Genomic DNA, 72,089 nt, shown 5'->3' with positions numbered 1-72,089 from the left:
ATGTATAAGACATTATGTTGAAAAACTAACTTTACAACTTGGGGGGGGAGGGGGGTTTCGGGGAGAGAAGTCATGGGGGGATGGGGGTTCAAGACACTGGGGGTGATGGGGTGGGAGGGGGGGGGCGCGGAGATGGGAAGGGATGGGGAGGGGAAACAAAGGAGAAGGTAACAATGCTTGATAAGAAATGTACTCATTACCTTGCTCATATAATTGTAATCCCTCTGTATGGTATTTTCACAATAAAAAAAAACAAAACAGAAAACGTCGTGTTTCTAGTCCCACTCTATTCCTGTTGTTGTTTTAATTACAATGACTTTTATAGCAAATGGCTACCGTGTTTTCATCAGTTTTACTATTTGCATATAGTTTAGTTCCAGTTCTCTTGCATCAGAACCTATAGAATATCAAGACTAAAAGATGAACAATTGATTAACTGTAGGAGAGATTTTTTTTCCTAATTTACTTTATTGTTGTTTTAGAGGTGATATACAGCAGGGTTACCTTTACATACATCACGTTATAAGTACATTTCCTTTCACATAGTATCTTCTGTTCCCTCATTCTCTCCTATTCCCTCACACAATTGTAGAGGCTGAAAAGTTCTACAATAGGTTATCTGCAAGATGGAATATTCAGAAGTCAATAAAGAGCTTCAGTGTAAGTTTCAAAGCCTCAGAGCTGGTGAAGCCAAAGGTGTAATCCAATCCCAATTTGAATGTCTGCAAAACTGCTTGTCCCAGTCCATGAAGAACCTGAAGTTCTTATGGCCAAAGGCAGTAGAGGAATGCACCTTAGCTCTAGAACAGGAGAGAAAAATTCACTTTTCTTCTCACTTTTTGTTTCAGCTGGGCCCTCAACAAATTGGATAGTGTACATCTACATTCAGGGTGAATCAACCTTACACAGTCCAATGATTTAATGTCAATCTATTTCAGAGAAAGGACACAGACAAAATTAGAAACAAATAATCCTTCTCCAGTTAGAGGCAGAGAAACGGAAAGACTCAGGATGGCATTCCGTTGTAGAGTCTCTGGGGAAATGAAGAGGAGGAGAAAGTGGGTGATAGGAGTAGCCACTGAGGTTTCATCAGCACTCAGAATTTTATTCTAAAAAGAAGGTGACTAGCTTGGAAAGTGGGAAAGAGAGAGAAAAAGACCACGCCAGCATGCTAAGCACAATACATAAATACATATCTGCACAGAGTGGAGATTGAGGTACATAAAAATATAAAAGTGGGCACAAGTTGAATCACAATGAATAGAAAAAAATTTATTTTAAAAGGGGGGAAAAGACTACATTAGAGTTTAGAGAAGAGAATGGAGAAACTGATAGCTCGAGGAAAAGTAAAAGTAGCAGGAAACAATATTAACATAGATATCAGCAGTTTTCTTAATCACTAACTTTCTTAAGAAGAAATCAGGAAAGTAATCTCATCTCAAATAACCTGAACCAAACATCTAAAATTCCAAGGCATAAACTTAATCAACAATGAGTAGTCTTCAACAATGAATACTACAAAGTACTGAAGAAACAAATTGCAGGAGGCAATCAAAGGTAGAGGGACCCCCCCACACCATGTTCATAGAACAACAGAATAGATATTGTTAAAATGGCCATGTTATCAAAAGCAATCTTCAGATGAAATGCAACCTAGATCCATATCCAAAGGTATTTTCCATAGAACATGATAAAGTAACTATACATGTCATTTGAAAACACCAAATACCCAAAGTAGACAAAGCAATCCTGAAAAAAAATAGAACAAGGTTGGGAGTATTACAATTCCTGACTTCAAATTATACTGCAGTCATAACACAAACAAACAAACAATAGCCAAAAACAAATGAATAAACAAGCATAATGCTGGCACAAGGAAATAAAATATATATTCCAGAGATGAATCAAAGTCACTGGTGATATGTGATTCCTGTCAAATTTGCCTACATAAATTAGAGGGAAAAGAAAAGCCAGTTAGGATATTTGTCATTATGAAAGGCATATAGTAATACTTGTGGTTTTATTTTTCAATATTGTGATTAATGTTATATTTTATGCTTATTAGTAATTCGGATTTCCTTTTGAAAATTTGTATGCATGTGATTAACCTATTTTCTTATGGGGTACACTATTTTTTCATATTATTTTGTTTTTCTTTGTTGTAATATGCTGTCTATCTGTTCATTTTGGCTACATATATTACAGATTTACTCTCCAATTTATAGATTACTTTTTCACCTTACTTAGAATATATTTTTGCAAGCAAACTTCCAGTCATTTTATAAACTATAGACAGTTTAATTTTGTATTATTTTTCTTTTAGAAACATATTTATATATGCTAGTGAAGAAATTAGTATATATCCCTGGAATTTTCTTTTGTTTCATTTTTATTACATTTTTATTTATTTTTATCTCTAAGTAGCTGTCAAAAAGAGCTGTCATTCAACAAAGTAGTATATGAACACAATAAATCTTTAGCAATTATTACAAGTAGCTGTGGAAAGGAATAAGAATTCATTATGTCAGTTTATGAGAACAATGCCTCTTGACCTGGATCACCCCTTTCATAATTCTCCACCAAAATACAGTTTATTCTCATTATTTTAAAAAGAGGTTTCAATGCAACATGTTGGTTTGTGTTTACAATGCACTTTGATACATTTCTCCCCCTCCCATCTCTTCCAAACCACTTACTTCCTTAATTTACCTATTTCTATGTTCACATGTGTTCACTGAGTATTATGACTGTCCTCACACACACGTACTCACCCTTACTGACCCCTTCTGCTATCCTGTTTCAGCTTCAAGATGGAAATTAGAATGGCAAATCCAGGTCCTTTCTTGGCCTTCTCTGGACAATGTGGCAAGTGTGATGGGAACTGAGCAACAAGCCTCCGGGAACTTGTTTCAGAGTTTTGGTTCTCACTTTGTTAATCTGAATTGTTTGGTGCAGTTTCAATATGTTTATGCCGTATTTTAGTCAGTTTGATTGTGAATACATGTATATTTTTTCAATATATGTTTACATTTTTGGTTGAACGTCCACATATGAGAAAAAAAATGTACCCTTTGCCTCTCTGAGCCTGACTTACTTCACTCTGTATGATTTGTTTCCTGTCCATCAAGAATAATTGGTTTTGAATTTTCTTTTCTCAGAAGATTTGAGAAAATGTACCTTTATCTATTCCAAACACTAAGCATAGCTTAAAAATTGTGCATAATGTATATGCACAATTTATATAAAAAGAGACAAAATTCAAGGTAAGGAGAAGAGACAAGCTTGGGACTTAAGGATGCTGGGATGGATTTGAGGTGTTGAGCTCTCTGCAGTTGCAGGTTTGAAACTGAAGAAACCATTCATTTACCCAGCAACACTGAATGTGGAGACACATAGCCTAGGAAAAGCTTCACCTCCACACTAACAGAGAAAGAAGCAGCAATCCATCAGCACAGAACATTTAAGGCAGTAACTGCTGCCTTGAAAGATAAGCATAATTGTGGATGCAAAACACACACACACACACACAACACACCAACAGAAATGGAATAAAGAAATGGAGAGGTTAAAACTTTTACCTCACCAGGCTTGTAGCTCAGATCCCCTAATCCTTTGGTGAGGTTGGTCAGAGAGGGCCAGGAAGTCATCTAGGTCCTACACTCTCTCTGATCTTTGTGGCTGCCTTCCCCAAGTCTCTGTGGAGAGCCCAGTTAGTGCTGAGTTTCATACATACACACATTTACACTCACATACAGAGATGTACACACTCACAGGCATTCTCTCTCACACACACACATACTGTCACACATAGTTACCCATTCACAAAGACACTCATATACAGTAGCACACACATCCAAGAGACATATTCACATTCTTAGCTACACACACTCATCTCTCTTTAAAAAAATAAAATAAAATAAACCCACCCTGTGGTATGGCTTTCATTGCTTTTTATTGTTTTAAAGTTTTTCTTGGGCAGCATATAAACTATTGCTCTGGGTATGCCACTAATACTTTTCTTTTTTACTATTAACAAGTTTTTTATTGTAAAAAAAAAAACCATACAGAGGGGTTACAATTACAAAGTTGTAAAGTTCATTTTTTGACATAAGGTCTTGTACATCTCATTGTTGCAATGGGTCCACCTGTATCTCTATTTAAACAATTTGTTTTTTCCCTTCCCCTCCACAAATTATACCAACATCAAATACAGTGAAAACAGAGGTTATACTGTGCGAGAGGGACATACAAAGCAACAAAGAAATACCTTATAAATATGTTAGAAACAATCGCAAGAAACAAAAACCATTTGAATACTTATCTTGGGGTTCATTTCGCCTAACCTCAACTTATCTGACTGTTTCTGCTTGTCTCAGACATATACCAAGCAAATAAGGGAAACCATGGGACCTATATTGCTTTGGGCCTGGCTTTCTTCCCTTAATATAATTTTTTCCAAATCTTTCCATTTCCTAACAAATGGGGCAATGTCATTCTTTCTGATGGAGGCATATATTTTCCATTCTGTAGGATGTGTTATCAATTATCACATCAACTATGAAGATTGTCTACAATTCTCTGACTACCCCCCTGTGCCCTGTTCCCTTACCTTAGCTGTGGTTTTATACGCTGCTATTCTGATCCTGGATTGTCACAAAACATTGACAAGTTGGAGCCCTGCTAAAATATTTCTATTTCTTTACCACACTGGGCCACTTTTGTTTCCATGTCAATGAAACAATTTTCCACACCTTGATGACTTTGTTTTAAATGCCTGCCCAGCTGCCTGCTTATTCTTTTTCTTTTAATATTCATTTCTCATTATTATGTTAAAATCTGTATAATTATTCCTTCAAGCAGTATGTTTGAAGCTTTGCAGATATGAATAAATATACATAGACTTTCACACAGAGGTAATACTATAAAAGAGTTTTGTACTCTTATTTTCTTTCTTAACTATTATACAGATATTTTTAATTTATTTTTATTCTTATGTAGTAATTGTACAGAGGGTTTAATTCAACATGTCACTTTGTGAGTACAATGCATATTGAGCAATGTCACCCTTTTAAAGTAAATTTTAACAAGCATTCAAACACAATTCTAATGTTATCTTCTCTAGATTGTTTGTTTCCTCAAAATTTAATAGGCTCTTTTAGAATGACATAGGATTTTGATCTGTTTATTATTTCACTGAGTATTTACAATCATTACTGCTTAGTTGTCTGTCATTTTAGAAAACACAGACATATAACTAGACCATGTTTTATACATGCAATTGTTATTTTTAGTATATACAGTGTTACTTGCTTATGCGAAACAAAATATACTCATTGCAAGACAAAGTTCTCTTTTTCATTTTATTAACTCAGATATTAATTTCCTCAACACTTTTTGGCTTTCCTTTACACATAGACAGACACCTTCTAGGAGACTTCGGAGATATTCTGAAAAAAACTAATAAAGCAACATGTTCATCTCTCTCCCAATATGAATGCATAAGTCACATGGTATGGCAGTGGGACAAAGAGGAAGTTGTGAGGCTTGGGGAAATAGTTGTGCCCTCAGAGGCAGTACTTGACTACAGGTCAATTAAGCAAAGGGAACCAGTCTCATGGATTTCTTCTGAGGATGTTATTAAAAATCAAAGTTCTTGAGCTCCAACAGAAAGTAAAGAATGTATTTAAGTGAAAACAAATGCGATTTAGGAAGAAACAAATTTCCTAGGCTGTCAGCAACATAGCATGTATTCACTCACTATATCGAATCTAGATCATCTATGAGAAACGGGTTAGGGGGAAAGAGGGCAAAGTTTTTATGTAGAAGGCTAGTTTATAAGGAGTCCCTGGTCTGTATTGGTAAGGGTTGAAAGCAGATGATAAAGACACTCTGATATCCTCTTGGGGTGAGTGAAGGGTTTCTCAGCAACCTGGAGCAATGGGATATTTTGGTTATTTGTTGGTCAAATTGCTCCTCGTAATTTCCACACTATTCTCCAGTCTGTAGCCAACTTTAGAAAATCTCACAATGTTTTTCTTATCAGTGGCTCATTCAAATGGCCACCCAGAGTCCCCAATGTGAGAGGCCAATCTGGAGTGGTCTGCATGCCTTGAGATGGTGGAGCCCAGGGCGGATTAGCAGGACAGTTGATGGAGACCCTGCCTGTCTCTATAGGTCCTGGTGCATCACTTCAGCTTTTCCATCCAGGATGTGTGGGACATCGAGCTGGACTAGACAGAATCACCAACAGCCTCTGTGAAATTAATAAGACAGCACCAGAGAGTCAGTTTGTCTAGGCAAGTCAACATTTCTGGAAATCAAACACTTAAAATCATACTTGAGAAAGAGCTAAAACAAATACAGAATGTCTTTCTGTGGAGATGATGCAACTCAGAAGAATGTATCTTTTAAATATCTTTTAAATATCAGGTCTGCCTGACATTCTCTGGCTTCATTTCTTTCCAGGCCACAAGCACAGATCAAAAGAGAAACACTAAGAGTAACAGAGGCAGAAAAATAATAAGAAAATTGCATTGTGTGCATGACTACACTTACCTTGTGGAAACCCAGTAGGTAATTCACTCAAGGCAGTCTTTGAATGAGGGAGAGATTACATGTGTCGGTATTTGAAGATAAAAATGTTTACAATCATGTTTCCTCGTGGCTGGACTTTTGATCAGTCTTCTCTGCCTTGTTCTTCAGACCGGCATGTATCAGAGCTCTTTCAAGAGCTGAGCTGCTAATATTATGTCTGTGGCCCACCAGGAGATGGTAAAGAAGTGGGAAGCTTTTGACCATCCTGTCCCAGAATCTCACAGCACGCAGGGACTCGCTTTGGTAATAGCCATGGCAGCTCCCCACAAGCCCTGCTACTGTGTCTCTCTGTGTCTTTGAAGTGAGTCAGTGGGCATTTCTTTTTACACTTAGCCACTGATCTCATCTCATATTTAAATGAGGCTGATTGGTTCACCTTGGAAATACTTACTGTGCTCTGAGTAGATGGCCCACACAATATCAAGTATTGATTTCACTTCATACTGCTATCAGGAGGAAGGAGATCAATGTTTATTTCGGTGTTTACATTGGCCTGCTAGGAAGAGTAAAATTTTTCTTCTTCCTGTGAATCTCAGAGTGTAGGTCTTCCTTCCTCTGTGTGCCCAGAGAATGTGTGAATGCAAAGCCTTAGAACTCGTAGGAGGGCTTCACAGATCACATCCTAGCAGCTTTCCCTGCTTCCTTTCCTTTCATGCTAGCTTCCAGTCCATACTTCAGTGGTTTCTAAATCATTATTACCTTTTATTCATTTTTATTTTAATTGCACAGATCATGGGGGGTTGTGTGGTAATCCATTACACATCTGTAATAGGTACTGATTAATCAGAGTAATTAACATTTTTAATTTCCATATCATTATATTGTGCTCAGAGCCTTTCAACTCCTCTCTTAGTTATTCATGAAGTATATAAACAAGTGTTGTGAACTGCAAGCTACCCCACTGATGAGCTTTGGGTCACTCTTCATTGGATTTTCAGCTTGTTCTGGTAGTTGGACATCAATTCTTTATCTATGCTCCAGAATCAAGCATGTAATTTGTACAGTGGCTCTCTTTTCCTTCAAAAGTAATAACAGTAGGTACTTACTGAGCACATCTCAGAAGACCCCCACACTACGATGGATTTTCTATTGATGTCTTCCTATGCCTTGTTGCCTCTGTAACTGTTGTGAGAGGAACTGAGTCAGCTATTTCTAGCAGTCATTGGGCATCTGAACATGGAATCAGACAAGCCTGACTTCTAGAACCTGTATTTCTCCTTGCTAGAGTTCAGGCAACTTTCAAGCATCTATTAGCCCATCTAACAAGCAAGGCGTTTGTTTGGTCATCTCTTGTACCTGCTCGTCCATCAGGAAGTTTGGAGCAGTATCCCGTTGTCATTATCCACTGCCTGTATCTGAGAAGCAGGTCTTCAGTGTAGGGCCTTCTATACAATCCACAAGAGAGGCACCACTTCTCTGCAAAGTACTAAACACTTTTCAGGTTCTTATCTTTAAAATGAGAAGCAAACAAACAAACAAATGTGTTTCCATATACAACTAAGTAAAATAAAACCTTGCTTTCAAACTAGAAAGGCTAGATGAAGGAGGAAAAAGGAGGTCAACAAACAGAGGATTGGCCCCTGCAGTATGGGGGGGGATATTTGCACAATCCTAGGGACTGCTGGGTACTTAGATACCGAGTAAGTCATCTGTGTTTTTTAAGGCCAGGATGGTTGTAGTTCATGGTGAGAGTTGTATTTCAGAAGATAGTGTGTGTGTTTGTGTGTGTGTGTGTGTGTGTGTGTGTGTGTGTGTGTGTGTGTGTGTGAGTGTTTGCCAAAACTGGGAATTGAAATCAGGGCATGAGCACTAACCCTTAGCTATTTTGCCCAAGGCTGGTGTTCTACCATATGAACTGTGATTCTGCTTTGAACTGTGATTCTCAGTTCTCAGTCTCCTGAGGAACTAGGATGTTAAGTGTGAGCCAGTGGTACCAGGCCAGAAGATCATTTAGGCTGTAGAATAAACAATATTGTGGGAGAGATGTCAAACTGGCTAGGAGATAGTAAATCTGTTGGGGTGAAATAAAGAAAGTGAGGGTCAGTTTCCAAAGGTATGTAAAACTTCTTGTCCCTTACCCTCTCTTCCCTCCCATCTCCACAACTACACTACCCTGCTTCCACCCTGCCTAAATTCTAAACTTCATTTTTCTTTTTTTATTGTGAAAATACCATATAGAAGGGTTAAAATTACATGGGCAAGATAATGAATACATTTCTTTTTTTTAATTTTAATTTTTTTATTGTGAAAATACTGTACAGAGGGGTTACAATTACATGGGCAAGATAGTGAGTTCATTTCTTATCAAGCATTGTAGCCTCCTCCTTTGTTTCCCCTTCCCATCCCTTCCCATCCTCTCTCAGCGCCCCCACCAAATCCTCCCTGCCACAAGTCGAACTTTACAATGAGTACATTTCTTAACAGCATTGTTGCCTCCTCCTTTGTTTCCCCTTCTCAACATAACGTCTTGTACATCTCATTGTTGCAATGGGTCCATCTGTATCCCTATTTAAACATTTGTTTTTTTCCTTTCCCCTCCCCAAATTATACCAACATCAAAAACAGGAGGAGGCAACAATGCTTGATAAGAAATGTACTCATTATCTTGCTCATGTAACTGTAACCCCTCTGTATAGTATTTTCACATTAAAAAACTTATTTTAAAAAAACTTTTTTTTAGCCGGGCGCTGGTGGCTCACGCCTGTAATCCTAGCTACTCAGGAGGCTGAGATCTGAGGATCGCGGTTCAAAGCCAGCCTGGGCAGGAAAGACCGTGAGACTCCTATTTCCAATAAACCACCAGAAAACCGGAAGTGGCGCTGTAGCTCAAGTGGTAGAGCGCTGGCCTTGAGCTGAAGAGCTGAGGGACAGCGCCCAGGCCCAGAGTTCAAGCCCCAGGACCGACCAAAAAAAAAAACAACTTTTTTTTTTCAAGCCTTTCCACTTCCTAACAAATGGGGCAATGTCATTCTTTTCTATGGAGGCATAGAATTCCATTGTGTATATATACCACATTTTCTTGATCCATTCATCTACTGAGGGACATCTGGGTTGGTTCCATATCTTAGCTATATTAAATAGTGCTGCAATAAACATAGTCGTGCTGGTAGCTTTAGTGTGGTCTTGTTTGTAAACATTTGGGTAAATGCCCAAAAGTGGGATTGCTGGGTCATAGGGGAGCTCTATGTGGAGTCTTTGAAGAACCTCCATATTGCTTTCCAAAGTGGTTGAACAAGTTTACACTCCCACAAACAATGCAGTAAGGTCCCCTTCTGTCCACATCCCCTCCAGCATCTGTTGTTATTAGAGTTCTTGATTTTAGCCATTCTAACTGGAGTGAGGTGGTATCTCAATGTTGTTTTGATTTGCATTTCTTTTATGGCTAGGGAGGTTGAGCATTTCTTCATGTGTCTATTCGCCATCCTTCTTTCCTCTTCAGAGAAGTTTCTCTTAAGTGAAGTAAGCCAGGCCCAAAGAAACATAGGTCCCATGGTTTCCCTTATTTGCAATATCTAGTATATGTCTGAGTCAAGCAGAAAAGGTCAGATAAGGTGATGTTAGGGAAATGAACCCTAAGATATGTATTCAAATGTTTTTTTTCTTTCATGCGATTGTTTCTAACACATTTATACAATTATTTCTTTGTTGCTTTGTATGTCCTTCCCCCACATTATAACTCCTGCTTTCATAGTATTTGATGTCGGTATAATTTGTGGAGGGGAAGGGGAAAAACAAATCGTTTAAATAGGGATACAGGTGGACCCATTGCAACAATAAGATATACAAGTCATTATGTTGAAAACGACCTTTACAACTTTGGTGTGTGTGTGGGGGAATGGGGAAGATTGGGTGGGTGGGGGGGGGGGATGAGATAGGAAGAGGAAACAAAGGAGGAGGCAACAATGCTTGATAAGAAATGTACTCATTATCTTGCCCATGTAATTGTAACCCCTCTGTACAGGATTTTCACAATAAAAAACATAAAAAAAAAAAAAAACTTCTTGTCATGAGTGACCACATGCCTTAACCTGGAGGTCATTGTGTTATGTTAAACAAGCCTCAAGCCTGACCCAGACTGACAAATAGCACAAGAATTCACTTATAAATGGAATGTAAAACTGTTAAGTGTATATATAAGTAAAATAGAATTGAGATGACTGAAGAATGTAGAGTTGGAGAGATCATTAGTGAACATGTCCAAAATCACATTTGGGTAGGAAGAGTAAATTTAATGGATGTGTTATATAGCATGGTGACTTTAACAAATAGCAGTGCATCATAGTTTGGAAATCACCAAGGAGATAAATTTGAAATGTTTTTATCACCAAGGTTTATAACTGTGGGAGGTAATTGATGTGTTAATTGGCTCCATTGAGCTATTCTATGATCATATGTATACATATATATATATATAATATACATATACACATATATAATATATACACACACATATATATGTATACGTATATACATATACGTATATACATATACATATGTAATATATACACATATATTTATATTTATTTGAATGTACATTTTATTATATATGTAATAAAATATTATGTCATCAACAGGGAGAGTTTATCTATGATGCTAGAACTGTCTACACTGATTTTCCTAACCTTTGTCTTTTTAGGTATAGACCTCTTGCTTCTTTTAAACAGTATTGTTTTTCAATAGTTGTATAAAGGAGTTACCACTGAACAAAGCATAGTGTGTCTTGATCGATATCACCCCTTTCAACATTCTCTCCTATCTCTACCCTCCGTTTCCTTACTTTTTATCATTTGTGAGTCATTTCACATTGAGTACATGCCTCAGCTCTCTTTTGGTCTACATATCTCACAGTGAATTCTTAGATATGAGTAATGTTTTCTGTCCTCATCTCTTTGAAAAATTGTTATTGTGTGTTTCAGGTCTATTTCTTGGGTTTATCTTTTGGAATATATGGATTTTCATGAGCATTATTTTATTTAGATTTGGAAAGTTTGTGCTTAGTGTTTCTATGTGTGAGCTTTCTGAGGATTTCTCTCTTCTCCTTTATTAACACCATATTTGCACATATATTGGTTGGTTCGTTGGTGTCTCATAAGTACCTTGAGTTTTCTTCACCTTTATCATTATTAATTTCTGACAACATGGTATTGATTTTTCCATCTCTTTATTCTAGTTAATCTAGTTTTCTGTTGTAACTGCTCAAGTGAAATTTCAGTTCCTATTCTTCATTTGCCCCATTTCTGCTCGGTCCTTTTTCATACTATGCTTGCTTTGTTATAATCATTTCTTTGTGACTTGTTCTCCTGATCACATTTTGTTATTGTTCTCTTGACCTCACTGAGCATTTTTATGGCAGCTCCTCAATATCCTGACAAACAAAATATACGGTTGTTTGATTGAGGTTATTTTGAAAGACTTGTCTAGATTCTCCAGTTGAGACTTCTCTGTCTTTCTGTTTCATGGAACTTTTGTGTTGGTATACACATATTGAAAAGATTACCTCTCAATCTTCAAAGAAAGGTGTATATAAAAAGACCCCTTACAAGTTGCCCCAAACAAATATATGTATTCAGGGAAACTTGCAAGCCTTCATTCTAGTCTAAATGGCCTGCTCTGTTCACAAACTTCCTTGTTTGCTGTGTTTGTATGGTTTTACTCTGCCTCAGAAGAGATAAGTTGGTATTTGGATAGCCCAGAACCCCACTGCACATGCACATAGCCAGAACCACCCATGCCTCTCCCCAATCCTCGTTCTGCATTGGGTCACAGGAAGGAGTTGTGCCAAGCCAAATATCCTAACAATACTACTTATTGGAGTGGGCTCTAGTCTTATTGATTACATCATTGCTTTAAGATAGGAGAAAAAAAATCTAGTCTTTCATGGTCCTTCCCCTAAGTAAATCAATCGATCAATCAATCAATCAATCAACTTTTGGATATAAAGTACATTGCTTTCCTTCCCTTCTGAGAGGGAAAAATAGAAAGTCGGAACTTTGTTTCCTACACTGAAAGAGTAGTTTGTTTACGAGTCTTTGTGCTTCATGGTCCATGAGCAGATATTACCAGGTCCCATTAGTCGTCGATGATAGACTAGATAGAGGCTGATCTCGTATGAAACCCTACACTAAAATAAGAACTGCGGACACACTGTCTCTTTCTCTTCTTCCCTTTTACAGTGAGACTCTTGGCACCTAGCATGTTCTCCAATATCTGACAATATCTGACACTGGGCCTGATATCACAGATCAACTAAGTTTTTGAATTTTTCACAAAGGATACTGATCTGCATGTTATTGTTGATGTGTTCATTGCATTAAGAATGTCAATATTTACTGTTCAACACTTTTGCTTATACTCAAAGCCTAATCAATAACTTTAAAGCCTCATATTGGTAAAGGGTACATCTGTTTTTCTCACTGTTATCCCCACAACCAAGTCCTTGCGATAATAGGAGTTCTACAAATAAATAAATAAATAAATAAATGGAGTTGTATATGGTATCTATCTACAGCTACACTAGCCCTAAATGAATATTGTTAATGCACATTTTTCCTGTAGATGTTGGAGGCCGCTCATTGAGCTGAGAGAAGCTTAGAGTCACCTTACCTCTGCAGGTGAAGGCTGTGACTCTATCAGTATGGCTATGATCTCTCTATGAATTGCCAAGGGTCACTATGAAAACATTAATTGTAACTGTTGTTTTACTGCATTAGTACATTGTATACACTATATATTCAGCGTTTATTACTGCATCATTTCTGAGAATGGAGAAATGAACTTTTTAATATATCAAATTGAAAGAAAAGATGGTATTTAGAAGATCACTCTGAACTATAAAAAATTTTGGTCTGACACTAAAGCTACCAGCACAACTATGTTTAGTGCAGCATTATTTACCATAGCTAAGATATGGAACCAACCCAGATGCCCCTCAGTAGATGAATGGATCAAGAAAATGTGGTATATATACACAATGGAATTCTATGCCTCCATCAAAAAGAATGACATTGTCCCATTTGTTAGGAAATGGAAAGGCTTGGAAAAAATTATATTAAGTGAAGTAAGCCAAGCCCAAAGAAACATAGGTCCCATGGTTTCCCTTATTTGCAATATCTAGTATATGTATGAGTCAAGCAGAAAAGGTCAGATAATGTGATGTTAGGAAAATGAACCCTTAGATATGTATTTAAAGGTTTCTTTCTTTCATGCACTTGTTTTTAAAGCAATTATAAGATTATTTCTTTGTTGATTTGTATGTCCCTCCCCCACAGTATAACCCCTGCTTTCACTATATTTGATGTCGGTATAATTTGTGGAGGAGATGGGGAAAAACAAGTCGTTTAAGGATACAGGTGGACCCGTTGCAACAATGAGAAGTGCAAGTTGTCATGTCGAAAACGAACTTTACAACTTTGGGGGAGGATTGGGATGGGGAGGAGGGGGGAGGCTGGGAAGGGATGTGAAGGGTAAACAAAGGAGAAGGCTGCAATGCTTGATAAGAAATGTACTCATTATCTTGCCCATGTAATTGTAACCCCTCTGTACAGTATGTTCACAATAAAAAAATAAAAATTAATTTAAAAAATTAAAAAAAAAATTTGTTCTGGCTACTTCAAAGAAGACAAACACTGTCCTACACCATCAGCAGCCTACTGGAGTGTGCATTGAGTATCTAGGGTGGAAGCTAGCCCATCAAGAAACAATTGCGATAAACCAGAGGCTGAAAGATGACTACAGAAGTAGTTAGAAGTATCTGGTAAAAATATTATTTCCCATTGATTTGTACTTCTTAATATTCTTACGTTTATGTCAACTGTCTTTCCAAGGTAAACCATTGAATTATGGTATTGTCATAAGAAAGGGAGATATTTCTTAATTTGGTTCAAATTCTATACAACTATAATTATAATATAATATTTACTAAGGTATGCATATAATTTTGGAGATATTCTACCACATAAACTTTTAATTACTATGACTTATCTTACATATTTAGCATTCTTTTCTATATAATTATGTATGTATTAAATGTTAAAGAGTGATGAATATTTTTTCATATTGAACAGTTCCTTATTTGGGGGAATATTTATGCTCTTTCATGATTTTTCCATCATAAAGTAATATTGCCATGCTTACATTTTCTTAAATTTTCTTTTTCAAATCTTCTATTAGCATTAACGATGTAAGGGGGGGTAATTTTGACATATCGATAGTTGCTTGTAATCTATCCCGTTCAGATTCCACTTATCCCCATTAAATCATGTTATATGGACGCATATTATTCATGTTATATGGAAAGGGAACAATTTGCAGGAGCACGGAAATATCTTCAAATCCTTGAGTGAAAAGAAAACGGCTGACAAAATGTCTTTATTCTTTTAAATTAAATTTTTATAAATTTTCCATTGAGCTGAATTTCATATATTTGATCACTAGATACAGTAGGTACTTTTCCTTTCAAAATCATTTTTAATTTGAAACATTGTTTGAGTTTTTAATTTTGAAAGGCATTAGCAAGATGAGTGAATACTTTTAAGTTGTCATTTGCTCTTCATTTTCTTCTTGCTTATTTATTTCTTGGTCCTATAACCTGTTTGCTTGAGATTTGACTTTGATATTTTTACCCATGGTTTCTTTATCTAATTAATTTTGTGCCATATAACCCAGCAACAGAGAAGAAAGACAAATTAACTAAGATTGTGTATACCTGAGGCTAGAAATGAGGGGCATGAGGAAAATATATCCTGCCTCATTGCTGGTGAGAATGTGGACAAAATGATAGTTCAAAAGCCCCCAAATAGAACACACCTGGGCATCTCAAGGGTCATTTTTTACCTTTTAGTTGTATGAGATCCTGGGAAGAGCAAAGCTATGTAAAATGCCCTGGGTTTTCTAGTGGCTGAATGCTGACCATTTGTTAGTTCTGAACACTAGAATAAATGAAAATATTTCACAAATACAGTGGGAGTCAGTTGAAGCAACTAATAGATGGTTACATTTGATTTAATTCAAACTAGACTGCCACTTTTATTGATTATGTACAAACCTATAAGTCAATAATTAATTATTAATTTACTGATAATGTATTCTTAACTTCAACATTTTGTTAAGCAATTCACCAATCTATGATAAATACTTGGATACTTGGATTGCTCATACCTTTTTGCTCAAGCAATTAATACTGTTCTGAATATGAGGTTAAAGTGTAAGGCATAATTATTTTTAAAGAAAAATTGCAATTAGAATAAAAGGAAAAATATATTGTACATGTTTGGAAATTTATACCCGCATTTCATGAATTTTATACCCTTAATGGATTTATTTTAAATTGTATTTTTTATATTTATCTCTGTTCCTCACTCGCCCTTTGATAAGGAGAAAAAGTAGTACTCTGGTTTAAATTCAAATACTTATTCTTGCTAAACTGGTGCTTGACCACTGGAGCCATTCCTAAGTTTTGCTGATCATTTTGCAGCTGGATTCTAGTAAAAATTTTCTGCCTAAGCTGGCCTAGAATTGAGATTCTTCAGATCTCAGCCTCATGAATAGACAGTGTTACAAGCATGAGCCACCAGTGTCTGGCCATTTTGGTCTCTAACTGCATATATTTTAGCTCACAGATATAATGCTTCTACAGAATCAATGGAACAAGTAGGAGACTAAGAGAGATGCTGATAAGAAAATTGTGTTGGAAAATGTGTTAAAATGAATAGAAAATTTCACAGTGGAAATACTACCCTCCTGAATAAATGAAGTTAACCTCAAGTGCAATACTTGTCTTCGTGTCACACAATGATAGAATATGTTGAGATGAGAGCTCAGCCCTGTACATCTCTACCCTCCAATGCAGGATCTATATGTAATGATGAAAAACTATCAATAAGGCCCAATTTGAGTCATGACCATGAAAATATCTGATAAATAGACTTCCAGCATATTGAGTTCCTTCCACACAATAAGGAGGGATTCTCACAAACTGAAGTTTCACTGAGGGGAAGAGTAAGAAACCACTTTGCACTCATTAACTAGATCCTGAAAAGTATTGATGAATTAGGAATAAGAACTACTCTTAGTATTGTATTAAGTTAAATTTTTAGTTGTGAGAAATATATCATGTTTAAATCAGATGCTGACATCTCCTTTGCTTTTACTTGTAAAAATCATGTTGACCAGAATTGACAGATACCCATAATGTTTACAGATTTTCTCTATTTTTGTTTCTTACTCTAGTATTACATTGAATTTTCAAGCATACAGATAAATAACATTGAATTATTGAATTTCCAAGAATACAGATAAATAACATTAAATTATTGTAATTAGGTAATAATCTTTATGTAGAAATCCTTATTCTGTTTAAACATGCATTTGTTTTCAAGAAACAGAGAGTTGGAAGTGTAAGGTATCAGTAAAGAAACACAACATAAAAAGAAAACAAGAAAATAAAAAAAAAAGAAACCATCAAATGAATGGTCAATTTACAAAATCCCAAATTCAATTGGTCATTAATTAATATAGAACTAAAGCTCATTGTAAACTTTTGCTTGGTTTTTATATGTTTTAGTTTGGTGTTTGGAGGCAGGAACTTGCTATGTGAACTCATATTTTTCTTGCCTCAGCCTTCTGCATAGTCAGAATACTCGGCAGTGTCATCATACATAGCTTCGTTGTATGTATTTTCTATCTGTGTGTTCTGGTGTTCAGTCCTGCACTCAGGGACTGAGTGCTGACCCTGAATTTCATTTTGTTCTGAGCTGGCACCCCATCATGTGATCCACAGCTCAGCTCCTGGCCTTTGGATGATTAAGTAGAAGTAAGAATCCTGGGGCTGGGAAGGTGGCTCAGTGGTCGAGCGCCTGCCTTGCATGCATGAGGCCATGGGTTCGATTCCTCAACACCACATAAGCAAAAAGAAAAAAAGCCAGAAGTGATGCTGTGGCTCAAGTGGTAGAGTGCTAGCCTTGAGCTGAAGAGCTAAAGGACAGCGCCCAGGCCCAGAGTTCAAGCCCCACGACCGGATCAAAAAAAAAAAAAAAAGAATCCCGTTGATTTTTCTACCTGTGCTGGCTTTGAAACAAGATCCTCATATCTCAGGTTTCTGAGTTGCCCAACTGGCATCAGATCACTGTATTCATTTTTAACATGAAACTACTACAAAGCCTTTGAGACAGAGTGCAAAATGGTAGGTCTACCAAAAATATAAAGCTTGATTTTGCCAACGAAATCTCAGATCATGAAAAGAGGAAACACAATTGATATTTTCTTGTCAGGATTTATTAACAACAGTGATTTTGCAATATTATCTCCTTCATGTATTTGATGTATTATTATTATTATATTACTACTTTTACAGATGAGCATATGAAGGAATTAGATGAAGTTAGACAGATTCTAAGGGTTTCAGGTTTTAGTATGAGAGCACAGACAAAAACGCACATAATCAGCTATTAATAGATGTTAGCTTTGGGGTCGCAGCCATTGTGTGTGGTGTGAAAAAAATGTATCACCAATCAGAATGGCAAGCAAGGATGTCAACTTACTTTCCAAGAGAAGAAAGGGGCAGACACCAATGTCAGTGTTGATCAGGAGTGAGTTCAGACTGGGGCTTATACACAGTTAACATACAAAAAGAATCCTGGCAACAGTCGCTCACATCTGTAATCCTAACTATCCAGGAGGCTGAGATCTGAGGATCACAGTTCAACACTAGCCTGGGAAGGATAGCACTTGAGACTCTTATCTTACCTATAACTTCCAAAAAAGAATAAGTGGAACTATGTAGAGTGCTACATAGTCTTGAGCTAAACAGTCTAAGGGTTAGTGCATAGACCCTGAGTTCAAGCTGCAGTACTGGAACAATAAAATAAGGTATGAAAGGAATGTGCTACTGCTATTTACCAATTTTAGTTCAGCTAGCTATTGAAGCAAATCTTGATAGCTTTGCCCAGGTGATTGTTTGTCAGCTTGTAAAATCCTTTCCAGACATACCCTGTCAAAACAGGACTCGGGGAAAGTTCTGCTTGATTTCAGAAGAGTTTTTGCAAAACAAAATAAACCTGCCTGTCTTCCATTCAGAATGGAGTTCTTTACCAAAAAACTTATCAAAGAGTAAGTTAGACTCATTTGAGTTGGGAACCTAATATTGTAATTCCACATTTTCAGTAGCACAGTTGCTTCCATTTTGAAATTTATTTATGTAATAATGATTTACTATTTCCAAACAACTTAAAAAAAAACCACAAACATAATGATGAAGCATATTCAGTTAATGAAATGAAGAATAAGTCCAAGACTCCTGAAGAAGAGCTTTGTTGGCAAAGATTATCTAGGCTGCTTAGTCCTTGCATTTTGAGATCAGAATTCTCTGCCGTGTCTAGTGTAGAAATCACTCGTTCTATATCTAGTTGGAAATTCTTCGCTGATTTGTTCTCTGCCCAGTTAGAATCTCAGGAATGATTCAGGGCAAATAAAGCTAAGCCAGCATTCTGTCCTAAGTGCCAATTCTAGAAATAAGTTATAAGCAAAACATATTATGATTTTTATTTAAAGTCCCAGATAAACAGAATTCTCCCACCTTACATTTCTGTCAGGAAAGCATGTCAGCAGTGTACAACTTAGGAGTCATATCCATGTCTACCTTAACAGTCAGATTGAATTAACTGCACAGGTTCCCTGATTGATTGGGCAAGGATTGTTTAAGACAGGCAACTCCTTCCCCTCAATTTAGCCAAATAAAATCCATTCAATGGCCACAAAGCAAGACAGATGAGAAGGGTGGAATTGCTAGGAGCTGTGAGAAGGCTGGCAATGCAAGTTGCACTCATTTTTTCTTGGAAAAATGGATGCTGTGCTGATTTCTCTACTAGCTAAACAACTACACAGATCTGGGTTCAAAACAATAACTCAATAACCAAACAATGTATTTGAATTATGAGTTTAAATAACTCTTGACGTAGTATTTTGTTAGTATTTTAACTGTGCTCTTTGCCTCTTTATATGTTTTTCTTTGTGCAAGTATCTTTGTTTCTATTTGTTAGGAAGACTGAATGGCTCTGAGATTCAGGCTCAGTGATTGCATAAATCTTGCACAGGTTACACAGGGCACCACACAAGGCAGCTGGCACAATTCCCCCATCCTGCCTTGGTCCTGATTGTTGTCATTTTATAAATGAGATGGGAATTGTCGCTTCCTGCTTTATCCTGAGCTTCTTCTCAGTAGCCATACTTTGCCAATATGACAATTCATTTAAGTACAGGGAGATTTTAGAGCTAATGTTCATTTTATGTTTCCTTGCATTGTTTGGTTACTTTTCATTTGGGAAGAGTCTGGACTTTGAGTTCCTCCTTGGACAGATTCCAAAGACCATTGGTTTCCTCATACACATAAGAGATATTCTTCAGCACATTATGGTCCATTCATATTTCACTGGTTCAAATGCAAGTTTTCTCCTTTGATTTTGCAGGCATTACGTTCCTCAAGACATTTTGTTACTGGGTGTAAGGTGATATTCTGTAATACTAAGAACACAGGATCTTCAAATTAACAGACAATACGAAAAAACCTCTGAGTAGATAGAATAGACAAATGGGATGCTAATGTAGAAGGAAAGAAGCTAAGCAGCAAAGAAGTTTAAAATAATTGTTTCTCTTTTAGATAAAAACCTGATTGTAGAATAGAACAAAGAACAAAGGCATCATATGACTTCAATATCCCACAAAAATATTTCCTTACATTTTACTTAAAAAGTAAAAGAACACAAAATACTCCTTGAGACATTTAGTCTTCAAAAGAAATACATCTCCTATAGAATGTTTAATCTTATTGTGGTAAATAGCTATAAATTATAACCTTAAAATTTATAACTTAAAGTGTGTTTTATCATTGAGCTTTTTAAACCTGAAAATCATAGTTACTTTATTTCTCTTTTTTTCTTTGTCTCTATGATAAAGAAATGAATCAAGTCAAAAGGGATTTGTGAATGGTTTATTTTCATAGTACCGAATCATGCACCAAAAGAAAGCCACTAACCTTACAAAGAAATGTGCCATTTATTTCTCATCATATTTCTCTGGTGCTTAAGGAGATACGATTTTTTTGGAAGGGGATCTGCAATTGTTTAATTGTGTATTTATATGCTTTGCCTATTTTTATAAGGTCATCTTAGTTTTTGTTAACAAAAGCACTTTGCATAATAATCTAATTATTTTTCTTTAACTTATTTGTGTTATACTTTGTCTTTTAGGTTTTATGTTTTCAGAGACTGATATGGAAAAGTATATTTAAACAGACTTTGGAAATGAGTCAAGTTCATTGGATAAAAAACAGATCAGATAACATGTTCAAATACACAATCTGCTGTATAAAATACTCATATGTTGTGTGTGTGTGTGTGTGTGTGTGTGTGTGTGTGTGTGTGTGTGTGTATTTTTGTGAATGTACACCAATACTGGGCTTGAAGGCAGGGTCTCTAACCTTCATTTGACATTTTTGCTCTATGATGGCATTCTATTACTTGTATTACACTACCAATGTCAGTTTATTGCTCGTTAATTGGACATAAGTGTCTCTTGGATTTGTCTTCCTGCATTGCCTTCACATCATAATTTGTAGATTAAGCAGCTTGCTTAAAACACACTTTTTGCATACATATTATAACTATAACATACATTTGAATGTGTGTACTATATATAGTGATAAATGCTTATAATCCAGCAACTATTGAATTGAGGCTGAAATACAAAAGTGTGACCCAAGCCTGGGCAATTTCAGAAGACCTTGTACTAAAATAAAATAAGAAAGTTTAAAGGACTAAAGCTGTAACTCATTGGTAGAGTACTTGTCTGGTATTTGTGAGGCCTTGAGTTCAATCCCCATTAACGAAAAAAAATCCTCCAATATTCAGTGTAAAATTATTTCCCTAGGTTGTTAAAGGAAATATTTGGTTCTTATGAATGAGAAAAGGAAGAGAGGGAGAGGGGGGGAGGGAGGGAGGAAAAGGGAGAGGGAGGGACAGAGGGAGAGAGATAGATAAAGAGGGGGAAGAGTTGAGAGAGCATGCCAAAGTAAATTTCTTATCTGAGAGGAACAGGTATGATGTAAGAGAATGAGGGATGATATAAGGTAATGTAATTTTCAGAAATTCTGCTTTTCAATCCAATGGGAACTCTGCCATTTGGTCTTTCTTCGCATAGAGCTGTGCCTTACTCACATAAAACATAGTACAGGGAAAGGAAGGAAGGATTTCAACAACTTCTCCTGAATGGGATATCATATCTGACCCTCCACAAGTCTATTTACTTGAACTCATATATTATATGCTTAATCCCTTTCCACATCTGTCAAATGTCTGCTCACAATTTGCTTCCAGTACAATGGCAGACAAATTAATCATTCAATTTTGATAGCTATCATAGTATATCAAAACCTGAAATTAGTTACAAATGATTCTCTTGGTTTTCTTTCTTGTTCATGAAAATTAGACAGAATTATTTGTGAAACTTTTGTAAGCTCTCTACACATATTTAAAGATGTGTAATAAAACTAACACAAAGTCAACCCAGCACAAACGAACAGAAAACAATGATCTAAAAATAATTGCCTATCAACAGACATTGACATTTTTGTGTCTTAATGTTCTTTGTATATTCTAGAAGATAAATCCTTGTCAATTAAAATGAATATTAATGGAGCCTACTGTGGCAGTGCTCTGGTGTTTCTCCACATTTCTAATAGTATGATGGATGAAATCATAAAATAAATCATTTTCTCCAACTTATTTAATCCATGCTATTTTCAGAAAATGAGAACATTTACAAGTCTCAATAGCTCTTTTGTTGCTGCTTCAATAAGTCAATACTGTCATCCAAGACTAATGATGACCTACAAGAAAAAATAAAAAACAATGTAAATAATATTGCTTAATCCTGCTTCCCATTTTTAGATTCTGGTTCAAACTTCCTAAGGGTTTACACCCTTTCCCCCCCCCCCCACCATGAATTCATGTTAGAAAATATATCTCCCATACTTCCTAACCCAGGTATAATATCTAAAGACTAAGGGAAGGAAAAAATGAAACTTCTTAGCATCTTTACTGATTATCTCTTCCTATTTTTCAATGTTTACAATGTAGCAAATGATTTAGCATAACTGTATCCTTTTAAAGGAATGCAATGATATTTGCATATTTCTCCTCACAGATATTCTGTCTCTGTGTTTCTATTTCTCTGTCTCTCTGTGTCTCTTTCCATCTCTGTGTCTCTCTGTCTTTCGTCCATACTGGGATTTGAATCCACAGCCTTGCACTTGGTAGGTAGAAGCTCTATACTTGAGCCATGCTCAGAGTGCCTCTTTTTTTTCGGGGGGGGGGGGGGGGGGTCCGGTCATGGGCCCTGAACTCTGGGCCTGGGCGCTGTCCCTCAGCTCTTCAGCTCAAGGCTAGCGCTCTACCACTTGAGCCACAGTGCCACTTTCGGCTTTTTTCTTTTTGCTTATGTGGTGCTGAGGAATTGAACCCAGGGCCTCAAGCATGCAAGGCAAGTGCTCTACCACTGAGCCACTTCCCAGTCCCAGAGCACTTCTTAATGGTACCTTTTCACTAATTTTCAAAGCCAAAGATGCTATGCATTATCTGAGGAAGCTAAGCTATTCTTTTCAATTCTCTGATCCTCAGTATCCTGATAAGAAAGCACTATTCCATATACTTTGTCATTAATTGTCATATAGTACTTAGCAAAGTTATTTTCATTCAGGATATCCAAACCACATAGTAGGTACTCTAGCTATGATTAGATATCTGTCTTTGATAGTATTTTTTCAGTATCTTTTTCTCTTCTGAGAAGGAAAGCATTCCCAACCATCTTCCTTTTACTTCCATTGGCTATAAATGGAAAATACAGACAACACTAGCTATAAAGCATATAAGAAATAATTTGCTGGCACATTAAAACTCTTTGAGCTCAGAAAGAAAAAAATGATATTGACAAGTGTATAATCATCCAATCATGTTTAAAATGTGAAGTCAATACATTTGCAATTTTTCCCCTAAAATTCAAAGTTCTATGGTGTCCCTTAACTCCATTCTTTGCCTTTATTCCAGTTAATGGAGTACTATGATTAAGTTTTCCCCTATTGCATCAAACCAAAGTGAATTAGAGGAAATGGTTGTCAACAATTATTAGGATACAGAGTGTTTGAAGGAGGACAAATGCCAGCTAATTGTTACCATTGGATCACAAGGCTAGGGATCTGAGCTTTCAGTATCAGGCAAAGTTATCACAGAGACCCTCTCTTACCAAATAGAATTATAGTGCCTTTAGAATAAACGTGAAGGAGGTAGGAAACAAATCCATCATTTGCCTTCACTCATGTTCCATATAGAACTGTGAATAAACCAATCAAACAAGAGTGTGAACTATGTTATCTATAAGGAAGTTATTATTTTCATAGTGTTGCAAAGTTCTATTTATTTGGAAAATAAAACTCTCACAGGTCCAGTTTTGCTTAAGATTCTTAACACCACCTAAGGATTCACTTCAACTTTTGAGTGATAGATACACTTTTGAGATCATTTTTCTCTTCAGTGGTAATATTTATTAATACATTTTCTTATTTTTTAGATTAGGTAATGATAAAAAGGAATTTTAATTCAAATGTCAGCCTGTAAGTACAATGCATCTTGACCAGTGTACCCCTTACACTAATCTCCATCACTCCCAACCCCACACATACCCTCAAGTTACCTAGGTGTACTTACTCATATGTACAGTGAACATTAGAACTAATATCCACTTAGCCTATGTCTCTCCATTTGGCTGCCCCTCCCCTTGACCTCCTCCACAACTTCCTTATAATTATTTTGTTAAATAATGGGTTGGTTGTTTAAGTGAGTTACATCATTGCAAACCTCTCCTGCATACACCATACTTAAAATAATATGTTTATGTTTATTTTCATGTGGCCCTCTAGATGTTTTCATATATGTCTATAATTTTTACATAAATTTCACATGTATGAGAAAACAGATATCCTTCATGTTTCTGAGTCTGACATACTTCACTTTTAATGTTTCCTGGTCTGTCCAGTTCTCACAAATGATGTATGCCCCTTCCAGATGTATTAAAATATATATATACACATATGTATATATGTACATGCATGTATATGTATATATATGTGTGTAAGGTATAATACATAATGTGCTATGTATGATACAAATATATATAGTACATATATCTATTGTACATATATATATACAATAGTTTACTATTCATTATATAGTATGTATTAACAGTTATTACTACTGTCCATTGAAAATGATCTATAAAAGATAAATTTTGCATCTCTTTTGGCATGTGTAGTTTATCTTACAGGGAAAATAAAGAATTCATTTTCAAACTTGATTTTTGATAGCCATATTTTCCAAATGATTCCAAATCATTTTGTTGGGCCTGCTATGCTGGTAAATGTTTCTGTTTATAGGTTTCTATTTCAGGTCTTCTTTCTTTCTTTCTTTCCTCCCCCTTCTTTTTTGTCAGTCATGGGTCTTGAACTCTGGGCCTGGGCACTGTTCCTCAGCTCTTTAGCTTAAAGAGAGCACTCTACCACTTGAGCCACTTCCAGTTCTCTGGTGGTTAATTGGAGATAAGCGTCTGACGGACTTTACTGTCCCGGCTGGCTTTGAACCAGAATCCTCAAATCTCAGCTTCCTGAGTGGCTAAGATTACAGATGTGAGCCACCAGTGCCCGGCTTATTTCAGGATTTCATTGGAACATTGGGAAAAATAAAACACTAAAATTACCCAATTTTCAGAACAGCACCAACATGAAGAAAACTGTGGCACTGGATTCTTACTCTGGCCTCAGGCAGCAACTCTTATCCCTGGAGAGGAAAAAGTGATAGTAAATTAAAGGACTAGGAGTCAAGCAGCATAGAGCCTCAAGTAGCAGAAGGAATTTTTGTGCACTGAGGGTGTTTTCCTATTCCTGTGGAAACACGATGTACCATAAACAATGGTTGAGCCCAAAGTAAAGGTTGGAAATATTCATATCTTGGCATTTTACAGATTTGAAATACTTTTGGGAAATAAGTTTTTTCTCTGCCATAGTGAAATGCCTCTACCTATTTAATTTTATGATGTAGTTACCAAAAAGAAAGAAAAGGGAAAGAGGAAGAAATGGACAAGGGGCTAGTGTAGATGGAATATAGTCACTTGCATGGGTCGTGAAACACTGGTCTTGTGTTAAGTTCTGACTCACAGCATGTGTTGCGTTTAGTGACATTTGAATTACTGCTTAGCTGCATGTTTGATTTGTTAGACAATTAGAATAATGTGTTAATATTACAGTATATTGTTTCCTATGAGTTTTTACATTTTTCAGATATACTCATCAATGTATCTTCAGAGTATGTTCTTTAGTTTGGAAATAAATCCAGACCTATTTAACTGGACTGAGTATTTGTTTTGAAATACAACAATAGTTTAAGACTCCAGAGTCCAACTGTTTACTTGGGAGATCTCCTGCATTTGGTTCTTCATCTCAGTACCTCTACATTCTCATGGATTTAAGACAGAGAAATTACAAATCTCTCCACAAATGGATAAAGAGGCAAATGCTTAGCATTTATCTTGTTCTGTTCAAGTATCAAGTGGAATTTGCCAGTAGTTACAGTAGTATTTTATTGTTAATATTTTTTGGTTATTATCTCAGGATACTTGTTTCAAATAATGTTTTCCCAAGACACTTAAAAAACACTACCTATAGACACATACAAAGGAATTCAAAGTATTTTTGTGAGATTCATTTTAACATTATTGTTTTCGTTATTGAGTCTAACAGATTGTAGTGCATGCAGAATAAGATAAAGGTGCATATGATGTGGAAATACTCAATGGTCTTGCTCACAGGTTACCATAAAACCACGTTTCAAGCTGAAAAGCTGTGATTCCCAATTCACATTTTTATTACCCAGAAACTTCATGTTCATTGAGATATGAGCTCGCCCTTGTTTTCTGGAGGGGAAACAACCATTGATCCAGGCGTCATCCAATAACACATTTCAAATAACATTTCAAATTCAAACTTTCGTAGGCTAAGATTACTTTGTTATTCTTCAACTATATGGCATGACACTTTGATGAATACAGACAACACATCAGATCATGTTTCAAATGAATAAAACATTAGCAAGATGTGGATCACCCTTGGAGAGGAGTTCCATCTGATTGTACTTCTCATATAGCTTTGCATTGGGAAAGAGCCTGTGGTAGCTTATAATATATGAATGAAGGAGGAAGAGCAGGGGGAGGAGGGCAAAACAAACAAAACAAAAACAGGAGAAAAGCTTGTGGGCTGATGTGATGAAACACTGGTTCTTATGTAGGAGAGCACTCAAAGTGAATATACTTCAGCACTCCATGCTGAAATCAAAGGCAACATGACAGGAATTGGAGGCAAGTCTGCATGGAGAGACTTGTTCAATGGAGCACTGGAATAGGATATTTTGATTGAGACATTTAATGGCAATTCAAACAGACTAATTATGAATTAAGGTACTAAAAATGCATGTGCTTTCACTTCTGAGGCAACAGCTGAATTTTTATTTCTAGATGCAATATTTGGTTACTCATCATAGAATGATTGGGACAATATAACTTTATTGTGCAAATGGTTTTTGCGCCAACAATGTGAAAACTAAATTTCAGAGCCTGTTTATATGCAAAATGAAACACATTCAAAATATTGGTTAGCGTCCCTTGGCTCTTTAGCATTTAGGAACAAACTAATAGGTTTTTTTGCCTTTTGCCAAAAAATATTGTTATTGTAGAGCATCATTCTCACAAAACAATATATTGTCATCCTAAATGTATATGTGCAATTTATTATGTTCTAATTCAGTTCCTTTTTGGGAAAGTTTATGGAAAAATTCTGACTGTATACCAAAGAACAATAATATAGATTGAAAATGTTACATATTTATATTTCACATGCTTGATGCTTACATCTCACTTACCCTATTGCATTTATATACTAGTTTATGTACTATAAATATTATATATACTTGTTTATATACTAGAAAGTCAAACATGAATGAAAGGAATTCTGACTGCAAGACATTACTTTTATAATAACTAGAGGAACTGTTGACAAAGAATTAAGTGGAAATAGCAATACTGGTCTTTATATACAAATAACTGCTTTTCACTAAAATTCATATTTTGAAATGCTTATTTCAAGTATTTCAGAGTATGACTGCACTTGAACCTACAGTCTTTATAATAGCAGTACAAATAAAATAACAATATTATTGCTGTTCTCCTAGGAAGACAAAATTGGGAAACTAAAATGATTTAGGGGCGGGCACCCTTATTCAAATCTACAATGAAACCTGAGATGAAATCACCTGGCATGCTCACTTGGACTTCTAGCTTCTGAGAGGAAATAAATTCATGAGGGAATACATTTATATTGTTTACTCTACTAAGGCGATTGAGTTTTGTTATTGGGCTCTAGACAGTAAAATACATTTTTGTGTAGAAGAATGAGAGGTTGCTGCAACAAGCATTTAACATGTAGATGTGGGCATAGAAGCCTGTACTTGATAAAAGGCAGTAAGAATATTGCAATGCATGTTGTGAAATACAGGTGTTTTCTTGGAGAAATGGCTGAGAGAAGTACAGATGTTAAAGGTAATTCCAATGAAGACCCACTAAAGGAAATGAAACTAGAGGAATTTCCTTTCTTACCTATATACATGTGTGCTATGAATTCATATGATGTGTCTCCCAAGAATTCAGGAACTGAACTCTTAGTCCATGGGTTGCTTGTATATTATAGGAATCTTGTAACTCATTTTTAATTTTTCCCCCACAGGGAGAGAATTTTCCTTGAGTCCCAGATGGAACTTCGGTCTTAAACTGTTGAATACTTTGGGGTTGTGTTATAACTTTACAGGCTGTTCACACAGATGAAAAAAATGTGTTACTATAAGAAGAGAGGTGATTGCCTTGTAGATGATTGGAAGAATGCTTTAGTTAAATACATTTTCTGGTCATCAAACCTTAGTCTTCAGTGGAATGGGGTAGAAATGGTAGGAAGACTCCCTTTAATTGGAGTGTAGTTCTATCTAGGGGACCTAGATCTCAAAATGGGTGAGTTCTAGTTTCATGAAGTGGATTCTTTCCCTTGAGAACATAAGAAAGTTTGAAACTTCATTGGCTAACTCCTTGTAACATCTGTCTTACATAGTACTGATGCGGAAGCTGTTTGCCTTGAGTCCTTCACCAGAATTGAGCAAATGCTAGTGGTGTGCTCTTGTGATCTCCTGAACTTCTAAACCAGAGAAAACTCACTTCTGTAAGTTTCCCGTCATCCATATTTTGTGATAGCCACAGAAATTAGACCAATACAGCAAATCTTATCATGAAAAACACATTTGTTAAACAATATAAACTTTAAAGATTTTTTGGTGTGGAAAAAATGTGTTTTTTTATTGTGAAAATACTGTACAGAGGGGTTACAATTACATGGGCAAGATAATAAGTACATTTCTTATCAAGCATTGTAGTCTCCTCCTTTGTTTCCCCTTCCCATCCATTCCCATCCTCCCCCCATCCCCCCCCACCCAATCCTCCCCGCCCCCCCTCCCACACCAAAGTTGTAAAGTTCGTTTTCGACATAACAACTTGCAACAATGAGATGTACAAGTCGTTATGTCAAAAAAATGTGGTTTTTTAAAGCTATAAGAAAGGTTATTCTTGGGCTGGGAAGGTGGCTTAGAGGTAGAGTGCTTGTTTTGTGTGCATGAAGCCCTGGGTTCAATTCCTCAGCACCACATAAGCAGAAAAAGCTGCAAGTGGCTCTGTGACTCAAGTGGTAGAGCTGAAGAGCTGAGGGACAGCGCCCAGGCCCAGAGTTCAGGCCCTCCAACCAACAAAAAATAAAAATAAAAGGTTATTCTTTTATAAAAGATAAACAGCTTGAACAGTTGTGCTCTAATGTTTTGTGAACCCTAGCTATCTTATAAATCCTGAACTTGAATACTCTGCAGAGAGAATTTCTAAGCAAAGTGTTGAAGGCACACCCTGGTTTCTTTTTATTTCTTAAAAAAATTATTGTGGAAATGATATATTGGGGGGTTACAGTTACAAAAATCAGGTATTGAGTACATTACTTTTTGAACAATATAACCATCTTCTTGTAGTAAAATGAGGTACTAGAAAGACCAATTAATAAAATAAGTACTAAATAAAATGAACAAAAATTTCTCAAACTATGTTTCTCTAAGAGAAGAGAGAGCAAGAAAGTGAGAGAGAGAGAGAGAGACAGAGGTAAAGAACAATCATTTGCTCAGGACGACACAATGTATAATATAAGGATAGAGAGCAGCATTCTCAGAAAAAGATAGGATCTACAGAAGTCAGTTACAGGAAGTATAAAGGAAAAACCTTGCAGAGAACTCTATTTTTGGATAACTTGTGCCCCCTGTGAGTTTTATGAGAAGCCAGTAAGAGTTTTGGACCAGTGAAAATCTTTTCAGCTTGCAATTCAAGAGTCAAAAATGGAATAGGAAAAAGTAGGAATTTCAAGCTGCTGAAATTTTACACAATGATCAACAACTCTTTCCAATTAGAATTATGCATTATTTTCAAGAAAAGGTAAGAATGGTCTTAAAATTGGTTGGGGGAGTTGGCAAAGTTTCCAAAGACATGGCATACCTTGAGAACACAAGTAGTAGTCAGAGTCATTTCCTGCTCAGTCTCAGAAATGATGGTCATCACTTTAGAGAGAACAGGGAAAATCTTGTGTCAGGAACAAGAAATTAGAGAATTAGACCATACTCGTGGTCCAGTGGAGAGAGTCTAGATTTTATAATAGAATGCCCCACTAAGCTGAAGTCTTACTTAGAACCCCACCTCAATCCTGTGGAATGGAAACATGTGTCCTATGCCTGCCTACCCTCGCAGTGTGGAACTCTATAATTAATGATTTCACAAGTGCACAGCAAGAGAGGAATCTTGCTTCAGGCTGGATCATAGTTTGAATCTTCAGGCTTTTGAGATGATGTTACAATAGAGTCAGCCTGGCGGAGGGGCAGTATTGTGATGAGGTGAATGCTATGATGGGAAATATATATGTATTTTGGTAAACCTCATAGAGCAGCATGCATGGTTAATTTGGATCCTACAAAAACATATATGATAAAAAGCCTCAGAATCTCACTATGTTTAAATTTAATACAGTTACAGGAGCAAATAAAGCAGAAGGAAGTCATCTCAGGACCACAGCTATATGTTATTGAAATTCTTCTTAAGGGCCATCTTTTTTTTAAAATAAATGGGAATAAAACCCAGGGCTTTAGACAAGTTTGACAAGTGCTCTACCACTGAGTTACAGCCTCGTCCCTGGAATACTTACAAGAGAAGATTACAGCACAAAAGCACATATATTAAGAGAACCATAGAAAGATACAAGGGCTTACCTCTATATAATTTTGGGAAATTATAATTCTTTTTTTTAATTTTTTAATTTTTATTTATTTTTTATTGTGAAAATACTGTACAGAGGGGTTACAATTACATAGGCAAGATAATGAGTACATTTCTTATCAAGCATTGTAGTATAATTCTTTAAGTCATCCATTCTATGGTACTTAATTAACACCAACCTTAAATAAATACAGACAGCCTTCCTTCCTCGGAAATTCTGTTCCATGAAAGAGATATGCATTTATATTCTCTCAATGGTAGTGTTATTTTTAATTTTTCAGTCTGAGATCATGAAACAAAAGCTATGCCTGGAGTAGAGTCTGAACAGGTCACAAACATGCCATCAGAAACTTCACTAGAAAGTTAAAGCAAAAATAACATTATACCCAAACTGATAAGAAGAGTTATCTTCTAGACCAGAAATCTATTAAAACTAAGAAGGAAATCTACAAAATATTAAAATAACAACACTTTTTCAGCAATCTTCATGAACTACTAGAGGAAATGGCCCATCAAAACTAGGGAGCAGAAGAAACATATGGTGGCATCAAGGTACTAAAGAGAAGTTTTTGAACAAAAACGGACAGCTGGTTGTTAGAGCAATAGCGTGATTGAAGCTGGGGAACAAAAAGATCCTTAGTGTGATATTCAAACTATATTAGCATGTCATATGCCATCAGCATTGAGCAATTAGAGGAGGCCACTCCATAAGAATGGATGCAAGCTGTTAGTATGATGAATAGTTAGGTGCTTTTTTATTGACAAGTCATTAGTTCTACTTCAGAGCTGGCTTTTGTGCTTCTTAATTTTGCAGTCTCACAGGGCTGTACCTTTGGATGTGTCCCCAAATTGACTTAATCTTCTGAGATCTCAATCATTAAATGTTTAATAACTTTAGCTCTGAACAGAGAATCAAGAACAAGAGCAAGGAAAAATATCCCGGGTGTTTGTGTGTGTGTGTGCGCGTATGCATCTTATTCCTCAGGCCTGCCAGGCAAAGGTAGCTGTGTGTATTTTGTATACTAAGAAGTTAAAAGGTAGAGCTGGACTTAAGAGTAGTAGCAACTGCAATATCAGCACAGCTGGCAATCTAGCCACCAGAAGGAAAAGACATGCCACATAAGGCTAGTTAGATCTTGCTTTAAAAACTGATGCAGCATTGTAAAACTTATACTCACAATTTTGTCAACAGAAGTTAAATTATGATGGGTACTGGTGGCTCATGCCTGTAATCCTAGCTACTCAGGAGGCTGAGATATGAGGATTGGGGTTCAAACTAGTCAGGGAAGGAAATGCTGTGAGACTCTTATCTCCAATAAACTATTCAAAGAAGCCGGGAGTGGTGCTATGGTTAAAGTGGTAGAAGCTTTGAGCAAAAGAAGCAGAGGGACAGCACGCAGGCCCAGAGTTCAAGCCCTAGGACTGGCAAAAAAAGTTAAATTAAAACATTATTACATGTGATAGATAATCATTTTAAACTGAAATGTTCTTTATGATTGGATATATATAAATAAACATATAAGCTTCAATATCCATGAAATAAAATTATACAGTATTTTTTCATTTTTGTGTGATCACCAGTATCAAAGGTGCAACTCACATGGCAAACCAACCACAAAAAGCTATAAAAACACAGAGAAAAGGTAAAGTACCTGACTGTATAAACTAGGTTTTTTTTGTTTGTTTGTTTTGTTTTTTAGGTCTTGGACTTAAACTCTGGGTTTGGTCTCTGTCCATGAGCTTTTTTGCTCACGGTTAATGCTCTACCACTTTGAGGCACAGCTCCACTTCTGGATATTACATGGCTAATAGTAGTTAGGAGTCTCACTAGAACTTTCCTGCCCTGGCTGGATTCAAATTGAAATCCTCAGATCTTAACCCCCTGAGAAGTTAGGAGTACAGGCATGAGCCACCAGGCCATCTGTTTAAGCAAATTTTTGATGAAATATTTTGAAAAAAATTTAAGCTACTGGGCTGGGAAGGTGGCTCAGTGGTAGAGCGCTTGCATTGCATGCATGAGGCCCTGGGTTCAATTCCTCAGCACCACATGAGCAGAAAAGGCTGAAAGTGGAGCTATGGCTCAAGTGGTAGAGTGCTAGCCTTGAGCTGAAGAGCTGAGGGACAGTGCCCAGGCCCAGAGTTCAGGCCCCACAACCGGACCAAAAAAAAAAACAAAAATTTAAGCTACTTTTTTTTAAATTTTATTTTATTGTAAAGATGCTGTACAGAGGGGTTACATGAGTAAGGCAATGAGTACATTTCTTTTTTTTTTTTTTGGTCCAGTCTTGGGGCCTGAACTCTGGGCCTGGGCACTGTCCCTCAGCTCTTCAGCTCAAGGCAAGCGCTCTACCACTTGAGCCATAGCACCACTTCTGGCTTTTTTCTTCTTGCTTATGTGGTGCTGGGGAATCGAACGCAGGGCCTCAAGCATGCAAAGCAAGCGCTGTACCACTGAGCCACCTTCCCAGCCTGAGTACATTTCTTGACATGTATTGTTACCCCTTCCCTTGTTTGTCCCTCTATCCCTTCCCTCTCCCACCTCCCACACTCTTCCTACCCCACCCCAGGCCCACTCCCCACCCCCACCCAAAGTTGTAAAGTTCATTTCCAATATAGTGTCTTGTATGAAATATGAAGTCTTTTAGGAAAATTTTGCTCTAATACAATCAGTTTCTATATATTTTCATATTTATATTTGAAATTATGTATCAGAATCTATTTCAACATTATCATAGGCTATGAAGGGGTCTTGGCTCTTGTATTTCCCAATATTTCCCCAAATTAACATGTTTCAAAATTCATATGCTTGTATATAACAACCCCTATGTTGAATGATAACGAAGTTGCAAAAATAATAAATTTTGTGGAATGAAAAAATAAACCTAGAGACCAATAAAATTTTATAATCAACCAGGTTGACACATTAGTAAAATAAAAATCAACCCTTGGAATCTGAGAATCTATAATATAAGTTTCTTAGGATAGGACCATTGAAGACAAAGAAAATGCTATGATGAAATGTTATACTGAAGATCTATGGTCTAGTTCCCAAAATAATGTCAACTTCCATTAAAGACAAGTTGCCTCTCAGTAGATCTGAAAGTTTCACTTTATCATTTACATTAATGACTTTGCATGCTCTTTTTTTTTCTATCTTCTTTTTCTCAAGGCTATTACTCTACCACTTGAGCCATAGCTCCATAGCTGTTTTGGTGCTTTATTGGATATAGGACTTTTCTGCCTGGGCTGGCTTCAAACCATGACCCTAGATCACAACCTTCTGAGAAGCTAGTATTACAGTCATGAGCCACTGGCACTCACCTGAATGCCCTTTTGGGTTTGAGAAGATTTTACCTTACTACTCAGGCATCATTTTCTTTTTTTTTTTTTTTGGTGTCCAGTTGTGGGGCCAGAACTCTGGGCCTGGGCGCTGTCCCTCAGCTCTTCAGCTCAAGGCTAGTGCTCTACCACTTGAGCCACAGTGCCACTTCCGGCTTTTTTCTTTTTGCTTATGTGGTGCTGAGGAATCGAACCCAGGGCCTCAGGCATGGAAGGCAAGTGCTCTACCACTGAGCCACCTTCCCAGCCCTCAGGCATCATTTTTTTTTATCAAACATATTTTCAGAAAGTTAAGAGTGGAGGAATGATTAGTGTATCCCATGATTTAAACATAACTGACAGTTTGTGAGACTGAGAGTATCAATGTAACAACTAAACTACATAAAGCATGTACAGAAATTATTCTTTTGTCTCCAAAATCTCTATTGATATGTTTTTAATTGTTTGACCAGGCATTGTCATAACAACATGCAATAAATCCACAAATAAACTGGGTTTACTATAATACTCTATGTACTATTTTAAATTATGATGCTAGAAGGTATGATTTTCATCATATCTAAGTTTAAATACTTACAAATATATAACTATAACCATGTCTAGGTTTTCCAGTAACAAACCACTTTTGCACAAAAAAACTTTGTAGCCTAAGACATGTAATAGCACTTATAGTACTTTTGAAGAAAATGATTTGAAAATCCCTTGTGCAATTTCTGTTCAATACAAAACCTATGATAGCAGGTAAGGATACAGGGGGGGGAAAGCAATGGAGATGTACTGTGTGGAGAGGTCATCCACAACAGTATTAAGTCATTCATAATTTGCATTGTACACTTAACTAAAATATGACTAGGCTTAATATTTGGAAGGTGGTATATTATTAATATCATGATCACACTGATAGTCATATAAATATTTAATAGAATATGTACTTCAGGAAAAAAAACACCTTTGTGAACTGGTAAATGAAAGAGTCTAGCTGGATGTTGTATGCTATTTCCCTTCAAAAAATTTGATTTTTTAGTATTCTACATTTCAAAATAAGTGAATCAAAGAGTTTGAGGATATAGTTTTCACCTACTGATAAAGAAGTATTTTGTACTGAATTTCTTTTGTTATTTTAATAAACACAAACTCTGTGGCTTTAAATGACACAAATTTATTACCTCAAAATACAAGAGATCACTGGTCTGAAATTAATCCCAAAAGCTTAAATCAAGATGTGGATAGAGCTGCACACCTTCCAGAAGGACCTATATATCAAAGTCTATTTCTTTGGAATGGTCAGTTTCTACAGACAGCCGCACTTCTTGAATTGTGGTTCCATTCTTCTGTTTTAAATGCTATCAATGGATGTCTTCTAGAGACCATTATGTCTACATATACATTCAAATCATATACCCAATTAAATATCCTTAATACCATCCAAGTATTTGAAGTTGCTACAGTGCTAAATAGTTATAGAATAATAATAACTGCTGTAATTTCATTTTTATTTATACAATTGATTCTAAAGTTATGGTTTCTGAAGAGTAGCACTATCATTTGAGAATTCAATACATCTAAAAATTTTAAGCATTACCCTAAATCTACCAAATCACATAGAAGCAGATCTCCAGGAATCTTCAGTTTACCAATACCACCAAAGAATGTGCATGCACACAGAAATCTGAAAACTAAATTTTCTACTAGGTATGATCTTTGCTTAAACAATTTGATATAATCATCCAATAAAGCTTAAGTAGTAAAATCATAATATCTCTGCTACAGCATGCATATTTCAATGATTGTTTTCACTAAATGAATTTATAAATTCAAGTTTTTGTAATCCAAATGTTGGTATGATAGTGTCATATACATGATCACACACACACACACAAAAAACATTTCCAACTATACCTTCAACAACCACATTTGAGAGCATCTACAGTACATTCTTTACATACCTGCTATCTAGGTGAGTATCCTTCATCAAAACTGTCTGTCTGCTGTAGAAAAGGAAATCTACTCCTGTTTCCTGTTGAAGTCCTTCTTTACTGAGGTAGAGAAAAGACAAGCAGGCCTTCTGTTAATGGACAAATACCTAACATCAATGCCTGGAAACACAGGTCTGCTAAGAGGCTGAGGTTTGATTACTGAAGTATAAAATGATTGCATCTTATTATCAGACCACCAAACCAAGGCACTGATATATTAACAAGAAATTGTCAGAAAATAGAAAACACATAGACTTAATAATTTAAACAATTCTTAGACAAACAAAATTAGAGCATAGATAAAGACATAATAGTAAAAGAAAACAACAACTTCATGTTTCTGAGAGTCTTAGTGAATATTAAATTACCCAGATTAATCACATTATAGTAGAAATCCTTTCTGTGAAGGATTTCTTTACCTCAGCTACTTTTTGAAATCTACTTTGTTTAACGTCCAACAAAAATGGCAAAATACAAAAGACAAGAAATAAAGCCAAAATTATAGTGAAATATGTTAATCAGTATGAAATGCAAAAGTTGTAATACACAACATTCATAAAAATGCATTAAAAAGTAGAATTATTATTTAAATCTGTATTAAGTGAAATAAGCCATACCCAAAGAAACATAGGTTCCATGGTTTCCCTCATTTGCAATACCTAGTATACATCTAGGATATTCTTACCAGACAAGCAGAAAAGGTAAAAAGCTATGTAAATATGTCCATATAAGAAGCATCATCATATATCTATATCTGCCTATCTATATCTATATATGTATATATATAGATATATATATATATATTTGTAAAGACACTGTACAAAGCAGTTACAGTTACATGAGTAAGGTAATGAGTATAATTCCTATTGAGCATTGCTACCCATACCTTTGTTTTCCCTCACCATCCCTTCCTTTCCCACTTCCCCAACTTCTACTTCCCTGCCCCCAAAGCTGTAAAGATAATTTTCAAGTGTCTAGTACATATCATTGTTAAAATGGGTCAACCTGTATCATTGTTTCAGCATTTTGTTCCCCTCCCCAAATTAGAAAAATGTATATACAAGATGCAGGGCACCAAAATAAAATAAAGTGAAAGCAAGGGTCATATCATGGGGGAAGAACATACAAAAGAAACAAAAAAAAATCACACAGTACATTAAAAACAACAGCAGCAAACATAAAACCTCTTGTGTCCTTATCCTGAGATTCATTTCTCTAGCATCATCTTATATGGTCATATGCATATAGCTCTTGAACTTTTCTACTTGCCCTAGACATACGCTAGTTATTACAGATAAGGGAACTATGGGACCTGTTTCTTTAGGTCCAGCATACTTCACTTAATATGATTTTTTCCCAAGTCTTTCCATTTCCTAATCAATGGGGCAGTGTCATTCTTTCTGATGGAGGCATAGAATTCCATTGTGTATTATATATATATATATATATATATATATATATATATATATATATATATATATATATATATCACATTTCCTTAATCCATTCATCTGCCAAATGGCATCTGGGTTAGTTCCATATCTTAGTTATGGTGCATAATGCTACAATAAACATGGTTGTGCTGTCAGCTTTGGTGTGATCTTGCCAGCAGCATTACTGAAAAAGCAGTCTTTCTCCCATTCTTTTTTTTTTTTAGCTCCCTTGTCAAAGATTAGGTGACTATAGGACTGTAGGTTTATTTCTGGGATTTCAGTTCTATTCCATTGGTCCTCAGGTCTGTTGTTGTGCAGTACCAATCTGTTTTGATCACTGTCTTTATAATAGAGTTTGAAATTTGGTATTGGTATTCCACCAGCACGGCTCTTTCTGTTACAGATTGTTTATGCTATTCAGGGTCTTTTATTGTTCCATATGAATTTTTGTATTGCTTCTTCTGTGTCATTGGAAATAAGGTTGTGATATTCATTGGCATTGCGTTAAATTTGTAGGTAGCTTTTAGCAGTATTGCCATTTTCACAATGTTAATCCCACCAATCCAAGAGCATGGGAAGATTTTCCACTTCTTTAGTTCCACTTTAATTTCATTTTCTGGTTTTTAACATTTTCATCCTAGAGGTCCTTCACTTCTTTAGTTAACTCCTAGGTATTTTGTTTTTTGTGGGGCTGTTAGAAAGAGTTGCTATCCTGATTTCAGCCATGCTCTTCTCGTTATTGGCATAAAGAAAAGCCATTGATTTTTGAGGACTGATTTTATACCCTGCTACCTTGCCAAAGTTTTAGATCAGCTCAAACAATTTGGGAGTAGAGTCGATGGGGTTCTTTAAATACAAGATCGTGTCACCTGCAAAGAAGGAGAGTTTTACTTCATCTTTACCTATTTGGTCCACTTTATTGTTGCATCTTGTCTTCTTGCTCTAGCTAGGCATCCTAATACTAAGTTGAAGAGAAGTGGAGAAAATGGACATCTTTGTCTTGTTTCTGAATTTAAGTATAATGCTGGCGTAGGTTTGTCATATACAGCCTTTATTATATTGAGGAATGTTCCATAGATTCCTAGTTTTTCCAGAGCATTCATCATAAAGGGGTGTTGGATCTTGTCAAATGCTTTTTCTGCATCTATTGAGATAATCATGTGGTTCTTATTCTTGCGTGTTGATGTGATGAATTATATTGTTTTGCAAATATTGAAACAGCTTTGCATTCCTGAAATGAATCCTCTTTGATCATGTATGATTTTTTTAATGAGTTGTTGAAGTTGCTTGGCAAAAATTTTGTTGAGAAGTTGGCATCGATGTTCATTAAAGAAATGAGTCTATAGTTCTCTTTCTTTGATGAGTCCCTGCCTGATTTTGGGTTGAGGGTTATGATGGCTTCATAGAAAGAGTTTGGTAGTGAACTTTCACTTTCAATTTCATTCAGGAGTTGGAGGAGTATTGGTGTGTGTTCAGCCTTGAAGGCTTTGTAGAATTCCACTATATAAATCCATCTGGTCCTGGGCTTTTCTTGGGTGGAAAGTCTATTAGTGTTATTTCTAATGCAGTGCTTGATATGGGTGCGTTACGTTGGTTTAAATCATATTGGTTTAGTTTGGGCATGTCAACATTTGCTAGAAATTAATCCATTTCTCCCAGATTCTCTGTATCTTGGTTGTTTCAGTGGTGATATTTCCATTCTTTTTCTGATATGATTTGCTAAGGTTCTGTCAATTTTGTTAATTTTTTGAAGAAACAACTCTTTGCTTTGCTGATTCTTTCTATGGTTTTTTGGACTCAAATTCATCTAATTCTGATTTAATTTTAATTATTTGTTTCTGTCTACTGAATTGGGGTTTAGCTTGTTGCTCTTATTCAAGGAGCTTCAGGTGCCTCATTAAATTGTTGGTTTCAGATCTCTCCAATTTGTAGATTTAGGTACTCAGAGCTATAAACTTGTCTCTGAATACTGCCTTTACTGTGTCCCAGAACAGCTTACCAGCTGTTTGTGCTTTCACTTTTGTTAAATATCGTGAACATTTGAATTTCCTTTCTAATCTCTCCCATGACCCACTAGTAGTTCAAGAGTGTGTTGTTCAGCCTCCATGTATTACAGGATTTTCTTTAGTGGCTTTTGGTGTTTAATTATAATTTTATTCCCTTGTGGTCTGAGAGAATGCAGGACATAATTTCAATGTTTCTGAACTTCGGTAAATTTACTCTGTGACCTAATAGAGAATGTTCCATGTGCTGCTGAGAAGAATGTGTGTTCCCATGCTGCTGGGTGAAATATTTGGCAGATGTCTGTTAAATCTAGTTCGTCTGTGCAGTTGTTTAGATCTGAGGTTTCTCTGTTGAGTTTTTGTTGGGTTGGTTGATCTATCCAGAAGGGATAGTGGTGTGTTAAAATCTCCAACAATTAATATCTTTGGATCTATGTGAGATTTAAGTGTTTCTTGGATAAAATTTGGTACTCTGTTATTTGGTTAGTAGATATTTAGAGTTATTATGAAGGAGAGATTCCTTGATTAGTATGTAATGACGTTCTTTATCTCTTCTTGCTAATTTTAATTTGCAGTCCATTTTATCTGATATTAGGATTGCAACTCCCACTTGTTAATGGGACCTGTTTGCATGGTAGATTTTTATTCCAGCATTTCACTTTCAGAATATGTTTGGGGGGGGAAGGGGGGTAAGGTGTGTCTATGCTGATTAATTGGAGAGTTAAGTCCATTTATTTTGAGAGTGAGGACTGAGAGGTGTTTGGTAATTCCTGCCATCTTATCCACCTTCTTGGGGTCTTTGCTAACTGGGTTCTTTCTGTGATTATTGGATTCTGTTTTTAGGGCTGTTTCTTGGACTTTATTATGCTCTTGTTGCTTTTCTATGTTGGACATCTAATTATCTTTTCTAGGGCTGGTTTGGTTTAGATATTTTTTTTTTCAATTTTTCTTTGCTGTGGAAGGTTTTTATTTGACCTTCCATTATGAAGGAGAGTTTTGTTGGGTACAGCATTCTTGGTTGATAGTTGCTTGTCTTTAGGGTGTGGCATACATCATGCCAGGTTCTTCTTGCTTTAATTGTTTCTGCTGAGAAATCTGAAGTTATTCTGATTGGTTTCCCTTTATATGTGATTGATCTTTCCTCCCTGACAGCCTTTCCTCCCTTTCCTTGGTCTCAATTGATCCTGTGAAGAGTTCACTGTGACAGTCAGATGTCCTGTTCTGGTCTGGTTTATTTGGGGTTCTAAAGGCTTCTTGTATCTGAATGGGCCTATCTTTTTGTATGCTTGGGTAGTTCTCTGCTATGATCATGTTAAATAAGTTTCCTAGACCTTTCACTTCTGTCTCTAGGTGCTCCTTTACACTCTTCAGCCTCAAATTAGGCCTTCTCATGTCTTCTAAATGTTAAATAGATCTAACATATTTCTTGGATTTGTCTTGAATAGTTGCCTGTTCTTTCTCTATAATATCTAGGCTGTCTTCAATCCCAGGGATTTGATCTTCTTAATGCTCTAACCTACTATTGAGCCTTTCTATTTTGTTTTTTATTTCCTTTCCTTCTAATTGGTCAGATTTGATGTCTTCAAATTTTTTGTTGGATCTTTGTTTTAAATCTTGTATTGACTTCTTTACTCCTTAATTTAGTTTTCAGTGTTTGTTCTCAAATCTTTAGTTGATTGGTTATAGTTTCATTAGACTCTCTTCTGTTGGGCTTCATTCAGAAATCCCTTTGTGGCCTCCATAGATTCCTCCAGCTTTCTGTTTATGGATTCCATGAATGCCTCTATTAATCTTTGTTTATTCTCATCCCACTCAATCAATTCCTCTATTAATCTTTGATTAGCTTCCTTTTGCTTGCAAAATTACTGTATTAATCTTTCTTTAGCCTCATCACACTCACAGATTTTCCTATCAAGCTCACACAGAGTCCTTTGAAGGCTTTCAAGCTTTTTATTCAACATATTTACCAGTAGTGTTTGTAGAGCATTTTGGGAACTCTCCTCTGGATTATTCATTAACTGCTCTATTGCCTAATTATCATGAATGGGAGTTGAGATACCTTGACTTGCCATTTTTCTTGTGTTTCTGCTTGTTTTGCCTATTTGGGTATGAAAGCAAAACCACTTCCATGCTAGAACACTATTTTAAGGCAAGCATCAACCAAAGCCCTATATATAGTTGCACAGATTGTTTGACTTAGTCAAAATGATTACATGTATGATCTAGTTCAATAGTTACAATCTAGTTCAACAACAAACAACCAGCAATCAATGGACTAAGAAAATCAAAGAAGGAGTCAGCAGTCCAGAAATTAATAGAGTTAGGGAGAATTATGAGGAGAAAATAAGATTAGAGGAATGTGGTGAGGGAAAGGGAGAGATAGAGTATAAACAAGATCTAAATTCAGAGAGAGGAAAAGGATAGTAGGAAAGGAAAAAGACATATAATGAAAAAGGAAAAAGGAAAAATAAAAGAATTGAAAATGAAACACTTAAAAGTTATGTAAGTATAAAGAAATAATATTGCATTTAAGGGAGTTAGGGCTGAGAGTTTGTGGATTGAGTAATGAACACCTGAAGATGAAAGATAAGGTCTAATATTTGAAAACAGATATAGATATAGATATAGATATAGATAGATAGATAGATAGATATCTGGGGGTGAACACAATAGCATTTAAGTAAAGCAAAAAGAAAAAAGAAAAAAGAACCAAAAGGGGGGAAAAAAGGAAAAGAAAAAAATCTCTAAGAAAAATGATAAAAAATAGAAAATAATTTTAATTTTTTAAAAAATAGGTCGGAAAAAAGAGTTCTTTGATTATTTTGAGGGCAGGAGAGGATCTTGTGTCTCCCCTGTGTCTTTAACCCATCTCTTGGTGAAGTATCTGGTTTGATTATTGTGTTTGGTTTACCTGTGGCTTGATTGTTTTCTTAAATCAGTTGGTTTGAGCAGGCAGAATGAAGATCTGCCTTACTAAGGCCTTTATGACTTTCCTCCCTGGCAGCTCAGTGGGAAGGTGACCTGCTTTGAGTATCACTAAAGAAGGAGATGGCTGTTTCTTCTAGCTTGGAGTCTCTCTGATTGGGCTGTGTTGTGGGTATGGTTGAACTCAGTCTGCAATGAGTAGCTTTACTCTGAGGGCTAGTTCCTGAGACACTGACACAGCCCAGCCTAGAGCCATTCTCAGGATTTATGTTTATTAAGTTTTCAATTGTTTTTCTTTTACCCTACATCAGCTGGGTCTGCTGCCTATGCTAAAGTGGAGTGGGGCAGCCTCTGGCTCTGGTTACCCAGGGAAGAAAGTCATTCCTCTATGAGAAGAATATCCTCTGCCTGGGAAGGTTAACTTTTCCCTGGGGTGGAGCTGAGTCCTGTAGGTCAGTTTCCTTTCATCTGTTGAATGGCTCCTATTGTCTTCTTCCAAGGCCTGCATTACTGACTACCTGCTCTAGTCTGGTCTTTGTCAGTATCAAAGATGGTGTTCTCTGGAGGTGAGGAAGGCTACCTTCCACTGTTGCTTCTGTGAGAAGGATTGAGGATGTCCATGGGGATACTCACACCTTTCCCTCTGTTTCCAGACCATCCACAGTCTATAACTCTCTGTGGTCAGCAGGATGAAGATTTCTGCTCCTACTCAGTTCTTGTTGGTAGTGAGTAGAATCTGCTCCCACACTGCCTCTAGTGCATTTTCCCTGGGCTCTCCCTGTTGATATGTTACCCATGGTAGCAGCTGCCATGGACACCAGCAAGTGCTCAAATCTGTCTCCTTAACCAACTGCCTGAATTTTTTCTCTCTAGTCAAACACTCTCTACTATGTTGACACACTTGGTGTGACTCTCTAGTCTTGGATTTTTCACTGGAATACTAAAAGTGGTTTGTACATGAGAAGATTTTTAGCCTCCAGTTTCACCTCTGCCATCTTCCTCTTTTCCCTGCCCTGAATCTTGTATATACATTTTTCCAATTTGGGGAGGGGAAGGGAAATAACAAAATGCTGAAACAAGGTTACACGTAGACTCATTGTAACAATGAGATGCACAAGACACATTGAAAATGAACTTTACAACTTCAGGAGTTAGGGGAGGGAGTTGCTGGCATGGTGGGGAGGAAAGGGATAGTAGTAGGGGGGAAGCAAAGGAGGGGGTAACTATGCATGATAGAAAATATACTTATTACCCTATTCATTTAACTGAAATCCCTCTGTACAGTATCTTTATTATAAAAAAAAAAAACTTGTTGTGAAGTTGATCTTGTTACCATGTCTTATGTGATTCTCTTGCAATCTCAGGGGAAAAAAATGTACCGAAGATAAACCAAAGAAAACAAAGTGGTAAAATAATAATAAATTACAATAAAAATCCATAAATCATAAAGTAACAATATATGAAATAAAAAATTGGGACAGAGGACAAGGATCACTATTACCACTAATTTTTCCCTTCAGTGACTCCAAAACCAGTAGATCAAATTACCTAACAAAAAATATTGACTGAAGCCAGGCACTAGTGACTCATGCCTGAAATCCTGGCTACTCAGGAGGCTGAGATCTGAGGATAATGGTTCAAAGCCAGCCAGCGCAGGAAAGTCTATGAGACTCTTATCTCCAATAAACCTAGAAAACCAGAAGTGGTGCTGTGGCTCAAGCGATAGAGCCACAGCGATAGAGTGCTCACCTTGAGTTGAAGAGCACATGGACAGTGTCCAGGCCCAGAGATCAAAGCCCCATGACTGACCCCCCCCCAAAAAAAATTGGGACTTAAAAACAAATTTGCAAGACATTTTAGATAAATGCTGTCTGTAGGAAGTTCAGTTTAGATTTTAAAAGAATAGATGGAAAACTATAAAACGAAATAAAAATTACAAATTCTCATATAATCTGTAAGAAATAGCTGTATATCAGAAAAATAACATTTTGAAACCATGACATGACCAAAGACAAAAATGTGTGGGGTGTAATAACAAAGTTCCATATACTAAGAATATATAATTATAGAAGTATACATTCGTCTATATTTACTTTTCTCATAAAACATTGTTCTGGTTCTAGTTCATATCAAGTTTGGAGAGTCTCACAGCATAAAAAGTCTGATGGCATAAAATCAGTTACCTTTCAGCTCATATGCAATTTTATTTAAGATTTCATACATACACATTTTGTGGTACCATTTCATCTATGTTTCTTACATCATGAGGTTTTTCTACTTCTTAAATTTGCAAAACACGTCCCCTTCTACTTCTAAGTCATTTCGAAGAGAAAACTCAACTCTCAAGTATCACCTCTTCAGATTGTGCATTCTCACTGGAAATAGTCTCAATTGTTCTTTTTAATAATTACTTAAGCATCATGTACATGCTGATAGGCCTCCAGAATGCCTGTCTGCCTTCCATCAACACATACAGCTACTTAGTCTTGTATCTCAAGATTAAAGGTGTTCAAAATAATGTGGGTATTTTTTACCCTACACATAACAAAAGCAAGAGAAAATAGTATCATTTATCTTCTTGGTTACTGTGCCCAAATTTTAATAGTATCCTTTTTTTTTTCAGTCTTGAGGCCTGAACTCTGGGCCTGGGTGCTATCTCTCAGCTCTTCAGCTCAAGGCTAGCACTTTAAAACTTAGGCCACAGCGCCACTTCTGGCTTTTTCTGCTTATGTGGTGCTTAGGAATTGAACCCAGGCCCTCATGCACAAAAGGCAAGGACTCTACCACTGAGCTACCTTCTCATCCCAATAGGATCCATTATTACTTATTCATTTCACCCTTAGTGTTCCTGTTACATATATCACTACAGGTCAGTACATGTTGGCATTCCTAGCCCTAATGTTTCCCACCTATAATCTTCATTCCACCATTTCCTGGCAAAATAACCTTTTAAAGATGCTCAGTTATGATGCCTTTTGAAAGAATAATGCCTTTGAAAGCATTATTCCTAATTCATTTTTTATTGTTTTCCCACTACAGATTCTACACACCAATGCATCAGATATTCTAGTATTGTTTATCAGACTCACTACCTTTGGTAGTCAATGACTTGGCTAATTTAAGATAAAATCTACCCACAAACATTTGGATTTAGAAAAATATACATGAGAATATAGTGAGAAAATGTGTTCTCTGCATAATAGGTTTTTTAACTATCATATACTTATTTCCATTCATTCATGGACTGCCTTCTAAATTCCTATAATGAGATCCATTATAATTGGAACATTAAACAAAACATGGCTAAGATTTTGTCATTCAGTAGTGTGTAGTTGGTAGAAGGGTTTTTATTTCACTGGATTATACTGGTGAAATCTTGAATATGGTTTGTTTTGTTTATATTGTTATTGTTTTGCTATTTTTTATTTTTTTCCATACTTATAGAAAAATGAAAAGCAGTCTTTCCAGTAATAGTCAACATTATGATCTCGGTCTTTACTGTGTCCTTCTAACTCCATCTTTGAAATATTTTGAAGATGCAAATTTGGTGTTAATAACAACCATCTGTATTTCTCTTAATCGTCTCAATTTATAGATAAGCAGAGAATCAGATGGTGATCAATTAGAAATATGTTATTTCATACGTGTCCAGGGTCCTAGGTACAGGAATTAGGGATACATTCAAATCCATAATGTGTTCTGGGACACCAAAGTTAAAGTGTGATGCTTGAACTTTTAGGAAGAAAATAGATTTGTTTCCCTCTAATAGTCAATTGAACTTGCAACATAAAAATGCCATAACTCCCATAGAGCTGAAACACCATTCTTTGACTCTTTTGTATCCCTAAATAATGTTTTTTCAATGGCGTGTCAGCTGTTGTATATAGACATATGTCAATGGAGCCAGCAGATATGCTTTATGACATTATATTTTCCCCTGTCAAACATGACTGCTGTTTATCCAATCTATAGATAAATATTTCCCATGAATTCAAGTCTTAAATTCTCATACTCCTTCATAGCCACTCTTCACCAGTCATCATTAAGCTGAAGGTGAAATGGGTTGCTACATCTTCTTGGTTTTGATCTTTCTTTCTTTCTTTTTTTACTTTTAATTATCTTTAAGTAGTTGTTTAAATGAGGAGTTGCCACTGAACAAAACAGTTTTCATCCTTTTCAACATTCTCACTCATGACTCCCCAACCCATGCCTTCCACAACCCTTCTTAATTTTTAGGATATACATTGAATTCTTGACTGCCTTCTCTCCCTCTTCTCTTCTTCATTCATCTACATATTTCCTTTTCAAAGTGCCAGTTTTACTCTTATCCATAAACTTTACCAGATACTTCATTCAGCCAAGCTTTCTGGCTGACACCAAATAGGAATTCTCAACCCATGAATCCCAATCTTGGAAGATAACAGGCTCACTCTGTATTCCCTGTACTGTGATTGATTTTCAGATGTTCTTCAACCCTTCACTTGCCACATAATTGAAAAGAAAATTCTTCATTCCTTCAGATTCTGCAAGGCACAAACTTAGAGACAATTTAGGTTTCCTCCTGGATAGAGAGAATACACACACATTATGGAATAGGCTGTGAATGACAGGCAATGGATGGCTGAAAGCAAGCAGCTTAAACCCTCTCCACAGTCGAGGCAGTAATTTTTCTGGAGCACAATGGTTTCCAGAGTTGGGATTTTACAACAAGCAAGGCTTAAATAAATTACTTGAGGACTAATATATACAGCATCTTTTTTTTTCATTTTGTAGTGAACATCCTGATTTCCTACAAGTAGGTATACTCCAATGATTCTCTACTACAGTGCTATGTTCACACTGAAATACTATGTACTATCACCCTCATTTTATGATGAAGATGAACAAGCCAAGATGAAAGGACATCTCATAGTATCAGACAGGACAATTTGTGAAATAAATTCAACTAGGTTTATAGAAACTTATACAATGTTCTGTATTTCTTCATTGTTCCAAGAATACTTGACCCCCCAAAAAATCCAGTTAAGTCGGAAAGATAAAAATAATATTTTGTTAATTATTAAAATGCAAATGGATCTCTAAATTCTGCTGCAAAGTAATCTAATTGCCAGTTATTAAATTTTAACCATAATAAAAATCTATATGTTTGGACATTTATTTATTCAAAAAGTGTTCTTTCTCCCATAAGTCAATACTTTTATTAAGAAGTACCTTGTAGGACAGTTCCGGGAAGATGGCGGAGGAGAAGCTGGAATCTGAACAAGCTTTCGCATAGAAAGCAGTTTTAGAGTTCCAGTGAACAGTCCTAAGCCAGAGAAGCAACCAAGTGTGCCATCACAGGACAGAGAGTTAGTCAAGAGAGGGGAAGCCAAGGCAAGGAGACACATCTGAGTGCTTGCCAGCAACCGCCGCGGCATTGGCAGGGTCGCGGTGACCACTACCGCCGCGGTCATACCTGAGACACAGAGTCCGGGACGAAGGAGCCAGACACAGCGGAGGAGCGGATTCTACTCAACACTAGCAAGAACCGACAAGGAGCGGACATCTTCATCCTGCAGTTTGCAGACCAGAGACGACCCAGGATCCAAGACTCGGCGTGAGTAGAAGCCTGATGTCCTCACTCCTTCTCAGGGAGCAGAGGAGGGAAGGCCACCTCTCCCCCCCAGCACCGGTGATCTCCATCTTGGATACCGACAAAGCTCGGAGGAGCTGCCAGCTCCAGCTCAGGCCTTGGAATAAAACGAGTCATTTAGCAGGTCACAAGAACTTAACGGTGAAGTGACCTCACAGACTCAGTTCCATCCAGGGAAAAGTCACCCAGCTCAGGCGCCAGCCATTGGAGTGGCTCTCCTCACTGGATAGCCAGAGCCAGAGGCTGCCCATCCCTCTAGCAGCCTCCACAATCAATTGAAAAACAGAAACCCTGAGAATGGCTCCAGGCTGGGTGCTGTGAGTTTTTCACAAAATAGCCCCAGGGAAAAGCTACTGTTTGTTGAAAGGCCTCAACTCTACCCAGAACCTAGCCTCATCACTACATCCCCCTCTTTTGTGATTCTCAAAACAGATCACCCTCCCATTAAACTAACCTGGGAGGAGGATCTCAAAATCTTGGGTAAAGCAGAGCATTTTTCTGCCTGTTCGAACAAACTGACTTAAGAAACCAATCAAGCCACAGAACCTCAAGCTGACCAGAGACTCCAACAAGAGGCTGGTTACAGACAAAAGGGAGATACAGGATTCTTCCCACCCCTGCCAAAAAAAAAAAAAAAAAATCAAACAATTTTTTTTTTTCTTCTTCTTCTAATTTTTTTCTTTACCTTTTTTTTTTTTTGGTACCTTATATATATAAAATTTTTTTTTCCTTTTCTAAAACTTTTATTAATCTTTAATTTTTGCCTCTTTTGAAAAAATAATTGTTTTCCAGTAACTTTTTTTTTTCCTCTTATAATTTTTAATTTAGGAATACGTGAATGTGTGTTTTCCTTTCTTTTCTTGTCTTCTTTCTCTTTTCCTTTCTTTCTTAATTATCTTTTTGTTTTTTGTCTAGCTATACTGAACTTCTGATATTTTCTTCTCCCTTTCCTATCCGTTTCACCTTTTCCTCTCTTTTATTCTTCTTTATGTGACTTAACTCTTGTCCTGCACATCCTCAGATAAACCCGTAGTTAACTAGTAGGCCCTATCCCTCATTGTGTACACACTTAATCCACAAATTTATGACTCAATTCAAAACCTCTGAGACTTAAATTCCTTAATAGCAGTACTACCTCTTTATACCTATATAATATTTTAAGCTTTTTTTTAAGTTTTGCACATCTCCTCTACGTCCCTCCCCTTCTCTCAATATATTCACATTCCTCTCTAAATAGATGGTCTTTTATTCTCTATAATAACATTAATTTTTACGTTTCTATTTTTTTTTCTGGTCTCTTTTCATTCCCCTTTCCCTTTCTTCTTTTCCTCTCTATCTCTACTTGCATCCTACCCAACCTACTTCCTGCATTGTGATTAGGACATAGTTAACTCTCCCTGTGCCTCCCCACACCAATCTATCCCTATTTTTTACCCACATCTCTCCCTAACCCTAATAATTTCTGGTTTTCCAAATTCTTCCCTGCGGTTCGAAGTCCATTAACATATAGTTGTTTGATGTTGAATAGATGTATCTGTTGAACTAGATTGTATCTGTAGAATATTGACTGTACAAATGCAAACTTTGGTTGATGGTTGCCTTAAGATAGTGTTCTAGCACAAAACTGGTGCTATCTTCATCTCAAATGGGCAGAGTAAGCCAGAAAAACACAAGAAAAATGGCAAATTCGGGTATCTCAATTCCCAATCTTGATAATTAGGGGTCAGAACAGATAATGAATAATCCAGAGGAGAGTTCCCAAATAGCTCTACAAACACTGGTGGCAAACATGATAAATGAGAAGTTTGACAACTTACAAAGGACTCTGTATGAGCGTGATAGGGAGAAAAAGGAGGCATCCCATAAGTTTATACAGGAATATCATAAGCGTGAGGAAGCTACTCAAAAACTGATACAGGATTTGCGTGAACAACTTGAGAATACTCAAAGAGAAAGGGAGGAATGGCATGAGCAGGCTGAGAACACTCAAGAAGAACTGCAGGAATCCCACAAACGGGAGGAAGCTAATCAAAGAGTAATATAGGAATTGAGAGACCAGGTAGAGAACACACAAAGATCACTAAAGGCATTCATGGAATCCATTGACAAAGAGCTGAAGGAAGTCAGGGAGACCACAAAGGGAATGCTGAATGGAACCCAACAGAAGGAATGGGAGTCCAAAGAAACCATAACCAATCAACTAAGTGATTTGAGAACAAACACTGAACACCAAATTAAGGAAGTAAAGAAATTCATACAAGACCTAAAACAGAGCTTCAACAAAGAACTTGAAGCCATCAAAGCTGACCAATTAGAAGGAAAAGAGATAAAAAACAAAGTAGAGAGTCTTGACAGCAGGTTAGACCATGCAGAAGATCGAATCTCAGGAATTGAAGACAGCATAGATATTATAGAGAAAGAACATACAACCATCCAAGACAAGTCCAAGAAATATGATAGATCTATCCAACACCTGGAAGACACCATCAGAAGGTCTAATCTAAGGATAATGGGTGTAGGGGAGCACCTAGAAACAGGAGTTAATGGTCTAGGAAATTTGTTTAACAGGATCCTAGCAGAGAACTTCCCAAACATAAAAAAGGTAGGCCTATTCAGATACAAGAGGCCTTTAGAACCCCAAATAGACCCGACCAGAATAGGACATCCCACCGTCACATTATAATCCACACAGGATCAACTCAGACCAAGGAAAAGATCCTTAAAGCTGTCAAGGAGAAAAGGGTAATCACCCATAAAGCGAAACCAATTAGAATCACCTCAGATTTCTCAGCAGAGACAATCAAAGCAAGAAGAGCCTGGAATGATGTATGCCATGCCCTAAAAACAAACAACTATCAACCAAGAATACTGTACCCAGCTAAACTCTCCTTCATAACTGAAGGCCAAATAAAAACCTTCCATAGCAAAGAAAAATTGAAACAATACATCTCCACCAAACCAGCCCTACAAAAGATTCTTAAAGATGTCTTACACATAGAAAACCAACAAGACCACAATAAAGGCCAAGAAACTGCACCCAAACTGAGAATCCAAGAACCATAGGAAGAACCCAGTTTTCGCAGCTCCCAAGAACCTGGATAACATGGCAGGAACTCCCAAATACCTCTCAGTCCTATCTCTTAACGTTAACGGACTGAACTCTCCAATTAAGCGACATAGACTATCTAGTTGGATTAAAAAACCAGACCCTTCTACCTGCTGCCTGCAGGAGTCACATCTTCCCCGTAAAAACAAACACATTTTCAATGTTAAAGGCTGGAACAAAATCTACCAAGCAAACGGCCCCCATAAACAGGAGGGAGTTGCAATTCTAATATCAGATATAATAGACTTCAAATTAAAATGCATGAGAAGAGATAAAGAAGGTCGCTACATACTAATTAAAGGCTCTCTCCTTTAGGAGGATATTACAATTCTAAATATCTATTCGCCAAACAATGGAGCACCCAAATTTATCAAAGAAACACTACTTTCCCTAAAATCCCACATAGATCCAAAGACATTAATTTTGGGGGATTTTAACACACCAACCTCCCCACTAGATAGATCAACTGGGCAAAAACTCAACAGAGAAACCGCAGATCTAAACAGCTGCATAGATCAACTAAACTTAACAGACATCTACTGAACATTTCACGCAGTAGCATCAGAATACACGTTTTTCTCAGCAGCACATGGAACGTTTTCTAAAATAGACCACATTTTAGGCCACAAAGCAAACTTGTCTAAATTCAGAAACATTGAAGTTATACCTTGCATTCTCTCTGACCACAAGGGAATAAAAGTAGAACTCAACACCAAAAGCTACCAAAGAAAGTCCGGTATCACATGGAGACTGAACAACACACTGCTGAATCATGAGTGGTTCATGGAAGAGATTAGAAAGGAAATTCAAATGTTCATGCTATTCAACAAAAATGAACACATAAATTACCGGCTCCTCTGGGACACAGCAAAGGCAGTACTCAGAGGCAAGTTTATAGCTCTGAGCTCCTACATCAACAAATTGGAGAGATCTGAAACTAACAATTTAATGACACATCTAAACCTCCTTGAAAAAGAGCAGCAAGATAAACCCCAATCCAGTAGATGGAAAGAAATAATCAAAATTAAATCAGAATTAAATGAATTAGAATCCAAAAAAACTATAGAAAGAATCAACAAAACAAAGAGTTGGTTCTTCGAAAAACTTAACAAAATTGACAGACCCTTAGCAAATCTTATCAGAAAAAGAAGAGAACACACCCAAATTAATAAACTCAGAGATGAGAATGGAAACCTCACCACGGAAACAAGCAAGATTCAGAACATTATAAGGGAATACTTCTCAAAACTTTATGCTAATAGGTTAGAGAACTTGACAGGAATGGACCTTTTCCTAGCAAATATTGACATGCCAAAACTAAACCAAGATGAGTTAAACTATCTTAACAGGCCCATATCAAGCATTGAAATAGAAACAGCAGTAAGAGACCTCCCAGCTAAGAAAAGTCCAGGACCAGATGGTTTTACAGCAGAATTTTACAAGGCCTTCAAAGCAGAGCCCACACCAATTCTCCTCCAACTCTTCATTGAAATTGAAAAAGAAAGCTCACTACCGAACACATTCTATGAAGCCATCATAACCCTCATCCCAAAACCAGGCAGGGACTCATCAAAGAAAGAGAACTATAGACCCATTCCTTTGGTGAACATTGATGCAAAACTTCTCAACAAAATTTTGGCCAATCGACTTCAACAATTCATCCAAAAAATCATACACCACGATCAAACAGGACTCATTTCAGGGATGCAAAGCTGGTTCAATATACGCAAATCAATTAATATTATTCATCACATCAACAGGAACAAGAATAAGAACCACATGGTTATCTCAATAGATGGAGAAAAAGCATTCGACAAGATCCAACACCCCTTTATGATGAAGGTTTTGGAAAAATTAGGAATCCATGGAACACTCCTCAATACAATAAAGGCTGTATATGACAAACCTACAGCCAGCATTATACTCAATGGTGAAAAACTAAAGCCATTTCCTCTTAACTCAGGAACAAGACAAGGATGCCCACTCTCTCCACTTCTCTTCAATCTAGTATTAGAATGCCTAGCTACAGCAATAAGACAAGATGCAGACATAAAGGGGATCCAAATAGGGAAAGAAGAAATAAAACTCTCCCTCTTTGCAGATGACATGATCTTGTATTTAAAGAATCCCATAGAATCCACTCCCAAATTACTCAAGCTGATTCAAAACTTTGGCAAAGTAGCAGGTTATAAAATTAACCCCCAAAAATCAATGGCTTTTCTGTATGCCAACAATGAGAAAAGTGTGGCTGAAATTAGGAAAGCAACTCCATTTGTAATAGCCCCACAAAATATAAAATACCTAGGAATTAACTTAACTAAAGAAGTGAAGGACCTCTATGATGAAGACTTTAAAATCTTGAAAAAGGAAAACAACACAGAACTTAAAAAATGGCAAAACCTCCCATGCTCCTGGATTGGAAAGATTAACATTGTGAAAATGGCAATACTTCCCAAGGCTATCTACAAATTCAACGCAATACCTATCAAAATTCCACCCTCATTCTTCAAGGAAATAGAAGAGGCAATCCAAAAATTCATATGGAACAATAAAAGACCCCGAATAGCAAAAACGCTCCTCAACGGAACGAACACTGCTGGAGGAATATCAATACCAAATTTCAAACTCTACTATAAAGCCATAGTAATCAAAACAGCTTGGTATTGGCATAAGAACAGACCTCAGGACCAATGGAATAGAATTGAAAACCCAGAAATGAACCTACAGACCTATAGCCATCTAATCTTCGATAAGGGAGCTAAAACAATAGAATGGAAGAAAGACAGCCTCTTCAGAAAATGGTGCTGGCAAAAGTGGTTAACTACATGTAGAAAACTAAAGCTAGATCCTTATATATCACCCTGCACCAGAATCAACTCCAAATGGATCAAAGACCTTGAACTCAAAGCAGACACTCTGAAAACATTACAGGATGGAATACGAGAAACCCTTGGTCTCCTTTGCTCAGGCCGAAATTTTCTGAATAGAGACCCGGAAACACAACAAATCAAAGAAAGGTTGGACAAATGGGATTGCATAAAGTTGCAGAGCTTCTGCAGGGCAAATGACATAGCTAGCAAGATCAATAGAAAGCCCACGGATTGGGAGAAGATCTCTACTAGCTATACAATGGACAAGGGTCTCATATCTAAAATATACTTGGAACTCAAAAAATTAAACCCCCCAACAACAAATCCTCAAAGAAACAACTGCCCAATAAATAAGTGGGCTAAAAACTTAAAGAGAAACTTCTCTGAAGAAGAAAGAAGGATGGCCAATAGACACATGAAGAAATGTTCAACATCCCTAGCCATAAAAGAAATGCAAATCAAAACAACATTGAGATATCACCTCACTCCAGTTAGAACAGCAAAAATCAAGAACTCTAACAACAACAGATGCTGGAGGGGATGTGGACAGAAAGGAACCTTACTTCATTGTTGGTGGGAGTGTAAGCTTGTTCAACCACTTTGGAAAGCAGTATGGAGGTTCCTCAAAAGACTTCACATAGAACTCCCTTATGACCCAGCAATTCCACTTTTGGGCATTTACCCAAATGTTTACAAACAGGACCACACTAAAGCTACCAGCACAACTATGTTTATTGCAGCATTATTTACCATAGCTAAGATCTGGAACCAACCCAGATGCCCCTCAGTAGATGAATGGATCAAGAAAATGTGGTATATATACACAATGGAATTCTATGCCTCCATCAGAAAGAATGACATTTCCCCATTTGTTAGGAAATGGAAAGGCTTGGAAAAAATTATATTAAGTGAAGTAAGCCAGGCCCAAAGAAACATAGGTCCCATGGTTTCCCTAATTTGCAATATCTAGTATATGTATGAGTCAAGCGGAAAAGGTCAGATAATGTGATGTTAGGAAAACGAACCCTTAAATATGTATTTTAATGTTTTTTTTCTTTCATGCATGTGTTTCTAACGCATTTATAAGATTATTTCTTTGTTGCTTTGTATGTCCCTCCCCCACAGTATAACCCCCGCTTTCACTATATTTGATGTCAGTATAACTTGTGGAGGAGATGGGGACAAACAAGTCGTTTAAGGATTCAGGTGGACCTGTTGCAACAATGAGAAGTACAAAATGTCATGTCAAAAACGAGCTTTACAATGTCGGTGTGGGGGGGGGGGAGGGGGGAAGGATTGGGTGGGGGGGAGGGGGGAGGCTGGGAAGGGAGGTGAAGGGTAAACAAAGGAGGAGCTGCAATGCTGGTAAGAAACGTATGCCTTATCCTGCCCATGTAATTGTAACCCCTCTGTACAATATGTTCTCAAATAAAATAAAATTAAATTAAAAAAAGAAAAGAAATCCATTGTAGTCATATGTGCATGAAAATCCATATATTCTACATGATATATATGTATATATATAATAGAAAATCACTGTAACAAATTTGGCAATGCTTAAAGTTTATATTTAACTAGCATCCTTAGGCTAGCATAAAATAGGCAAAAATAAGAGGAAACAGATGTGGGAAGAAAGGTCATTTTATAGATCACCACTATATATATGCTGAGAAACATTATGTAACTAAAATTCAAATGTTAAGAAATCAGAGTACAGAATCTTCTAGCATTCTTTAGCCATTAGAGATGATACAGAAACTATTTCATATAAGTTGATGGTCATGTACAAGGAGCACTATTCTATGGTAACATCTTGGAATTTTAGAAAGCTTATGATTTCTGATTTTATGTCAAGACAACAGAGAAAGCGATCAAGGTAGAAACATTTGTCTTCATTGTATGTATGTTTATCTGGCAGGAGAAACAAGTAATAATAATTATCAGGAAATAGTTATTTTGGTTTCAGCGCCTTATATCTAGTTTAACTGGTCTTAGTGTTCCTTTCCCTATAAGAGTATTAGTTATACTTTAATCTGTCTCTCTGACACTCCATATTAAGAAACATATCTAGTAAAAATATAGTATGGTCAGATACAAAGGCATTAGTGTGTGCTGTGCTGAGAAGTTATGGCAAGTGGATTTAACTCATGTATGCACCCAAAGTCTCAACACTGATTGTCTCTCCTATTGAGGTAAAATACTGTTACAAGTGTTTTGAAAACAACACATAATTACAGAATTCAGCCTCAGAGGTGCATGATACCATCTTCATGTACAAAAACTGTGTATAATTCTTTCCAAGTACTTCATATTTCTTTCATACATCTTTCCAAATATTTCACATTTCTTTGGTTGTAATTGTGGTAGTTTTATGTGTCTTTAAAACCATGATGTGACAAAACCTGAACATCTATTCAGACTCCATTTTCAATGGCTCTTTGAACTCTCTACTGGAGACCTCAAAAGGAAGAACTAACTGTGTTGCTAGGGGCAACACAGAAATGAATTCTATTGTGTAACAAGGTTTCCCTGTAAGGAGATGGTCAGTAATGACTTTCTATAGCAAATAGTTGACTTTTCTGAGTCTAATTCTCAGTTTCCCATTTTTACTCATTTCAGTGGGCTGCGCAGAGTTTTAAAGAAAACAAAAACAAAAACAAATAATAGAATTCCCCTGCAGCTCTGCCTTCCAAATCTTTCATGGATAAATAGATTAATGATAGCAAAATAGGCCTTTGCCAGTTGTGTCCAGCATTTTATAGATATTAATTAATTTAAATTGAGACTTGAAACAGGATCTCTCCTCAATGCATATTACAGAACATAAATGCAAAGTATAAACAGGGCACTTGATTTACATAGCCAGAATTCCCACAACTAATAATTAGAAGAGATGAATTATGGATACAAGTGATCTGATGCACTTGGGTCTCTATTTCTAGGAGTATTTTTAGCTAAATTAATAACAATCCCTAATTATGATCAATCTGTAAACTGGGTCAAGTCATTGAGCTATTGCTTTGTTTCTAGGAGGTAGCTCATGGAGCACCTTTCTGTAAGGAGACATCAGGTCATCTAACACTGAAGAAATGCTGCCACAAGTTCTATAAACACAACTGAGCCTGATGCTGTTGTTACCTTCTTCCTCTTCTTTCAGACTAGGGCTCATCTGCTGGATTAGAGGCCCGGAGTTACTTTGCCATTTGTTTATTTCCAGCAAACTGTGATCAAAAGCCCCTAACATAAGCTAAAAAGATGGCTTAGTGGCACTGACATCTGGTAGATAATGCTTAAATTCCCCACACCCCTACTTTTAGATCCTAGTAGGATAAAATCAATCTTCTCTTTAGTGAGCAAAATGCAATAAAATAACTTTCTTATTAAGAGTTTGTTTAGTCTGAACTTTTTAAAAACTAAATCCTATTTGTTTATCACAGGGACAACTCCCAACTTTTTAAGTCATTTCTTGCATTATCTGAAAATGGAAGAGTAATGAAAATGGGTCAATATCCTTGCCCATAGCTGGATCAAAACAAGTTTTGAGTTGAAAAATTTAATCATAATGAGCTTTAAAAAAGTTCCCTCTAAATTAACATACTGCAATAATGACTGAAAACTAAAACAAAATTTATTCTTTAGCATATATATGAATAATATTGTCTAAAAATTTTAGTACACTGATAAATATTACAAAATAATATTTACATTTTTCTGTAATTATCTGGCTTTAAAGAATCTCTTTTTTACCACATTCTGAAATGAATATGAGCAAATGAAATTTTGCTGATTTAGGGGTATTTGGAAGTATTTGGAAATATTATCTTAGATATATCAGATCTTTATGGGTAAATTATATACTTTTACTCAAACTGGGTAAAATAAAAATAATTTGAAAATACTACAAGAAGAAATACATTTTCTATTAAAGAATCTCTCCCTTATAAGTTTATTTTGATTGTAAAATTATGCAATTTGAAGTTTATTTTTCAAAGAGAGAGCAAGTCAAATATTTTTAAAGAGTATTAAAGTTAGTATAACATAAACCAAAAATGTCAAATAAAAGGATTTAAACTAATATTCCTTGTTGTAACTCTCAGTTACAAAATAAAATTACTTGAGTTCCTATACCAATTTAGATAAACTTTATTTACACCATTAGCTGCATATCTGTATACTGACTATGCATAAATCAACTTCTCAGGGTAATGGAGAGAAACATTACACCCAGAAACATATAATTTTAAAATACCTTTGCATTTGATCATCCTCCTGGTAGATATACGATTGGAACGAAATTTCTGCCCAGAAAACTAATTGACAATAGTGAGCTTTTTTGTAAAGAAAATAAATTAGTGGGCTGGGAAGGTGGCTCAGTGGTAGAGCGCTTGCCTTGCATGCCTGAGGCCCTGAGTTCGATTCCTCAGCACCACATAAGCAAAAAGAAAAAAGCCGGAAGTGGTGCTGTCGCTCAAGTGGTAGAGTGCTAGCCTTGAGCTGAAGAGCTGAGGGACAGCACCCAGGCCCAGAGTTCAGGCCCCACGACTGGACCCCCCCCCCCAAAAAAAAAAAAAAGAAAATAAATTAGTGAAAATTCCAAATACACTCATTACATTCATAATGCACTGTAAAAATTGAAGTATATAAATCGGCGGGCATCAATGGAAGAGGGAAAGATGTGGAAGGATATGCAAGAGGTGATATGAACCAAGCTGCATTGGACTCATAACCACATTTCTGTAACTGAAACTCTTTTGTAAAATTACTTAAATAAATAATGAAACAAATTTAAAACAGTAGTTCAATAACTTAAGCTGTTTAACCAAGAAATAGTGTGCTTGAATATTTGTATATATAATGGAGTAAGCACTGGACAGTGTATAATTCATAGTTTATAGTTTATAATTCAGAAAATGGATAACATGTACAGTTTGATTATAATTACATTAAAGACATTTACAGAACAAAATTTTAAGACAGAACAACTACCACAGCATGAACTACATATTTGGCTTCTTATAAACTACTATCAGAGCCACCTCATGTAAAAGAAAGCTATAGTGATATATGGATCTCTGACCAAAGAAACTGCCTTAGTTTCACAGGTATACTCTCATCAACAATGTTGTCCATAAAAACACTTCTACATTCCAAGGGAAAGGGTGCAGCCTGATGGAATTGTCACTACTAACTTCTGAGAGTTCCTTCTCATTCTGGATTACAGTTGCTCCATATTTGGACTTTAACAAGATGCTTACCACTCCAAACTCCATGCCGTTTTCCTTCTGAATATATTGTAAAAGTATGGATTGCTCACTGTGGAAAATACATTAATTCCATGCTGTCTAGGTTTATCATATTCCTTGGAAAACACTGCATTTTCTATGTCTGTTTATCTACGTCCTTCTGTAATTTCCAAAGTAAAACTGCTTTAAAGAATTGGTTTTGGAAAAAGTTATATTAAGTGACATAAGCCAGACTGAAAGAAACACAGGTCCCATGGTTTCCCTTATTTGCAATAACTACTATATGTCTAGGATAATCTTACCAGACAAGCAGAAAAGGTCAAAAGCTGTGTGCATATGACCATATAAGAGGATGCTAAGCAAAATGAACCCCAATATATGGACACAAGATGAATTTTTCTTTGTTGCTGCTGTTTTTAATGTACTATGTGATCTTTTTGTTTCTTTTGTATGTTATTCCCCCATGGTATAGCCCCTGTTGTCACTGTATTTGATTCTGGTGCCCTTCATCTTGTATATCTTTTTCTAATTTGGGGAGGGAAAGAGAAATAACAAAATGCTGAAACAAGGATACAGTTTGACCCATTGTAACAATGAGATGTACAAGACACTATGTTGCAAACGAACTTTACAACTTGGTGGGGGCAGAAGGAGTTGGGGAGGTGGTGAGGGAAGAGAAAGTAGGGGGACAACAAAGGAGACAATGCTCAATAGGAAATGTACTCATTACCTTACTTAATGTAACTGTAACCCCTAAGGGAAAAAAAAGGACTGATTCTATGACCTTTCTCTGATAAGGCAGATTTTGCTGCACTCCTGTCCCCAGCCAAGCTTCCCATTGCACTAAAGTTTATGATTTATGAAGCAGTTAGATCTGGAAAGGGTGGTGCCAATTCCACACAACCTATTGTTCTCAATGACAAGAGGCTGTGTTTACCATCAGAGTTTATCATGCTCCACTTCAAATGAACTACTAGGTTGCACAGTACAATTTTGTCCTACCAAGCTCCACTAGAGTGGGTAGTGGCTACTTTTCCAGTTCTTGTCTAAGATCCCAGATTCCCAGGTATAGCATAAATTCCTTTGTGCTCAAATTAAAACAACAGTATCAAGACAAACACAATTTAAAAGTAATTATTTTAAACATGTTCCTCATTATCAACAGGGTATTAGATCCAATTAACCTTTATCAGATACAAATGACATGACATCTGCATATAACTTTTGCATATCCTCAAGTGTATGCCAAATAATCTCTAGATTACTATACGCTCCTAATACAGTATAAATACTACCTAAATGGCTGTTTGTCATGGCTTTTTGTTTAGGGGATAATGGAAAATGAAGCCTTTACATGTTCAAGATATGAACAATGTTTTCCATGTCATTTGCCTAGTTGAATAATGATTGATATCAGTTTTCTTCCTTCCCAAAGATCATATACAGTCTGCTCTTCTGCCCTAGGAGAAACTAGTAGAGTAGTAGACAAGTATGTTAAACTTTTTGATACACAAAATATAGCCTTGGCATTTTTTGTTTTCAAATTTGTCCACATTCAAGCTCTACAATTTTGTGGACTACAGATCAGGTATTGGTTCTTAAGGGATTTTCTACTTTAGCAGGGTATGAGTGTTGGACACACTACCAATTTAGGGGGCAGTGATTTATATTGTGTTCTCATTTGTGTAATGGGATTAAGAAATGTCAGTTTTTTAGTGTGGTAACTATATTCACAGTTACAATGTTGTGAAGAATTCTTTGCCTGCCATTCAGGTAAACAGGAATATTGAATTCTTGTTAGAAATTGTAGAAAAAAGAAAATGGACAAATTTCTATAAAAATTATGTTTTCACCTGTATACCAGGTAGCTCAAGCTTGTAATCCTAGCTACTCCAGAGGCTGAGCCTGAGAATCCCAGTTCAAAGCCAGTTTAGGCAGCAAATTCCCTGAGTCGCTTATCTCCAATTAACCATCAAAAAAGCCAAAGTGTGGCTGTGGCTCAAGTGGCAGAACATTTTCCTTGAGCAAAACAGCTCAGGGACAGAACCCAGCATCTGAATCCAGAGGAAGGAATGGCACAAAAAGAAATTATATTTTCAATATTCATACAAATAAACTGACTAAAGGATGGTGTACTTTGGAGAAGAGTTCATTAGTGGAACTCGTCTGAACAACTGACCTTGTATTTAACAAAATGACTACCAGTAAGCAGAAACATTGTTGGAAGGGAAGCAATGAGTGGGGTCATAGAGATGTGGGGAGGAAAGTTGAGCAAATACAGTCGTATTCAGTATACATTATGAAAAACTGAACTACATAACCTAAAGGTAAGGATGAGAGTGGGAAAATGTAGGAGAATCTTTAAACACATTTACCAGTGTTCTATTTATATATCACTCATAATTAATTGTACAATTTCATGAGGAGTTCAGGTAATGTACAATTTTATATCATATGTTCAGACAATGAATATCTACATCTATAAAAATACTAAATAGATTGCTAATTGCATTCACTAATGCTGATGAATGCAAAACACAGTGAGAGAAACACTTGAAACTAATGAATCATAAAATATACCATGGTAATGTTTAAAAGTATGAACTGTAAGAACAGATTAATCAATCTAAACCTAAATATTTTCCACATATGGTCCAGATGCTCATTTGAAGAAATATAATTATAATGTACAGATTTTTTTTTAAAGCTTAGGTATGTAGCACAGGAAAAGCTGGGGAAAACAGAGACTTGTGCAGCTTCTGTGGGTCATACTGTAGTCCCGGTATAATGTGAAAAACGTCCTGAAATTATGGAGATTGCTATAAAGGACAGAAGACTCAAACACAAATTTGATTTCACATCCTGTAAATTTTTAGGAAGGAGAAGAGTCAGTTTTACATTTTTTAGCACAATTAAACATTTAAAAGCACCAGGAGAACACCCTTGGGAATTCTAGTGCCCACTGAACTCTATTCAGAATCACAGACCACACTTCCCCACTTCATTACTCAATAACTTCCATATAATTCAGGTGATGCATGTACCAAAATTGATTACTGCTGTATACATTTGTACCTTGATGAAACACTAAATAATAATGAAGAGATGTGTGTGTGTATGTACTGTTTGCAGTTATTTCTGTTTTCTATCTTTTTTTTGTACCCTTAGTCTTGTATATAAGATTATTTGCCAGACACCAATGATTCATGCCTGTAATCCTAGCTACTCAGGAGGCTGAGATCTGAGAATCCTGGTTCAAAGCCAGCCTGGCAGGAAAGTCCATGAAACTCATCTCCAATTAACTACTAGAAAATGGGAAGTGTGGCTCAAGTGGTGGAGTGACAGCACCTACGCCCAGAGTTCAAGCCCCATGACTGCCAAAAAGAAAAAATGAAAAAGATTATCTGATTTGGGGAATTGAATGGGAATCATAGAAATGATGAGAACAAAGACAAAGAGTGAACCAATGTAACAGCAAAACTCACAAGGCACTATGTTGGAAATCAACTTTACAACTTGGGGGGAGGGAAAGTAGAAGAAAATAAGGGAGGGAGTAACAATGTTCAACAAGAAACATATTCATTACCTTACTATGTAAATGTACTCCTCTGTGCATCAACTTTATAATAAAATAAAATAATCTTAAAAAAATAGATGTATAACAAGGATAGATTTATTGACAATTTATGATTAAAAGACTTGTAAACTTTTCACAAGTAAGCAGCATTACTATTGTAAGAAATGCTTCATGACCATTCCAGGGGCCCATGCAGAGACAGGCAGGCACAGGACAAAGATTATTATAAGGTTTATTAGAGAGGCCATATCTCCCGGAGAGAGGGATCACATGGCATCTGCCCCTATCCAAGTTGCAAGTAGGTCTGGGAGAGGAAGTGAGGTAAGTGTTTGCTAGGTAGGCCTGGGCGGAGAGAGGGAGTGGCCAGCTGTATGGTGGGAACTCTAGGGCAGGGAGGAGGTCAGGTCTGGGTGGAGCTGAGGACCAAAGGTGAGGATAATACTAACAACTATGATGAATAGAATAAAGGTACAACAGAATCATTCAAGCTATACAAGGAGGAAAATACAATCATGAATAAGTAAGCTATTGTTATTTTCAATATAGTACTACAGAAAATCTGTCTCTGGAAAATGAGGATTCACAAGAGTCCATTCCATAATTCAGTCCAATAGATTGGACTGAGACTCAGGGGAAGTAATGACACAATTCCTCGACTGAAGCCTAGAACATTCCTGAGTCCAAAATCTCTTGTCTGGTGGCAAAAGAAGATGCTATCCCAAAGCAAGGAGAAACAGCGTTTACCCTTCCTCAGCCTTTTTTGCTCCAATTGGGTCCTCTGTGGACTGGATGATGCACACAGACATAGTGGGACAGACAAATTTACCCTCTGTAGATGATTCCAGGGCTGCTCATTTGTGGCAACACGCTCATAGATACCCTTGGGAACAGAGTTTCTCGAGCTCATGGGGCATGGTGTAATGCATTCAAGTGGATACACAAGTTAATCCTCACAGGAGAACTGACTGGATCTAATGCCAGAGGTTGAGAATGTTCAGGAAACATCTAGAGATCTGATAAAAACTCTCCAGATGGCAAATTCCTTTGATGATCATCATGTCTACAGTGTCGCATATTATTTTGGCATTTGATTTACATTTCCATGCACTTTATATATGCTTTAGCATTCTAAGAATAGCCATAGGAATTGTAATTGTTAATGTGACATATTTTAAAACATAACATGGTGAGAATTTGAGAATACATTTCTCTTCTAATGTTAAACATTATGTACATATAAATATACATAAATAAGATTTTAAAAAATATTTTATCTCTTAAAACATTTAGAGAAATTTGGCAAGTTTATATAAAGGCCTATGTTAAGCATATTTTAACATAGTTAATATAGTTCTATTTTAAATTCCCCTTGTATTCAAGTTTATATTCAAGGCAACTTTTTGGGCCCCAAAATATCATTGAGTAATCTCTTCATTTGGAAAGTAATTGTAGATAAAGGAACATATATGATTACTGTTAGGATTTTACTGTCTGAGTGAGTTAAATTTCTCTTTCAGTTTTATTTTCCTTTTAATTTTTTGCATAAAAGCATTAAGATTGTGTAGGTGAATTATAGGTTGCTGTTATTGACTACAGTTTTGTTTAAATTTCTACCTAGTAAGTAGACATTTTGCCATAAGGTATTTATGATAATGGTTGAAGAGACATTCTTTTTACATCCATTTTCCTACCTACAATTATTAAGTCATAAAGCAGTATATGTTTTTATCTTCTCTTATGCCACCAAACTGGAAAAGAAATGTAGATAGAACTCATGACTTATGGAATATGTCATTAAAAATAGAAAATCAATTGTGGCCTGTATTCTATCCATTCATTGCAACAAGTTTTAAATTGGCTTTTGCATCAGGTCTGGTTTTGACTTTCTTTTGATTACCTTCTTACAAAAAGAACTTCAATGAGATATAGCATCTGAAATATTCTGCTTTTTTCTAAATATGAGTAAGTTACTTCAATCTGAAGAATACATTTGTTATAAAACTGTCTTAAATTGTCCAAATTCCTTGCTCTGTGTTCAAATGGCAATATGGGAAAGTGGATTTAATGGTGACTTTCAGAAAAACAATTATATTCTGTTTTCTCCGGCACTGAGAACAGAAACAAATTTCCATTGAGATTTTGATGTCTAGAAAGCTTATGGCTAAATTTCTGTAATACTATTTTGAAAATAACAATAGCTTATATATTTATTTTTCCTCCTATCAGACCTTGAAAAATTTTGTTTTACTTTTATTCCAATTATCATACTAATGCTGTTGTTTAACGAAGATTTTTACAAGTCCTATCAATTAACTACAGATTGTTAATGAATATCCTTATTACACTTCTCTTTTTATGTCTAAATTACTATGGCTTCAAAATAGAAATATATTTTCTTTTAAATTTTTCTATAGTGAAAATATTTATCTTTTATTATGCAAACAAAAATTTCTAAATTTTTTACACATAAATATTTGAAGGATTTGTATGAGAAAAATCTTCCATTAAATTATTATTTCATATAAATTTAATAAAAAATCTAGGAATATTACATACATATGCATATGCATGTGTATGCATACATTGCAATATCTGGTATATTATTGTACTATACATATATTGCATGTGCACAATATACACAGAAGCATGCTATATATTATATAGTGTAATGTATCATGTATTATGCATGTGAATTATGTTATGTTTGCAACAAATATTGTATATACCTGAATATACATATATGCATATATACATAGTACATATATATGCATATTCTATAAATAATAAACAAGGCACTCCTAATGTGACATTTCCACATGGAAATACTTATATTCAAAATTACACCAATTAGTCATGTCCTTCTTTCTTTTTCCTGTGTGATTCTCCCTCTGTCTTAAACTCACTGAAGTGCACTTCTGTCAGGACTTCAAAACTCAAGGAAGAGAATATTCAGTCTTACTTTTCTGGGATTTTTATTTCTATTCCTGCATAATACTGGCCTTAAGTATTATTGATCTATGCTTGTTACTCCTTTCGTATGAAATTATTTTGTCTAAAAGGTGATCCATCATTGTTTTTATTCCCATAACTCCCTAACACTGATTCACACCCAGTAGAGGTGATGCTAATTATTACTCTGATAACTAAAGCCTTCAGATTCCCATTTTCCTTAGAATTGTTCTTCTAATGCATTGAGTGTAGGACATTATAAACTTCTCTTCATTATTTCTAAGCCAGTCTTATTTTTTGAATATTTTTATTATTTTAAATAATTGCACAAAGCAGTTGCCATTCACTGAAACAATTTATGAATACAGTGCTATTTGATCAATGTCACCCATTTTGACATTCTCACCATCTCCTCCCAACCCATCCCTTCCCTTCCTTATTCCTTCCCTTATTTATCTTAATTTCAGGTTACGTATTGAATATATTTTGCCATTTAATAAAGCAGTTTATGGGTACAATGCATCTTGATCAATGTCACCATTTCAACATTTTCACTCCTTTAGACCCACCCCTTTCCTCATATTTCTAAATTCTGAGGTATAGACAAGAATTTGCTGCCTGCATTTCCCCTCCCTTCCCAATTCATTTTACCTGATCCTCTTAGCCCATCCCTTCAGCCTTGCATGTACCCATTTCCTGGTACTTATTTTATTGGGCTTTGACTTGACTTTTTACAGAATTATACTATTGGTGCTCTCCATAGAGTCTATTACACTTCAATTAATTCATTTGGAAATCCTTACCTATCACAGTGTGCTTATGTATAGATTTATAGGCACATTCATTCTAGCTACCCCAAATAAGGGAAAACATGTTATTTATGTTTCTCTGGATCTGACTTACTTCACTTAATATAATTTTTTCCCTGTCTTTCCTTTCCCTTAAAAAAGTTCAATATTACTCTCTCAGATGGATGAGTAGAGTAGTTAAAGGGATACTTTGCAAACCTTTATGCCAACAAATTGGAGAATCTGAGAGAAATAGATGCATTCCTAGAGAACATCAATATACCCATAAGAGGATTTAAACTAATTAAATAGACTCATAACAAGAAGTGAAATTGAAATGGCAATAAAAGACCATCCAAGAAAAGTCCAGGAGCTGATGGATGTACAGCCAAATTCGTTAAGGGCTTCAAAGGAAAATTCACACTAATAGTCTTCAAACTTTTCAAAGGACTAGAAAGGGAAAGATTACTACCAAACTCATTCTATGAAGCCAGCATAACTCTCATCCCCAACTCATCATAAAAAGAGAACTATAGGCCTACCTCTTTGATGAACATTACTATAATACAACTCAATAAAATTCTGACCAAATGAATTCAACAACTAACAACAACAACAACAACAGAAATTCACTATGATCAAATGGGATTCATCCTAGGGATTCAAAGCTGGTTCAATGGATGTAACTAATAAATATAATACAACACATCAAAAGACACAAGGACAAGAACAACGCGGTCATCTCAATAGATACAGAAGCTGTTGACACAATCCACTCATTTTGTTTAATTTGAATTTTGTCAGTCTCAAATACAAAATTCTAAAAATAGAAAAGATCAACTCTGCTTTACAAAGGTATTGTTTTTGAACTCATAGCATTGAGTTTCACCCTATTGAAAGCTTCCTGATTGAACATTACTTCTGATCTATGAAGAGTTTAAGCTCTTCTCACATAAAGACCCTTTTGTGAACTACATTCTTCTTTAGTCAAGAACAACAAAAAAAAAAGCCCCTGTTCTTTCATTTCCAACATCTCAGACTGGAAAGATTCATGCTTGGAAGAAAATATCAATTTCTACTGGGGAAAAATTCAAGTTAGAATTCAAGATACAAAAGAATTTGCTCACTGTTGTCTGCTGTACCAAAAGAAAATTGTTGAAAATCTCAGTGTTGGAACAAAACAAACTCCTGTTATTATTTCTTACTTATGCTCATTTTTAATTTATCAGTGTGTTGTCAGTGACCATTCAGGAATCCAGATTTCTTCAGAGGTTGTTCTTTCTTTAGATCCTGAGATTCCTTTTCAATATATGGGACAAAAGATAATCAAGTGAATTTACTTATTTTATAAAACTCTGTAAATAGAATGCAAATGTTCTACTCACAGACTATTTGAGCCACTTGGCTTCAATGAATGACAAGATGGCTGAATATTGTTGCCCAAACTGGACCATTAATTCTCTAGAAACCCATATAGAGGAGGAATAACAAAAGCTTTGTTGTTAATGCTATTTCAGTATAGATGTAAAAACAATCTACCGCATTGTTTTTTTTTTTTTTTTTGGCGTCCGGTTGTGGGGCCTGAACTCTGGGCCTGGGCACTGTCCCTTAGCTCTTCAGCTCAAGGCTAGAGCTCTACCACTTGAGCCATAGTGCCACTTCCGGCTTTTTTCTTTTTGCTTATGTGGTGCTGGGGAATCGAAACTAGGGCCTCAGGCATGCAAGGCAAGCGCTCTACCACTGAGCCACCTTCCCAGCCCCCCACATTGATTTTATAGATGAGAAAAATAAGGTACAGACATGCAAACTGCATGTTCAATTTCATCAGTATTAATGGTTGCAGAGATTGCTGGAAGTGACTTATCCTGTCTCCTACTGCTGTGTCCTGAATACCTCAATATATCAGATCTGTCACTACAACAAACATGACATAAATTAACTTGTAAAGAGGAAAAGTTCATTTGGACCCATGATTTTGGAAATTTCAGTTCATGATGAGTGGACTCCATTACTTTCGGAGCACACCTTTCCCATGAACAAGTGACAGAGAAAAGCCTTTCAACTTATGTCCAGGAAATGAAAGAGAGAAAGAGGAAACATGGAAAGTGCCCAAGGTCCCAATATTACTTTCAAGGACACAGGACAAGACACAACTTCCTTTTTTGGGGGGGGGAGGGGCTTGAACCCTGGGCCTGGGTCCTGTCCCTCAGCTCTTCAGCCCAAGGCAAGCACTCTACCACTTGAGCCATAGCGCCACTTATGGTTTTCTGGTGGTTTATTGGAGATAAGACTCTCACAGTCTTTCCTGCCCAGGCTGGCTTTGAACTGTAATCTTCAGATCTCAGTCTCCTGAGTAGTTAGGATTACAGATGTGAGTCACCAGCGCCCCCAAGACCTAACTTCTTTCTTACCAACTTCCAGAAGATTCTACCACCACCCAAAGCTAGTATGAGCTGGACTCCAAACTTCCAAATTTTAGCCAAAGGCCACTCATTGAGCTTGGGCTCAACCCATCATTGACAATACAGTTATCTTTGGAAAATAAAAGTGTAGCTAGGAGTTATGGCTTTTATTAAGCATGGATATTGGGATAAAAGCATGCTGTAACTAGAATAAGCATATGATTTAACTTCTGGAATGGAGTAATTTTAAAACTGTTATAGGGAAAATGATAGGAAAAATACTCCTATCAGTTTTTCTTTCTTGATTAATCCCACTTACAAAATATTTATGGTAAAAATTTTGAGGGAGAATTCTTAATATATAGAATTCTTTTCATTTTCTAATCCCACTTAATAATTATTATGTACTTTACTCTTTTCTGAGGCAAAACTTTTTTTGTTGTTGACTTATCAACTAATTTTAGAAAGGTTTCACTGTTGTCATCCTAAAACAAAAGGTGTGAAGAAGGCTTTGAAGAGAAATTCCTATGGATCAAGGGACACAAACAAAATTCGCATCAAGCTGTTTTCTCATAGTTTATCATAAATTCACAGCGTTCTAAATATACTATGAAAAAGTAGGGAGGCAGAGTCCGGGTGCAAGTTTAGAGCCGGAGGAAACATTTATCTCCCAGTCTCTAAATCTTTCCAAATATATAAAAAAAAATCTCCTAAATACAGAAAAAGACTTCAGAAAAAATTTTTGATAAATGCTAGGCTTTTATGTTTTCTTTTCTAGATAAACATCTCCACATGCCCAACTCTGATACACAAAAGATGCCTCTCTCAAAGCCTCTGCAAACATTTGCTATTCCCTACTGAATGCCAACTGTAGCGAACATATGGCACCATCAACGAAGGCTTCCAAAATCACTGCCCACATAGATACATTCACTTTCATCTGTCTTGTTATGCCAGTTTAATGATCTAGTGCTGGCTAACTCCTCTGATACTTTCCAGTAGCAGAGACAGAAATCCAGTCTCCCAAATCCCAGTGTTTTTCAATATCATCTTAAATGAAGAACTTCACACCATCATCTGTATCAATACTGCTATGTTGTCTCATGTTTTGATTAGCTCTCAAATGTAATTTCTATTTATAGATGTTGACTCGGAATGTGAAACAATGCTGTGAGAACATCCTTTGCACTTAGACTGCAAATGAAACCCACTGAGAGGAGAAATGTCCATTCCTCATTTTAGAAAGAAGAGATATCCTTAGCTAAATGATAGCTTTCCATTTCAAACAGTGGATTGCTTTATTCATGGAATTAACAGGTAATGATTTCTAGTACAAAGGCCTTAGAAATAGTACATTTTGTAATCTATTATAAGGGGAAACCGTGATATTCATATTCTGGCAAGATGAAACCATAATTATAGCATCAACCCAGGTTTGATGTTGTGAGATGACTCTAGGTCAGAAAGCAGGCTTAAAAATTGTTTTATGAGCTGGTGGCCCATGTCTGTAATCCTAGCTACGCAGGAGGCTGAGATGTCCGGATCACTGTTCAAAACCAGCCTGGTCAGGAAAGTCCATGAGACTCTTATCTCCAATAAGCCAAAAGAAAACTGTAAGTGGCACGGTGGATCAAGTGGTAGAGTGCTAGCCTTGAGCTGAAGAGCTGAGGGACAATGCCCAGGCCCAGAGTTCAAACCGCACGACCAAAAACAACAGCAACAAAAAAAAAGTGTTTTATATGTTAGTTAAATCCACTTTAATAATCAGATCTCTGCTAGATTTGTGCTAGTACCAGTCCCATTTTATTAATAATGATAGACTAAAAAATATACAATTTAATGTCTAACAATTAAAATAGATTCATCTCTCTATGTAAATGTAGATGTATATCAAGTATATGTGATTACATATGCCATATATAATATATATCAAAATGCATATGTGTTCATACCTATATCTAGTTTATACACAATATATGTAACATACATATAATACATGTTATAAATGTGTACATATACATTTATACATACAAACACAATTACAGTCTTCTCTGTAATTTTCAGCAATATTAAGCATTTTTCAACTTTCCTTCAACTCCTCTTTCTTTGTCTATGAGCAGCTTTTATATAACATTAGAACATGATAAGGGGAAACATTGATCATGACGCATTGTACTTTTAACCTGCTTCTGTTAAGTTGCGACTACTTAAAGATAATAAAAATAAATAAATAAAGCCTGCACATAGTCCTTTCTATTCTAGAGTGGGACCACAGAAACTCTAGAATATTAATCCCACTAGCAGTTGATGGTTTTCTCATTCATCTTTAGCATCTACAATAGCTCTTGAAATACAAGTAACCTTCAATATTCAATCAATATGATTTCACCAAAGGCATACTCATTATTGTAGCTAATACTCCATCCATAAGTGCCTAGAATCATTCATAATAGATAGGAAGGAATGGACCTGGATAATCAGCAGACAGAGTTGAAATAAACATGAATCTGTACAAGACACTCATATCTCATTCTCTTTTCTTATCTGCCAATTAGGTGTACCATAAACTCCACAATAGTCTATGAAATATCACCTTTTTATATAAGTCTGCATATATTCTGAAAATCCAATCATGTTTATATGATTGCATTATTTTATAGTCAGACCTATTTTTACTAATTATACATATTTACTGGAAAAGGGTTTCACTGACATTATTATGATACAACATTTTACCTTCACATGGTTTTATTCTAATTTTGAAAGAAA

This window comes from Dipodomys spectabilis, unplaced genomic scaffold (genome assembly GCF_019054845.1).
Source record: "Dipodomys spectabilis isolate Male_0828 unplaced genomic scaffold, ASM1905484v1 ptg000092l, whole genome shotgun sequence".
In the NCBI taxonomy this organism is placed as follows: Eukaryota; Metazoa; Chordata; class Mammalia; order Rodentia; family Heteromyidae; genus Dipodomys; species Dipodomys spectabilis.
This window is presented reverse-complemented; position numbering follows the sequence as displayed.